At 32.4% G+C, this 72,089-nt stretch overlaps 2 protein-coding genes across 5 annotated transcripts; one reads left to right on the plus strand and one right to left on the minus strand.

Annotated features, from left to right (window-relative positions):
• Positions 1-24,153: 24,153 nt before the first annotated feature.
• On the minus strand, positions 24,154-37,959 carry LOC124532769 (fructose-bisphosphate aldolase). Of its 3 annotated transcripts, XM_047107834.1 has the most exons (10): positions 37,812-37,959; positions 35,031-35,147; positions 34,614-34,705; positions 33,092-33,266; positions 30,674-30,877; positions 30,018-30,133; positions 28,947-29,046; positions 28,303-28,502; positions 27,270-27,344; positions 24,154-24,971 (listed from the first exon to the last, which is right to left on the minus strand). In XM_047107834.1, the coding sequence occupies exons 2-10, from the start codon at positions 35,140-35,142 to the stop codon at positions 24,876-24,878; spliced, it is 1,170 nt and encodes a 389-aa protein (XP_046963790.1). In that variant the 5' UTR covers positions 35,143-35,147; positions 37,812-37,959; the 3' UTR covers positions 24,154-24,875. The 3 variants fall into 3 exon arrangements, with proteins under 3 accessions (XP_046963790.1, XP_046963789.1, XP_046963788.1); XM_047107833.1 differs by lacking the exon at positions 27,270-27,344; XM_047107832.1 differs by lacking the exon at positions 24,154-24,971 and having other exon boundaries at positions 26,796-27,344.
• Positions 37,960-38,304: 345 nt separating this feature from the next.
• On the plus strand, positions 38,305-56,319 carry LOC124533155 (fructose-bisphosphate aldolase-like). 2 transcript variants are annotated; one of them, XM_047108320.1, is made up of 9 exons: positions 38,305-38,412; positions 38,526-38,656; positions 38,735-38,826; positions 47,241-47,415; positions 48,174-48,377; positions 51,434-51,549; positions 52,386-52,485; positions 53,748-53,947; positions 56,187-56,319. In XM_047108320.1, exons 2-9 carry the CDS (start codon positions 38,545-38,547, stop codon positions 56,277-56,279), a joined length of 1,092 nt encoding a protein of 363 aa, XP_046964276.1. In that variant the 5' UTR covers positions 38,305-38,412; positions 38,526-38,544; the 3' UTR covers positions 56,280-56,319. The 2 variants fall into 2 exon arrangements, with proteins under 2 accessions (XP_046964276.1, XP_046964277.1); XM_047108321.1 differs by having other exon boundaries at positions 38,317-38,412; positions 38,532-38,656.
• The last annotated feature ends 15,770 nt before the right edge of the window (positions 56,320-72,089 follow it).

Here is a 72,089-nt window from a genome sequence, read left to right on the forward strand (position 1 = left end):
ACAAAGACAAAAACGGGATGGCTCTATTTCTGTGATTCGTAAAAATAAACCTTATAACCATTAGATTTAGAACTTAATTTCGATTAATTTATATAAACAGATGGAGGCTCTTGAATGCCAGCTGATTCAGACAACAGCAGCTGATAAATAAGTACTCGCTGATGTAGAAAAATAAGGAAATTTTAACTTTATTGTGTAGATTTAAGAGTTTAGTTTGTTTGGCAATTACATTTTGGGTTTTGTTGAAAACAAGGAATAGCGTGAGAAATTCGGGAAGAAACTTCTTCGACATTACTAGGAACGCATCATCGTAATGGAGTTCGTATTACAGCATCTCTTTAAGATGGTTTTCACGCCTCGATGTATTTCGTAAATTAATTTCTGACATCTAAAATTTATTAAAATGATTTCGATAGTATTTGTGAAAAGAAGGCCTTCGTATGAAATTGAATTATTCAATTACATAGACGGCATTGCATTAGAAGGTTAGTAAAATGTGTTATTGTTTGCTTAATCGCTTCCTGATTGATTTAATAATAATTGTTAAGACAAATAAATTAATTATTTACTTGTTTTAAATAAAATTATTATTTTAATTCATAATGCATAAATATTGCATATTTTTTTAATAATATTTTAAACACCATTTTTAATACATGTAAGGGGGAATAAATCTGTCTTAACTCGATTGAACAACCCCCTATTGAAGTTATCGGAAATCATCGATAATGGAAGAAGTATCGGAAAGTACTAGGAACACATAGGCAGGGAGGAGTTCTATCGAACGAATCAATAAACGATATCCCATGTCTATCTATCAATATATGCTCCAGACTCGTTCCGGACTTCTCGCACACAAAAACGGTATTTTATGCTTTATTGTTCAGTGAATAGAATCTATTCTGCTACTGAAGCGTGAAATGTGGGCATATGAAAGGGACGGCAGGTGTGCATTCCGATTTGCAGCAGGTGTCGGAATGTGTGTAAATAAAGATTTTTTGTAAATCAAGAATGTAGATAAAAAGTATTGCAATATTATTCATTATCGCTCTTACGATATAGTTACAAGTCAATTTATTTTTCGCTATGGCAAACTAATGAAATCGATAGATTCAATTAAATAACAACCCTAAAAATAAATTGAATATAAATATACTTATTACTATTTAACGATGACCTCCGTGGTCGAGTAGTGTGTACACCGGTTTTCATGGGTACACCACTCCGAGTACCGGGTTCGTATCCCGGCCGAGTCGATGTAGAAAAAGTTTTGTTAGTTTTCTATGTTGTCTTGGGTCTGGGTGTTTGTGGTACCGTCATTACTTCTGATAACATAAAACATGTGCTTTGGCTTCTTACATTGGGATCAGAGTAATGTATGTGATGTTGTCTAATATTTATTTATTACCATTAATGCAAGATTTTTTTCTTTAAGAAAATCGAAAAATCTGTTGTTGTAACACTTACGAAAGTGATTGATTGATTATGTATTCTGAATAGAGGTCACTAACAAAACCATTAATAATTAAATTAATATTGTGCCAATTACTTCTTTTTTCCTATACCCCGGTTAGGGATACCATAAAGTTTGTGTAAAGACTTTTATTCTAAATTTCCATTTCATTTTATTATCCATACTAAATGTTGTTTGCACTTAAAAAATATGTATCACCTCTTATTTTTAAGTCTTTAGTGATAGCTCGATGGTGTAACTTTTACAATAAATAAATAAATATATTTCAGGCAAAAAATAAGGTAAGGTAAATTGCCTTAACAGGTGTCGTAGCCACACCAGCGTTGGACTGTAAGTTATGTGAAAAAATATAAACGCTCGTGTTGATTCACGCTTCTATGCTGCCCAGTCATTTTTTTTCGCACATTGATGTCGCAACAGCTGATAATCGTTGAGCATTAAATCTTAATTTTTTTACAGATTTGCACATGTTCTAAATCTGCCGTGATACATCTGTAATGCCGTTGTCTACCCAAACTTAATTGTGTACTATGAGCAAAAAATACATTAAAATGCCTTTGTAGCTTATCGATGATAAGACCATAATTATTCCAAAACTAATCAAGTTACAAAAGAATAAGAATATGCCGATAGGGACTTTTCTTATTAACATGCCATCAAAAGTTGACAGTCGATCAGATGTCAGTTCACGGCAGAAATTATCTTTGCTTTGATAACTTTTCAATATTAGTTTCATTCATCAATTTCAATTTTTTTGTATGTAAGAACGTAACCTAATAGAACCAATAAAATGAAAAATTATAACTAAATGATAATAATTTACAAGTTTCAGATTTTTTCCTTCATATTCGCCTAATTATCTACCGGTATGCAAAATTTGAACTTTGTAGGTCACCTGGAACTGGTAAAAAGTTTTGATCTATGGACCAGTCAGTGATAAAAATGACTATTTTTCGACATTAATATCTAAATAATCGTTTGAGATGTGTTTATGAAATTTGGAGCACATATGTATCTCGCAAGTTTTAATATATTTGCCAAATTTGACAAGTTTATGTCAAACATTTTTTGAGTTATGAAGGGGTCAAAAGTGGCTTCAAATGGTTCGTGTAAAATTACACACGGTGCTACTCGCCAGTTCTGTTACCTGAACTTGGCTGACATGCTACCGCGTGTCTAGAACTTAATATTTTTATGAATTGTATGGTTATATTCTATTGTATATCCATCTTCGACTAGTCAATGCCTTATCAGACTATTGGCTAGCTATAAACACGCACGTCCTTGTCCAATAGAGTCAAGTGGGTTAAACACTAAAAAGTTATTGGAAATGTTTCTATCGACAAATTAATTATCATTCAGCTCAAATACGTGAAATTTGCAGTAACACTGCTATACCTCTGAAATGACTTAAAACCATTGATTATAGGCCTGAATTGTTTCTGAAAATAGAGAACATATATATACATATTACAAGCTGTGCCCGCGACCTTGTACGCGTATGAATTTAACAAAAAAAAAATATTGTAGCCTCAGTTACTCCTTACTAAATCAAAAATTACCATTGAAAGTGCCATCAAAATCGGTCGAACCGTTACAGAGATTAGCTGGAACAAACAGACAGACAGACAGAAATTGTAAAAAAATATATTTTGATATTCGTACCACATATGCATTGAGTGAAAAAGGTCTATTTGAATATTCCAAACAGACACTTCAATTTTATTATATGTGTAGATAATATATAAGACAACATCACATACCTCACTCTGATCCCAATATAAGTAGCTAAAGCACTTGTGTTATGGAAAATGGAAGTAACGAAGGTACCACAAATACCCAGACCCGAGATAGCATAGACAAAACTAATTATAACCTACATCGACTTGGCCGGGAATCGAACCCGGGACCTCAGTGTGGCGTATCCATGGAAACCGGTATACACACCACTTGGCTACGCAGGTCGTCGTAATGGTCATCGTACCCAAATCTGATAAGATATCATTATCCAATGCAAGAGTGCGGTTCACGTAAGGCTGCTCGGCAGTTATTCTGATATATGTGCCCTCATAGTATTGTGGTTCGCCGGTGTGGTTGCACTTCCTGGCACCTGTGACTTGACAGCTATTAAATGTTCAGAATTAATTCAAGAAATTTGATACTTACAGTCGAATTGGTACTGTGGAATGCAATTTCGAAACTTTGTTCATGGTGATCAACATAAGAACAGTATATTTTAGATACCAATGCATATTTATAATAACAATGAGAACGTCATTAAAAATCCTGAAAAGAAGTGTTATTAATAATAGTAATTTACGAATATCTCGTCATTATATATAAAATAAATAAATAAAAACGGGAGCTGAGATGGTCCTGTGTTTAGAGCGCGTGCATCTTAACCGATGATTGCGAGTTCAAACCCAGGCAAGCATAATTCATCTCGTACTCCGCGGTGAAGGAAAACCTCGTGAGGAAAGCTGGATGGAAGGAGAATGTGTCTAATTTCAATGAAATTCTGCCACATGTGCAGCGTTGTGGAATGTGTTCCAAAAAAATTACAGGCTGTTACTTTACTAAATAAGAACGGCTGATAAAAAAAGAAGAAAAACGTTCTACATAGATACAGATAGAAGTTTACCAATAAATGTTTTTATGGTCACCCTTCGGTCACGAGGTCAGCCAATCAGATCAGTATCCCTTGATTGACACACTTTGTTGCTTATTATGTCACGCGCCAATTTAGGAAACGAACTAGAAAATCGATTTATTGAGACCTACTAATATCCATTAACGTAAGATAGCCCAATAAACAGTAAATCTTAGCTAGAGATAGCATGTCCGAATCCAAGCAATACTTACTGTTTTGTACTTCAAAAATGTATCATGTGTTCGACGGTGAATTTTTCTTCTTTTAATGATCTCGACTTTTCTTTATAAAAATAAAAAAAAATCAACATATTTCCAGACTCAGACAGAAATAGGTGTGGTTTTCTTTTATTTTCCTGATTTTTTCTTGTATATAATTGCTATACCTTACGACTATTATCAAATTAAATCAAGTAGGCTTTTACAAGCAATTTTGGATCGTCATTTAACAACTATTATATTAAGTGAAGTTACCACCGTTTCGGAATGTAGATTCTACCGAGAAGATTATATACAATTATATTTATTATTATAAGATTAAATACAATTATATATGTCAAGAAGTATTAATAACAACCCTTTTTTATCGTCCGTATAATCTTGTATCGAATAATATGCCTTATTTTCCAATGTATTTTTACAAATAATTTCAATTTATGAAACGGCAAAGTTAAAAAAGTTAGACTTCAAACCTTTATTGCATTTACCTTTATATATTAATAGCTCATCTTTTAGCTATTACATAGTATTAATATTCATGAGAAAAGCAAACTTAATTATTATTAATTCTCATCTGAGAATATTGTAAATATAAAATCAAACAAAAACATGGCCTCATAATTATTTAAACATAAACGGCGATAATTAAATATCATCTATGCGTTCGTTTTTCAGAAGACAATAGATTTCGTTCAGAAATATTGTTCATTGTTTCATAATAACAATAATTTAGTTTTTAGGTCGCAATTTATTTGAGTTAAAGTATAATTAAATATAATTTTCCAATGACGAGATTTAAACGAGTTGTTTTTTATACAATTTCATTAAAAGAGTATTATTATATAACGAATATTTATACTATATATATTTTTTTGGACCACCTGATGGGAAGTGGTCACCATTACCCATAGAAAATGACGATGTAAGAAATATTAACTATTCCTTAAATCGTCAATGCGCTACTAACCTTGGGAACTAAGATATTATGTCCCTTGTGTCTGTAGTTACACTGGCTCACTCACCTTTCAGACCGGAACACAATAATACTGAGTAGGTACTGTTATTTGGCGGTAGAATAACTGATGAGTGGGTGGTACCTACCCAGATATATAACGAATATTATTATTACGTTTCATTTGTTTTGATTTTGCATTAAATTGTATGATCGATGGACTTCCTCAGTAATGGCATCGTTGTCAAAGATCTTGCGCGCTATATAGGTATTCTATAAAACATAATTAATATGTACAGCGACAATAAATGTAAAACATAGAATCTGTTTCACCCGGAAGAGGTTAAAGGTCTAATTAACATATTTTTATATTGAATTGACGTTATATCATTTGACTGAGAGCTCGTATATTTGATATTCATTATGAATTTTAAAAAATAGGGCTTTTTGTAGTAAAATTAATGTGGATATAAATAGTTATTATAGTGTTGTATTATAAATAAAGATATAATAAGAATTATAGTAGTGTACAATATAACTGAGCTATTAGCTAAATCGCGTGACTTGAAAAATCAAATAAAAGGTTCGTTTATCTTTATTCCTTCATCAATTGGAATAAAGTAGAAGTGAAATGAGTACGGGTTCAAATTTCGAGCTCACCTCCACACATCAAAATTATGTTTGTCTGTAATTTTGTTCAGCCAGAAGGAAAATTGTTAACGAAAAGTTTACTTTGTATGGTAAACAATTTGAATTTAATTTAATTTATTTTTAAAGGTTTATAATATTCACAACGATACCGCATGTTGACATACAAAAACTCTCAATATTCAGTGGCATTAATAAAATGATATCATTAATTCTTTACATACAATGCAATAATTACGCGAACATACGAGAAGGTGTTGTCTACGTTGACTTTTAATTTCAAACATAATTACCTGTTTCCTTCTCATTCTTAATTCTATTTAAAAACTTTTATGATAATTCAATACAGCATCACGATTATAAAACACAGATTCGACCACAAATTCTTGCCAAAACTAACACGTCTAAATTATTGTTTTTATGACAAGCATTAATGTATTAAAAAAACCATTTCTACGAAGCGTGTCGCTTTTGCTTTGAAATCATTGCTTCTTGTTTATTGTACTGTGTTTAACTTCAGATTATTAATAGTTGGGCTAACATCACGTGGATAATTAAAAGAGTAAATATCCTGGTGGTTTTATGGTCCACTAGCAACCAGCCCCGGCTTCGCACAGGTGCAATACGGATACTAAATATATTACAGAATTTGCTTATTAATGACATCACATTAGAAACTTTTAAAATTATCACTTATTACAGAGTTACCCTAGCCTTCAATAGAGTGTTATGACCTTTGATTTTATATCATAATTTATATCACATTACTATTGCATATAATGAATGTAGCATGGGCTACTGAATTTACTTTATTATTTAAATTATTATTGTAAATAATTGATCAATAATTTGTAAAACTGTAAATAATATTATTTTATATGGCATAGCATTTAATACTGGCATGTAACATTATTTCTTATTTTAAATATGATTGAGCTGTCATTAGAAAACAAATGGATAGAGAGATTGGAGCATCATTGTAAAACGATAATATTATTTTAGCCGTCCCGAACTACTGAAATTACCCACTGTTTCTTTACTATATTATCCAAGTATTATATATAAAAACCTTCCTCTCGAAATAATCTATCTATTAAAAAAAACCGCATCAAAATACGTTGCGTAATTTTAAAGATCTAAGCATACATAGAGGCAGGCAGCGGTAAGCGACTTTGTTTTATACTGTGTAATGATATAGGCTATTGGTGTGAGCTATTGATGTCAATACAACTTCATTAAATGATTTGATGCTGATCCATCAAGTATCGTCCATTATTACTACTAAAGTAACTGCCTGCCTGTAAATGTCTTACTGTTGGGTTAAGGCTCCCTCTCCATTAAGAAGTATTGGAGCTTATTCGACCACGCTATTAAGATACTACTTAGATAAAATATAAGAAAACGCCGTATCAGAATAGAGATTATATAGAGAAGAGCAGTCAGGTAAGAAACTTAGCGGTAAAATTACTCTTTGTCAGATTACACTTAATAATAATAAACTCCAATACTTATCTTAATCAGACTTAAGACAATATTAAAATACTATTTATATAACTTAAGAATTTACTAAACCTATATACATAAAACTATATCAGAAGATACAGCGCGTTTCAGAAAAATATTGAAAGTGATAGTCTTCTGACAGTTTTGCTTGTATCAAATAAAACAACTAAGGCCGAGCATAGAATATATTTTAACATTTCCAATCTTCTCTTACAACGAACATAAACTTACAAGTGAGCCAGCAAAAATATGAAGTCCGAAGATAAAGTCGTCAATCTTCTTTAACCTAAGGCAAATAAACATTTTATTAAAAGTCAAATTTTAATCAAATCTTATACTAATTATTATTGATCAATGTAATGTGTGTTTAAATGATTCCTTATCTCTTAAATATGAAAAAGAAACAATGAAAATCTCATCAAAATCAATACCAAAATACATTTATTCATGTATTAAGATTTGTATATACGACGTGTATTCACTAACAATTTTTTTTTATCGTCAATACGCTTAGTGCATCATTTTCAAGAGAAGTGGATTATTATTAAATGTCCCGGTCTTGGACTCTTTATTTTCTCCATAAAGAAATTAGCTTCATTCAACCACATTTTTCAATGCGGGATAACATATTATATCGCTTTAACCGAAAAATGCAGGACATATAAGGACGCTTTATACCACCAAATAAAAAAAAATATAATCTCACACAAAACCTTCTATTCAATCAAAAAGTAAAGAATTTAATTTTTGCCCAATTTTAATTTTAATCGTAAATTTTAGTGTATGTTTTTATTGTATATTATATAATTTTAGTTTATATAATGTTTAATTTATATTTTCAATAATATGCATGATACTTGAAATAGTAGAACTTTTGCTTTGATAACTATGAAATGCTATTTATTTTTCATGTGATATGGTATCTACTGTTGATTGTCCTAATAAAAATAAAATAAAATGAAATGAAATAAAATAAAACATATGAACTTCTATATCTGTCAAAATAGAACAAGCCACAATCTTGGGTAGCAGAGATAAAACAAAAATTTTAAAATATAAAGAAAAAAGTTGAAATATCAAGACTTCAAATAATACTCTGAGAAAATCATAAATAATGTATTCACTCTCATTTTTTCAACATTGAGTATTGTTTCTTCAAATGTTTATCGAAAAACCGTCCCTGACAAAAAGGGAATTTTCCAATTCGATTCACAGATTAGATCTGATATAACAGACGTAAAAAACGACGCAATTGAAAATCACCTTCTTCGTTTGAAGTCGGTCAAGAAGAGACAACAACAACAACAGCCTGTAAATTCCCACTGCTGGGCTAAAGGCCTTCTCTCCCTTTGAGGGAAGAAGGTTTGGAACATATTCCACCACGCTGTTCCAATGCGGGTTGGTGGAATACACATGTGGCACAATTTCTATGAAATTTGTCACATTCAGGTTTCCTCACGATGTTTTCCTTCATCGCTGAGCACGAGATGAATTATAAAGACTTATTAAGCACATGAATCAGCGGTGCTTGCCTGGGTTTGAACCCGCAATAATCGGTTAAAATGCACGCGTTCTAACCACTACACCGGGCCATCTCTGAGAAGAGATAACATCACAAAATAACGTGCTATTATCGAAACAATAGAATATCCTTATATAAGTTTCGATTGTCAAATAAATTCTATTGTTCTAGGGACGCGTTGAATAATTATTCATTGACTATAAAACTGAAAATTAAGTATACTGTCAACGTCATCCTCTGCGGTTTCATATCCGGCTCGTGACGTATTAACTTACGTGATGTTTACGATATATAGTCTATCATTTGGTTTTTGGGTTCCGTATATCATCAGATAATTTCGTCGCCCGAATGTATTCGTTTTGTCAAGACCATTTATGTACCAGGAAAACATTGAGGCGTAGAGTTGGAATTAAATATTGACATCCAATCACCAAACATCGAATACAGAGGTCTTTGAAGCTGTGAAAAAAGCGCACCTCAAACTCAATTAAAAGGCATTATTTATATCCCATACATTCACATAGGGAATCAACCTATAGGATACTCTCCCTTAGAATTTTAGTATTTTTATTTTTAAAACTATATTTTATTTCACTAACTATGTAACTTATTAATTTAAGTATATGCACTAATTGTAATATAACTACATTCTTATAATTGTTTTGGCGAAATAGATGTTACTATTTATTTATATTTTTCTTGCTTTTGTTCATTTTTTTTAAATTTTGTAATTTGTTAATTCATAATTTTATTGTGTTTTATTTTCATATGCATGTTTAACAAATATATGCAATTTAAGTTTGTGTAAATAATAGATAAATGTCGCTTTGCTGGCAGGCATATATAACTGCACCATAGTTTTATACTATCACAGGTATTATTGTTCACATCTTGTTTTTGTTCAATATGATGCTTAAATAAATAAATTATTATTATGATTATAAAAGAAAAGAAAATGTATGAATTTGTCAAGAAGCAATATCTTATAGCATAAGGAAACCAAACAAATCCTAAAACCGATAAATCTTTCACTATTTTATGTATTGATGGTATAAAACCCTCAGTGCTCGATCCCGACTCACACTTGCCCGGATTTTTACACGGGTGTGTCCGGCCATTTAGCCTAGACAATGATCAAACTAAACAGTAACTTATTATTATACATACGCTTGATAAGTTTATTAATATTTAACGCCATTGGAATTATCTTGATATTATATTGCGTTTTAAATATAATATCATTTAGTCCAGGATCCATGGTCCATTTTTCAACTTGACCTAAAGTTAACCAAATGGTTCGTGAGTAGCTACATTATGATGAGACGCCCAACAATTTCCTGTATGAAAACTCGATTTTAGTAGCTAACAGAAGTATCAAGGATAATAAATAAAATTTTAACAAAAAGAAAAACCGACTTCAAACAAAACGCTATTTTAAAACAAATGAATATGCACTAAAAAGTAATAAAAATAATTGTGTATTCAACATATTTTTAGAGTCCTCATAAGTAAAATGAAATGAAAAATATTAGACTACCTTAAAGTCGAATTACGATTATATACCGTAGTTATAGTTATTGTTATATATGGAGCCGGTGTCTCATCGAAAAAAAATAAAATTAAAATGGGACCCCACGGGAAGCACTACCTTTCAAACAAAAAAAAAAAATATCAAAATCAGTCCACCTAGTGAAAAGATATGAGCCGAGGTAACAAAAATAAAAAAAAATACAGACGAATTGATAACCTAGTCCTTTTTGAAGTCGGTTGAAAATGACAATTTGATGTTTCTCAAAAATGTATGTATAAAATGTATTCTGTTTTTTTTGTGAAATATCAAATAAATTATGTAAATTACAACGAAATCAAACCAAAACAAATCCTGTCATAGTTTTCGAAATTCCTAAAAAATATTTTGAATAAACGTGAAGATTCGTGGGCGACCTACAATCTATAATTATGCATATTTATATGTATTAATTAATTATTTAATAAATTGGACCGGTTAATATATATCTCAACCGTCAAGAAACAAAGTAACTACTCGTATCTAACTGGCGGTAGCTTTACACATAATTCTACAAAGTAGCGTGACGATTTAAAATTTGATTTTGTACTCCTCAGGTATTCCAAACAGACATGAAACTCAACACTTAAAGCAACAAAAGCGACTCTAAAGAAATTTGAACCACTGTACCGAGTTCTGCTAACACTTTGGACAGAAACTGAGTTGATAATTAATAGCAGACCCGTGACACACGGTCCATTAGATCGTCACGACAATCAATTGACACTAAATATTTTTCTTAATCACTTTATTGCTTACTAGCGACCCGCCTCTTTCTTAATTAAAAACCAGCGGTACCCTATCCGTCTTTTCGGCGGACGCCACGGGGTCGCTTTCGCATGCTACCGTAACGCCCTGACGGTCGGCCTGTCTATGCGGGCCTCCAACAACTAAGGGAGGATTCTCGGGGTACTGTGATCGGGGTACAAGGGACCCGCCCCGCTTCGCACGGGTGCAATGCTAATACTAAAAAAATTCTTGTTTTCTTACTACATTGTACATTTATTATATACAAAAAAAACCCTCTGGAATCACTCCATCTATTAAAAAAAGCGCATCAAAATCCGTTGCCTAATTTTAAATCTATAAGCATATATAGGGTCAGACAGCGGTAAGCGACTTTGTTTTATAATATGTTAAGATATACGGGACAATCGATGATAGACAAAACTGGACGAGCAGTGATTTGTTGATACATTATCATCATCGTCTTCATAATTATTTCGGTTAATATGATTTATTTGTAAATCGGAACTATGTGGTTTTATCTCTGCATGACATATTTGCGAACTGAACCAATTATAACAGAAAAAACCCATACATAGCAACATGTTTAAGTATATAATTTATTAATTTTTTTGTGTAAATAAGTTGAAAATGAACGATAACTGTTAAAAATGGCGGAAAAAATGAAGCCGCAAGGTAGTATTCCTCGGAAACGTTGTGTCATCCCTTTAAGATATAATAAAACCATGTATAGAGAAAATTATTCATTTTTTTTAAATATCTACGTATCTACGATAACTTATGATCCGGACCAAGCTGGGACGGGTTAGTTATAAATAAATAATTATAAATAAATAAATATGAGACAACATCACATACATTACTCTGATCCCAATGTAAGTAGCTAAAGCACATGTGTTATTGAAAATCAGAAGTAACGACGGTACCACAAACACCCAGACCCAAGACAACATAGAAAACTAATGATAATCTAATGACATCGACTCAGCCGGGAATCGAATCCAGGACCTCGGACTGGCGTACCCATGAAAACCGGTGTACACACCACTCGACCACAGAGGTCGTCGAGTTATAAATATATGTATATATAGTACTTTTCTCTATACACGTATGTATACGAGAAGTCAATCTCTCTAAAACAATATTGTAATCGTGAATACAACCAGAAACAAACACTTATTAGGGCAAGGTTATTTAGGACGTTGACACCATAAATTTAAAGTCACTAAGTTGAACAACACTTAAACTGTCACTTGAGAAAATCGTTCTGGATCGTTTGAAACGAATTTGTTTATCAAGTATTAACTTTAGGGCTGCGAGAAGACATTATAAATATTATTTCTTTACAAATTTACTTGGTGGTAGGGCTTTGTGCTAGCCCATCTGGGTAGGTACCACCCACTCATACAAGGAAGGAAAATAAATTACACGGGGATATATTTTCATAAACATGATTTTAAACTAAATAATAAATCTAATTTATTATAACAAATGGAAATGACCTCTAAGAAATGTACTACTTTCGCAGTACCCGTTCTCTATGACCTCAACGCTTTTTAAGCGCCTGGGTAGGTACCATCCACTCATCAGATATTCTACCGCTAAACAACAGTACGCAGTATTGTTGTGTTCCGGCTTGAAGGGTGAGTGAGCCAGTGTAACTACAGGCACAAGGGACATAACATCTTAGTTCCCAAGGTTGGTGGCACATTGACGATGTAAAGAATAGTTAATATTTCTTACAGCGTCATAGCCTATGGGGATGGTGACCACTTACCGTCGGCCCATATGCTCGTCCGCCAACCATACCATAAAAGAAAAAACAAAATTTCACCATCAAATGTGATTGTAAATGGTAAATCTAATACAATTTGTATTAGAATTTTGTGCAAGCGTGTCTGGTCTCCCACCCTAACACCAATCTACCACCAAATAGTAAGATTTAGTATATCTGTCTCTATTACTACAAGTATTTAAGAAATTCGTAGATAATATCGAAATATCATAAAAATAATTAAATACTTGTAGTAATAAAAATAATCATGTGAATTTAAAATATTATATATTTGTGTGCTTAACCTTCCTCGGTTCTTCGGGTCATTTTGACCCGAATCTGATGTTTAACTGGCAATAAAAGTTGTAATTTTTAATATAATTTATTAAGACTTCAGGACAATTATTAATTATGTATTCACTCTATATAAGCACTATAAAATTATAGAAAAGTCTCTTATCTTAGCTAGAATAAGTTTTTTCCATCTTAGGTTCCTCGGGTCAATAATACCCGAGTATGAAAAAAACCCTCGGGTCAGAAAAGCCCGTGTTCGTTAACAATAATGCTTTGTTGAATTCTAAGGATATAGTTACAATTTATAAATGTTAGTCAAACCTCAATCATCACTGATGTGTTATTGTTGAAAGTAAATTGAGAAAAATATTTGTTTACATTTGCATGCGGTTACATTACATTAGTTTCGTGAGACGATTATTTTTATTTGATTCATTTGTTGTTTGGATCGGATGTATTCCGCTAGTGTTTGAAATGGCTCACAATTTGACTTATTCTATGATTTCGCAAATTCTAAACTACGATATAAATTCTGAAGATAAAATAATTAGTGTAATGGAGAATTATCCTAAACCTGTGTTTTCATCTACTGTTGCATTCAATTCAAAAATGGTTCTCGTTTCTTACATTCCTAAAAAAAATAAGAATGTAATTCTGTTGAGCACAAATCACAAAAAAATAGAAATGCATCATTCAGAGCAGAAGAAACCAAAAATGATCATGGACAAGAAAAGGTGCTGTTGACTTTCTAGATAAAATGATATCGGCCTATAGTTGTAAACGAATGACAAGAAGGTATATATAGTTCATAACATGATTGATATTTCATGTTTCTATAATTTCTTATTATACTGTGACACCCATCCAGACTGGAGACAGTTTCTAGAGAAATTAGACATGGGATTGGTAAATGATCACATCGAGCGTAGGCAAACTCTTCTTCGGACAAATGCTTCACGGGAATTAGTACTATGAAGTACGAATACAGTCAGATGTTACCGAGACAACTAATACTTCAACTACTCAGAGTTCTAATAAAAGGAAAAGGTGCAGTGTATGTCCAACTTCGAAAGATGTAAAATCATCAAAAATCTGTAAAAAATGTAAGAAATACATAATATGTCCAAAACATTCTGAAGTTTTGTGCCTTTCGTTTTGCCAAGATAATGAGCAATATAAGTATAATATAGTCGTTTAATGTAATTTTATTCGTATTTAATAAATATGATTTAAAAATATTAAGATTTAAATATTAGATTTTGTATTTAATTCAAAACAATTACTCCATATTTTTGCCATCGGGTCAATATGACCCGAAGGCCTCAAGTGTACATTGTATTTGAAGAACCGAGGAAGGTTAATTTGAAGTGGACGAGAACCAGTGTAACCACAGACATAATAGACATAACATCTTAGCTCTCTCTAAAAAAAATGTTGAGCCGTTGGGTCTAAAAATAATAGCTGTCTTGCAAATCTGGTCATGCCAATAAAATTTCACCGTTTGTCAAACTTCTCAGTAATACTCCCAAATGAGAAAGTTGATCTTAAAGTCCCTTAGATAGCACCATAGATTGCCTTAGATTAGGGCACGTGGGATTGCATACTGCAAGTAGAAGAACCGACAATAATCTCAATTCATTGGTTACACTACCTACGTTATACCTCAAGTCTGCTACAGTAAAATTTTTAATGCGTCGTATGGAATTTCCTTATTAAGTAGGTAGCGCTGTTACAGTACGATTAATATAGGATCGTTAACGAAGCCAACGAGCCTTTGATGTGCCGAATAAAGTGTCAATCCAATTATCATCTTATCACTAATGTGTAATACCATTAGACAAACATCAAATTATCCTAATAAATATAGAATATTATAAGTTTTTCATGTCTTAGGTTGGTGGATATATTCCTATAGTATTGAATGGATGGGTAGATTTTTTTTTTGAAATATAGATAATATTAAAAAAAAGAAACCACGGCACATTTTGCTTTATATTAAAAAAACTACTGATTAACAATAATTTTATATTCAATCATATTAAATAAATCATATTTTATATTATAATCGTGAAAGTTACTCTGTCTATTACGTTAAATTACTGAATCGAATTTGATAAAATCTGTTATGAACTCAGATGGAAATCGTAAGCGAATCCGTGGGACAACTATGTATTACTATTATTTTTTGTATTTTTTATTTTACAAGGGAATTTTTAAGTGAATTTGTATACACAATTAAGATTATTACTAGTATTATTCAAACGCATTATTAATAATCAAATTATTAATTACACTTCGCGCAGTACGCGGGAATTGCTTCAAAGAGTCTGTTAATCCATAAAATACTTATTTTTAAATGATTTGTTTATTGTTTACGTTACTTTACGTTTAGTGTAACACGTGCACCCGCTGAGATTGTCGAAGTGTATTGTTATAAATATTAGTATACTTCATAGTAAAATGTAATGTGTAAAACTTGTGATGTATCAGGATAGAAAACAATAATGAACAATATTATTAATAAGAAAAATAGTTAATATTTGGAATCAATATAAACATATATATGCTAAAGTAAATCTGTGTGTCTATTCTTTTACGGCCAAAACACTGAACCGATTTTGATGATATTTATTTTGAAGCAAGTTTGAATTCCTGAACTTTTTATGCTTAACGACATTCCCAATAATACACGAGCGAATCCGCGGACTTCAACTAGTTTATTAAGCTCTTTGTTAAATATTCTACGCATAAATGTCGTTAAAATAATAGTTTGATAATCGATGTCAACTGTCTTATAGTTGTTTAATTATAATGATTATAACAACAAACAACAACAGCCTGTAAATTTCCCACTGCTGGGTTAAGACCCCTCCCTTGATGAGAAGGTTCGGAACATATTCCACCACGCTGTTCCAATGCGAGTGGCGGTGGAATGTAATGAATAATGATGATAATAAATCTTAATATTCAAATTTTTATTATGAAGCGCTTAGATGGACGGGTGGTAACTGTTCGTCACCTCTCATAGGTATTGACGATGTAAGAAATATTAACCATTCCTTAGAGCACCGATGCGCTATCAAACTCGGGAACTAAATTGTACCTTATATCTGTTCTTACACTGGCTCACCCACCCTTTACACCGGGACACAATCGTTCACTTACCGCATATCAGTGGAAGAATATTTAATCAGTGAAGTGGTACCTAGCTAGACAAGCTTAAAAATTCCTTGTCATTAGTATTAGTAAACACATTGTCCTTAATAAACAACTCTTGGAAAAGTTTTAAAAAATTGTTAGAAAAAAAATTGTACTTTTTCAAATCTTAAAAAAACCCTTGAAAAAAAATTAAATAACTAAAAATTTAATCAGCGCCAGACGAAACGGTCTATTAACAGCCAGTTAAAATATAAAACTTGACACACCATAACCGAGGTGAAAGGTGAACGCTCCGAGCCCCCCCCCCCCCTGCTCCATTCATCCCCTTCGATAAATCACTAACGAAATAGCCCGTTATAATTAAATAGTAAACTTTCTTACAGCCCTGCAGACATCATACAGCTTATCTTAGTCATTAGAGATTTTAAAATAAAACCAGGAAAGTGGATCCATTCTTAGAATCCACTTTTACTAATAGCTTTTTAAATACGTGTTCGAATTTGTTGATGTGTGTCGATTACTCAAGCACGGGCGCAATAAACAATCTGTAACGCATCTTTGTTATATATAACATTACTAGCCGTGCCCGCGACTTTACGCGCGTTCAAATTTAACAAAAAAAAGTTATTGTTGTAGCCTAAATTATTCCTTTTTACATAAGCTATATACCAGTGAAACCCCCATCAAAATATGTCCAGCCACTCCAGAGAATGTTCCTCCATTCACATATGTGCTTACATTTTAAAATTACTGTCAAGATTTAGTAACTCCTTGAGGAGTGTACCTTTAAAAACTATTGAATTAGTGTCAATATAAATGTTTTTCCCATTAATTAAATTTAGATTAAGTATGCAATCACTAGAAATGTCCCACTATAATGATCGAATCGATTTGATTGATCATCGAACCACGGAATATAACAGACAGTTTGTTAATGATAACAATAATCGTTAAAATAAATTAATAAAACAGCAAGGAAGTGCAATAAAATTCATTACAATCTAAAGTTTTGAGTTTCGTTTGATATTTACATAAATAATCTTATGTACTTGCAAAATGGGCAAACTCATTATGTTAAAACACGTAGTATGTTTACGAGGACACCACAGAGTAAAGTTCTCATTGGAAATGACATTTAAAGTCAAAAGTCATTTGAGTCTTAACAGTTGCAAATATATGAGTTTAGTACAGGTTATGTACATTATTATAATGGCTTGCAAAATACATATAATTCCTGAACCCCATACAAAATCTTCTCAATTAGTAAAATTTGTTAAGGTAATATGAGTACATACCTAAATTTATAATTAATATGCTTTTATTATTAATAAAAGCATATTAGTTATTTAATTACTGTTTTATTTTACAGAGTGAAATATTTATTTTAACGAAAAAACATTTTGAAATAAAGCAAAGAAATGACACACAATCTTCATTAACATTATTTAAGTGAGAACCAATGTATTTGGACTACCTATGCCTAAACTATTGGTTTACCAATACATATTATAAAAAAAAAACAGTAGTACCATCAACGCACAGTACATAACAAAGAAGTTAAATTAAATATTTTTTGTTTAAACTTCATATAAATAATGTTATGAATCATATGGGTATGCACAACGATTTAAGCTTAGCATCAGCTAACGACAAGTTCGGGAGATTAAAATAAAATCCACCTGTAGGATTCACCTATACACACAGGACAGTACCACTTCTCTGATACTTTTCGTCCCGTGTAAACCATTATATCTCGTAACGACATGTCTTTGCCCCTATGAAGGGAGACTTTACGATGAACATTAGTTGATCATTAGGACCTTTTAATGTTCCGTTATAATTCCTCGTCAAATATTTTACATTATGGTGATTTTGAATTTGATAAGCACCTTCAATTTTATCAAATCAAAATACTCTTTATTGTACACCAGTAATTGAAACACATAGACACGGTTAGGAAAGATGTACAAGAGGCGGCCTTATCGCTAACACAGCGATCTCTTCCAGGCAACCTTGAGGTAGAGGAAAACAGATATAGAAAGAGGTAGAGGTGTACAAAGCATATATAAACATAATAAATAAATACAGTGTAAATTTATCGTAACCCTAATATCAAATATACATTTTCTTTTGATTAATATTATGGATTTTATGATCTTATCATTTTAAAATAAAACTTATAAAAGGTTATGAAGGGTAATCTATCCCGATGCACTCTGAGCATTATTAGTAGGTACGCTACAGCGACTATCGAATATGTCATGACTGATGTCATCTTGAGGACAGAGGGTAGTCTCCCTACGAGGAGTACATTTAGAGATCATGGTCATACTCCAGCAATACTACTTGCTTCGTAGATGACCGTATATTCCCAGCACTTTGAATACCCTCGTACTGTGAAGGCTACTCATCTTTTGAACGCCCTAAAAGAGAAAGGCCTTCACGGCCACAGGAATCGACGTTCTGAAGTAGAGGAGACGTTATCACTCCTTCCCTCTCTTTAATCTCGCTAAAGTGAGGTCCACCAATGCGTGCGGAAAACTGGAAAAGCCGATACCGAAAAAAAATCAAACTTGAGACTACCGTTTGTGGGAAGAGCTTTACTAAATGCGCGTCAATAGATATAAGAATTTGAACTCGAATGCGCAATGTCAAACTACCCTTTAACTTTAAAACTTTAATGGATAAGAAGTTCGCTTCAGCTGGGGTTCTTCTACTTGCACCATTCAGATACTTTTTGAATGACTTTTAAGATACCTTTGTACATTTTTTACGCAAAGACACCCAGTGAAAATAATCATCAGTACAATGTACTATCACTTATTTATACAGGTCAATTGTTTTTATTACCAATATATACATATAATACACATATACCAATTAAAATATCAACTAATTAACATATCCTCAAGTTTTCCGTTTAATTCATACAAACGTAAAACATTTCCATTCCATTATTACAACATTATAAAACAATACGTATATCTTGATTCAATCTTTAATTAGTATTTATGACGTAAAAGTTTTCAAATACACACTTAGATCAAAGGGCGATGCCCTCTTTATTGACGAGGATGTGTTATAAACAAGAAAACTCCCTAATTTTCATCGCATCTAATTACCACTAAGGCGAAATTTTCAGACTGATTTGATCATTTGAAGAATTTCATTTCTGGAGTTTAATTTAACGTCACGAGTAGAACATTCGAGAACATAATTGAAATTAAATTTAACACGACAAGTAGCGAGTCATTTACCCGACAGACGAAACGATAAAACTCAAGAAGATCTTTAATAAAGTTAACCAATCGCTATACGCACTTATAAACGCTAATTCGCAGATTTATGGTGTACTCACGGGCGTGTTACTCCATAAAGGATTATTATAGATGATAGAAAAGTATTATGTTACTATTTATTGGTATCCATGAATAAATAATATTTTGATTGTTTTGTACTCGATTTTCAAATAGAATAACTGCTAAGTTATTTGCCAACCGGTAAGTACCTATTATTATTTTCACAGTATAGTTTACCTTCTAAACCTAAGGTGGCTGGCTTGAATAATGGTAAATAATAGATTTCGTTTTATTTATAAATTGGAGAGGAAGCCTTAGACTGAAAGAGTATTCCATTAGACTCTGTGAATTGTTTCCAAAAATTAATAGGCTATTGTATTATAAGGCTATTTGGTCTAATTAGACCAAATAGCCTGGAACTTTGGGAACTGAAGTTTCTTCCCTCATTCCTGAGTAAATACTGCTTGGTACCAAAATATTTACTGAGTAGGACCTACCGGATTAAACAAAGCCCTGCCCCTAAGTGAACCTAAACAAATAAAATCAGCTAGGAATGAATTTTGATGACACAAACATATCCATTACTAATAAATATTGGTAACGTAAATGGACCTAAACTAATCGTTTATTGTCCAAATAATTTAAGTGACCACTCTAAACACTCTCGGTAAAGGCACTCACTAAAAATAATCACAGTTAAGGATACACGAGCGTTGATATTTTAATCAATGATATATGTGTAAAAAAGGCGAAAGATTTATACGTTTTGAAGGGTAACCAGAATAGGAGATTAAGAACGCTTGCATCTTAACCGATGATTTCGGGTTCAAACTTAGGCAAGCATCACTGAATATTAATGTGCTTAATTTGTGTTAATAATTCATCTCGTACACGGCGGTGAAGGAAAACATCGTGAGGAAATCTGCATGTGTTTAATTTCATTGAAATTCTGCCACATGTGCATTCCACCAACCCGCATTGAAACAGCGTGGTTGAATATGATCCAAGCCCTCTCGTTAATGAGAGAGGAGGCCTTAACCCAGCAGTGGGAAATTTACAGGCTGCATCTATGTGATGCATTTTGATATTAACCAACAGACAAAGTCTAGTCATTGGTTGAAGACATAAAAGGGGGTTTGCAAAATAAACTAAGCTCACCACAGCGCTAGAGAGCTCACTCTGAATATTCATCAAGATACTAAGCTCTAAAATCTATCCAATCAAACTTTCCTTGATCTCCTGAAGTCCTAACACCAGAGGTGTTTTGTACATCCGGTTGGAACGCAGTTACTTCCGCTATATATTTTAACTAGTAATCGCGCGCGGCTTTGCTCGCATTTGAGGGTATTGCTTGTCATGTGTCAGGCAAAACGAGTAGCCTATGTTCTTTCTTGGAGTTTACCTCATAACAAATTTCAACAAATTCGTCTTAGCGGTTTGGTCGTGAAAGAGCGACCGACAGACAGACAGACAGACAGAGTTATTTTCGCATTTATTATATTATTTATTTATATGACAGCCACAATTAAACTTAATTTGAGAATAATAAAATAACAAGAATTATATAATACGTAAACGTATAGAATAAAGAGAGATAGGTTTTTTTTATGGAATAGGTTGGCGGACGAGCATATGGGCCACCTGATGGTAAGTAATCACCATCACCCATAGATAATGACGCTGCAAGAAATATTAACTATTCCTTACATCGCCAATGTGCCACCAACCTTGGGAACTAAGACGCTATGACATCTTATGCCTGTAGTTACACTGGCACCTTTAAATCGGAACACAATAATACTGCGTACTGTTGTTTAGCGGTAGAATATCTGATGAGTAAGTGGTACCTACCCAGGTGGGCATGCACAAAGCCCTACCACCAAGAAAAAAGGTAAAAGAAAGAGAGGAAAAGGTCCCCAGTTATCCTGATACTACTTAAAGATTTAAAGACACGAACGTGTCTGTCAAGGTATAATAAACATCGTATCGTTCCCGCATCGTTCCCGTATCGTCGATATAAACAACCTCAGCTAGTGAATGTGTAATGTAGCTCGCATTGATTAAGCCGGTTCATCAGGCACGATCGGTCAATATTGTTGACGCTGCATATATGTTGTCTGGTCGAGATATATATTGATGTCTAGAAAATTTTCCTAAGGTATGTGAAATTGATTTTAAATTACAAACTTATGCGGTCATCGAACTCCGAATTACTTATATGATTAAAATGATTGATGAAATATTTATTTTACAAAAAGAGGGAGTCTTTGTTCCGTCCAAACTGTTTTCTTGCGGACACAAAGTCTAATTAAAAAAAAAGTAAAGTTACAGCCTGTATATTTCCCACTGCTGCTATGCGGGTTGGTGGAATGCACATGTGGTAGAATTTCAATGAAATTAGACACATGCAGGTTTCCTCACGATGTTTTCCTTCACCGCCGAGCACGAGATGAATTATTAACACAAATTAAGCACTTATATATAGTGGTGCTTGCCTGGGTTTGAACCCGAAATCATCTGTTAAGATGTACGTGTTTTAACCACTGGGCCATCTCGGCTCAAAGAAAAATTAAAAAAAAAACCTAGATAAGAATTATACCTTGTCAAAAACTCATACGCTCTTATTTACTTTTATTATTTCGATATTACAAGTAGAATATTTAAATTTTATTAATTTCTGTAGAAACACTCGATAGGTAGACACACTTAATCAAAATAAAATGTCGTTCGCTGATACGGAACAAATCCTAGGTTTTTTTCGACTATCACGAAACTCGAAAAAAAAGATGTATGCATGAAGTATTTAGTATCGATATATCGCGTATTAACAAACAGATATTAGATACCTATGTTTAAAAAATGCGTATTAAGATATAGAATTGTATATGATATTTACTTATCAGCTAAATATATTCACTTATCTCAAGAGTTATCATTTCCAAGACCAAAACTATTACGAAAATAAAATCTCTAAAATTGTTTATACCTAATACTGATGAAGTATAAGACTTGATTACTAAAGTGGCTGGTAGAGCTTCGTGCGAGTCCGTTTAGGACAGTTCCCACACATCATAAATTCTACCGCCAAATAAAAATAGGTTTTTGGTATATTTCGAAGTGTGAATTGCAATATACACGTAGAATGATAGCAGAGAAAGTAATAAATTTTTAATATATTGAACTGAAGTAGCGCCTGATTAAAAATTACGGCAAGTATTACGTTATTATAAAATGCTCTTATCAAAATCAAGGCGTTCTGCTAGACAATTCGCGAATGCGTTAACGATGAAATATTGACTTTCGTCTTTTGTTTATTTATGCTTTTGTTATTTTCTTTTAAGTTATCTATATCTGATGATTTGGTATATACTTCGTAGTAAGAATTACGCAAATGCAACCACCAATTAGGGTACATTTTACCTTTATTAAAATATATTTTATTTATGGTTTCTAACCTTTAACAAGCTGTATTTGCTTGCTTGTCAAATATACTTTTTATATAAAATGATAACTAGAATTTATCATTATCAACTAAATACGTGTTAAAAATGTAACATAAGGCGCAAGTACATTGATACATATTGTATAATATATTGCTTTGACCATTCTTCAATGCCCTGTTGCACTAGAAAGTTTTAGCCCACGACTTGTATTTATACTAATAATAATTGTTATACAATAGCATAATATCAAAAAGAAGTAATATTACTACAAATTATTACATATTAAGAATACTACCAAAAAATTTTCCTTAATTTAACTTAGCTGAAAGCTGAAAGAAGCAGAAGTTTAATTTTATATATGAATTTATATATCTAGATTTCATTCCAACGATAGATACACTTTTAAGATTTTTTTGTAAAACTGTTCAGTTTCAAACAAAAATTAATATTACTATAAAGCTGAGATGGCTCAGTGGTTCGAAAACGTGCATCTTAACCGATGATAGCAGTTCAAACCCAGGCAGGCACCACTATATATGTGTTTATAATTCATCTAGAGCTCGGCGGTGAAGGAAACCTTCGTGAGCAAACCTGTATGTGAGTAATATCATAGAAACTGCCACATTCTACCACCCCGTCTAAAAGAGCGTGGTGGAATATCCTTCTTCTTGAAGGGAGAGGAGGCCTTAGCCCAGCACTGGGAAATTTACAAGCTGTTACTTATTATTATAAAGTGGTATCCACAGGTCAGTTCGGAATCTTTAGATATTTCCATAACAAGTTTAATGATGACAAATAAACTATATAACATATACAAACATATAAATACATAGACAATTTACGAGTCAATACTAAATACTAATTAATATTTATTAACAACAGGAATAAAATGAAACTACATTATAGAACAACTATTTTATTATATTTTACTCTTAATATCAAAATACATTAAAAACCTAAAGTAGATATATTATAAAATAATATTCATAAAAAATATTCATATAAACTGTCACTTTTATTATGATTGTTAAAAATAAATTAGGTACTTATTATATTTCTAAAAAAAAAGAATGTAATATATAAAGTGCAACAGATTATATAAAGCATCTAAATGATGATTAATTAAAATTTTTTCTAATGACTTTTACACAATACTACATTTAGGAACGATAAATATTTTTTCTTTTCATCTAGTAATCTCAAATTTTAAAGACAAGTAAATAACATCCATCCTAAAATTCTAAAAAATTATTGCCAAACGGCAATTATATTTCGATATCTAGTGTGAATGTATATATAGCCTAACAATTTATGGAACGCGGCGCCATCTTGTTTTTAATTCCCGCTCAACAAAGATATAATTTGATTTTGTAAATAACATCTTTATCTATGTAGGCGCTAAAATTGGTGCACAGATAATTAAATATGACATATGTTTCTTCAAAACAAATAATATTTTTTTAAAAGTTCCTTCCGGTTTTACGTATGAATCGATAATTTAAATTATATAGATTTTCATTGTGCTTAAGAAATAAGGAATAAACAATTATTCCAGTATTTTTGTTCAAGTCACAGTTATGTATAAGAGCGTATTTTATTTGTAGGTCTGTGTGTTGATGTTGTGTTTAGTATGCGTGGTTAGCAACGAAAAGACCGGCTTCAGCGCCCACACCTGTTACGGATCCAGCGACGTATTTGCCCTGGGATGCTTGACCGTTGGCCTGGGAAGGAAAAATACTTAATGAATAATTTGATTAAAAGTAAGGGTTTAATTGCTGTCTATACTAATGTATTGTCGTTTTTATTGTATGACCTAATTGACTCACAGTGAAAAAATAAAAACAACATACATAAAACTTATATCGGAAGATGTTGCCAGTTTTCAATAATAAACTGCGCAGTATATAATATTATTAAATAATAAACTTAAATTTAGATTATTGACGTCAAATGAATGTCATGCTCTTGTATATAAATAAACTTTTTTTATGATGTAATTTTAATTTTAAACTATAAAAATAGCAAAACTCTATAAACCAATGTTTTTCGTAATATGTATTAGTTTATGATTACTCAATTTACTGGATGATTTTTTTGACCACAGACTATAATAAAAAATCTTCCTAAGATTATTTATTCTAAGCGACTCTTAATTTCTTTAAGACATAATTGTAAAAAGAATTGATGTCTTTGAAAGCTATCCAACGGTGGTGGAGTTGGTCACTTAATCAACAGTACTCTACTATACTACCAACAATACAATCCTTTCCAAATGAAATAGTAACTAAGGCAGTATAACCGAACAACCAACATTTTAGGCAATACGTGGTGGTTAAATGTCAAAGTGACATAACATTTAAGAATAATTTCAAGTCGCCAACAGAAATGTAATTAGTGGTTTATACTTTTTTATAATGTCTGAGGCAAAGGCAACCACATATTCAGCTCACTTTTTGTATAACTTATCTGGACCAAATTAATAAAAAATATACACTAAATTCTTACTGTACGAGTATACATACATTTAACAGATTGGTTGTCTTACTTTGTTAAAGAAGTGCTTACGTTAGTAATTCTATCTACTCTAGAGTAATACTAAATAATGGAAGCAAATTATTAAGAAAAATAGTCAAGAAATTATAAAAATAAGTCATATCTACAATTAAAATTATTTAATAGTAATTTGTTGGTAAAAAAAATCTAAATAAACCTTCACATTTTTTTCTTATTTAGATTCTTAAGAAAGGGTCACTACTAATTTAAATCTTATTTTAAAATCGATTTTTCAAAATAAAAAAGTGGCTAATTATATTCGGGTAACATTTTGTATATTTATTTCTCAGCTTGTCAAAAATATATTAATTTAACTAACCCCTATTCCAATCGAACGGATAAAAGTAATGACCGCATAGGTTTTTCGTGCTGTTTGCTATTAGCTCTGCTATATATATACTACAATCAATTCTTTTACAGTTACTTATGAAGACTTCCCACACACTCTTTAGAAGCCCTAATAATTTTTTTTTTTTTTTAAAACGTAACGAAAATCTTGGTAATGGTATAGACAAATCAGGATTTCGACATCACATTACCTCAAAGGAGATTATTTATCTTTACGTAACTAATCTATACAAATGTACTACAACCTATACTAGTTTTAAACAAAAAGTCCCCTTTATGAAATAGAAACAAAAAGTAAAGATAATACATTGAAATCACTACAAAAACTACAATGGTCTCGAGCTAAAAGTGGTTAAAAGAAAATTAATGATTAATTTAATTAAATGAGAGATGGATATTATTCTTTATAGATCTATTCACTCATGAAGGTGTATCTCGTTATACTACACGTAAGCCTTAAAACAAAAAAATCATGTAAACAATTTTTTTTTGCTGTCTCTACTGGGCAACTAAGACATCTAATAATTTCGAGCGTCACTCATACTCAGAGGTTCCGATATATTATCGTGGAAAGATACACGCACTCATGAATGAACAGATCTATTATATACACAAGGAAATAAAAAGTCAAAACATTTTTTTATTTTATTTTTTATTAACGAAAACGAAATGTTAGTAAATAAACGTTTACACAAAATTATTACACACAAGCTATTAACGTGCACAATAACTAGCTACTCTATGTATGTGTTACTTACGTATAAGTACAGAATTATAGTTTAATTCAATAGAATTTGGACAAAAGACAAAAATAAAACGCCATTTTTGATTCAGAAATCAATAAACAGTTCTTCAGTAACTTTTTATTCTGTGTACAAATTCTATTGAAATCGACTAGATGACAGTTAAATCGGTGTTGCAATAAAATTGAAAATAAATAAAAACATTTCGAAAATAGAAATTCTCCGTTTTATATATTTTATATTAAATGCTGCCATAATTCGAGTAATAAAATAGCATTAAAATAAACTTTGTGATTATTAAGTCTTGTATAAAGGAATGTGGATACTGTTACATAAATTTATATAAAAAAAAAATTAGTAAGCGTGAGCTTTAACAAAGTTTGACTTGGAAGCGGCCAGAGAGGGAATCGAACCAGCTACATATTTACCTTGGCAGGCAAGACCGTTAGCCTATATAAAAAACATTATGGCAGCAAAATTAATGTATATTTCGTTCGAGATTATGAAAGAAGTTTTTTTTTAAATGTTGGTAGAATCGATCGTTGCCATGGCGCGATGCGTCGATGTGGTGCAAGGAACGTGCATAGATAAAAAAAATGAAAATAAAACAAATTAGATACATTCTACTCAATGAACAAAAAGTTAGGTACATTCTAATAGGTTAAGCTATGATCACTTTTTTTAATAAAATAGTATATAACATTTTAATAACAGTCTAATAATTTACACCATTATTAATGTTATGTAGAGGTTAAATCAAGATGGCAACATTAATTATTTAAGTGATCTTAACTTGACCTTTATACTAAAACAGGTTAATATACTGATAACAACACAAAAAGCCACATTCGCTACTATTAACTACTTGCATGCTAAGATTAGGTAATGGTTACTACTGAAAGTATGTAAAGAATTAGTATTTTTATCTATTTTATTTCTACTTAATTATTAACTTACCTCGTAATAAATAAATATATTTATTACATTTACTAGAAATCCTAAGTGGTATTTAATTGTTATACCTCATTGAATTAATAGCAAAAAAGCATCTTTTCTGGATTTGAAGCATTTTAGTGTAGAGTACTAGGATATCATAAATTCAAAGCAGTTCGGTCTTCCTATTATGAATTAAACATGAATTAAACCTGATAGTTCTAAATGAGAGCACTCATTGTATTTATTATTATACTTCATAACTTTACACCCCCAGACATATATTACATTTTCTTGTATCATATATGTATTTAATCACAATCATGAAAATGCATGATAGTCAACCATTTATTAACCATAGGCATCAAGGTTAAATTAATTTACTTACCAAATATACATATCTGCTTTTTTTTCAACCTAGACAAACTGAAGCGTAAGATACGTACCAGGGTTTCATAAATACAAAGGATATTACCTTAGCACGCTTAATAAGTTCCTGCTGTCCAGCAAGCACATTCTCCTGCTTGCCTCCCCAAGCGCGGAGTACGGATGCCTGTAAGGCGCGTCCGTAGCTGAAGGTGAGAGCCCACGGCCTCTTCAGCTCGACGGTGTTGATGGCGTTCAGGTTAACTGAAGCCTCTTCCTCGGATTGACCGCCAGAAAGGAATGTGATTCCTGAAATATAATGATTATATAATAGTATGATTTTAAACGTGAAATTTACCTTAATGAATGAATGGCTGCTGGAGATAAATATGAATAACATAAAGTAAAAGTAAAGTAAAAAACTTTACAGTAAAAGCAGTCGAATGGATGCTTGTGATAAATATGAATGACATAAAGTAAAAGTAAAGTAAAAAACTTTACAGTATTATATGAATGACATAAAGTAAAAGTAAAGTAAAAAACTTTACAGTAAAAGCAGTCGAATGGATGCTTGTGATAAATATGAATGACATAATAAAATACTTAAATATTGAAATTAATACATGCTTTTTTAAATGAGTAAAACATTCCTGTCAAAAAAAAAACGGATTTTCCTCGAGTCACATTTAACATTAATTTTATACTTTTTATGTCAACCGTACCGATGTTTCTATACTAGACGATATTTCTTACCGGGAACTGCAGCAGGCACGGTTCTGAGGAGAGCGGTGACGGTGGCGCGGCCGATGTCAGTTGCTGTGTATGTCTTCTTGCAGGACTGTCCGGCGGTCACCTTCGAGTATCAAAATCAAAAATATATTTATTGGTGTCATATCAAATACATATCTCACAGAGGCCCTGTACTCCTAGACTAGGAAAACCCGTATCTTAGGGGCCAGTGACTTCCCAATTAATGTTTCAGTTCAACTTTAAATTTAATGCTTAAATCAATAAAAAAATTAAATTTAATGCTAAAATAAATAGTGTACAAATAAAAAAATAAAAAAAGGATATAAAAAAGTATATAAACTTTTTGGATGAGAAAATTTTAAGTTTTATAATATAATTATCAAATACCTAGTGGAAAGATTTATAATAACCCGTTGTGAATTAAAATTCAGAATAACTATTACATTTGCTGGTATCTCACCAATCCATATCGATGCTATTTAAACCAAATAAAATTATGGACCAAAGTTATATTGAACCGTTCAATGCAGTGAAATAACTTTTCATGTTTTATTAAAAAATTTAAAAAAAAACGGCTTAAATATATTGGACCTTTATTTCTTTCTATCGCAGATATATGTTTATATTTATATGGGCATATAAAGATAACATCGATAGCAGCTTGAGTTCTTGCTATAAATAACAGCACATAACGTAATACATGTCTATATTGCCTTCAGAGCGTACCTGTGCTTAGTAAAGTAAAGTAACGGCCTGTAAATTACCAATTGCTGGGCTAAGGCCTCCTCGTCCATTAAGGAGAGGGTTTGGAACATATTCCAACACGCTGTTCCAATGCGGGTAGGTGGAATATACATTTGGAAGAATTTCCATGAAATTAGACACATGCAAGTTTCCTCACGATGTTTTCCTTCACCGCCGAGAATTATAAACACAAATTAAGCACATATATATAGTGGTGCTTGCCTGGGTTTGAACCCGAAATCATCGATTAAGATGCACGCGTTCTAACCACTGGGCCATCTCAGCTCAACTGTCCTTACATTACTGGTTAACAAAAAAAAAAGAAATTACCATGTTAGGCTTGAGGAGAGTACCCTCGAGGAAAACATGGTGGTCGTTGAGAGCCTTGTACACGGCGGCCAATACAGTTTCAGTCACCTTCTGTGCACGGTCCAAGTCGTGCTCGCCTAGAACAATCGAACAATCACTATAACTATATGAGACTGTACTATGAAGTTCTCTTGTGTAGCCTACTCATTTATGATCGCCTAGTACCATAATGTCAACTTTGCTCTAGTTCAATGACATTTTTGTACTCTATTCTCACGCAAGACAAACACATACATAAGCACACATAAAAAATACTAACACATAAATAACAAACATTAATTTCACTATCAATAAAGATTTTAAAGCAATTATTTGTATAAAGTTGGCAATTAATTTTTTTACACATTGAAAATGATTACAATACTAATACTAAGCATCAGTTTTTTTACTTATATGTTTTGAAGTAAAAAATAAAACCTTCCTATTATTTATGATCGCCTAGTAGATTTAACGGCGGAGTTTTAACTTTGTAGCGTCTTTACATTTTGGTAAAGACTCTAAAACTAATGGAAAAAAATGAGTTAGGTTTGTTATTTGTCTTTATTCTACTACTAAAAATTGATTTAGGTAAGTTATTTGCTTTTAATAGTAGTAGGTAGTAGTAGTGGGTAGTTTACCATCGGGAAGTACTTCAGGCTCAACAATAGGTACGATGCGTTGGCTCTGGCAGATGGAAGCGTAGCGAGCAAGCACATTCGCGTTCTCCAGGATAGCCTGGTACGAGGGCGTGTTGCGGCCGATCTTGAGCACACAACGCCACTTGGCGAAGTGGCAGCCATCTTTCTTGTATTGAGCACAACGTTGGGCTAAGTCATCCAAACCTATAAGAAACAAATTTTATTAAATTATACAGTCTATTTACATACATCTTTACATAGTGTAAAACAAAGTCGCTTACCGACGTCTCTATGTTTAAAATTACGCAACGGATTTTGATGCGGTTTTATATGTTATACTTAAATATATAAATTGATTCGAGAGGAACGTTTTTGTATACAATAAATACATGAACAATATGGTAAAAAAACGTTGATTTACGTTTCTAATGTGATTTCGTTAATAAATAAATTCTATAGTATATTAAGGATCAACATTACGGCCGTGTAAAGCCGGGTCGCTTATATTATTTTAATAAACTATAGTAAATTTCAACCTATTAACATTAATAAATATTAGAAAAAAAGACAGAAAATAAATGCTAGTAACGAATCGTGCCCAAAAACGGCTTTTAGAAGGCATTCCAATAATTCTAAATAGATATTATTTTCCGATGTTTTACGTTACGAGTTATGTTCGGACGATCAGAAAAGTATTTTTAAAGTATTATTTATTTAATTAATAATTATTTGATTTACAAAATATTATATTGATTCGTGTGTTATTAGTGGATCTGAGACAAAAGCAATTTATTAGTTAATAAAGTTATACAGAATAAAATCACTGCGTTAGCATTTCGATTGTATGATAAATCTAGAACTAAGCTATTTCACGGCGCTGGTGTCCTGGTAACGTACGTCTTGGCGATAATATTAAGATATTTTCTTTACAATATATTCCATGTAACGTATTTGAATTTGACATTGGTCATGAAATAAACAACAATAACTTTTAAACATTTATCGTAAATGTTGCATAATGAATGAGACATATAAAGACGTCTCGTGACCTTTGAAGTTGACACGTTACATGTAGCGTGACCGGTGTCACGTATCCGTCGATAATCTTTGATTCATTTCTTTAGAAAGTTATAAAAATAAATTTGCACTTTAAATACTTGCAAGAGCATTATTTTTTATTTATTGCTGTTATACTTATACTTTTATATAATTATATTGATTTATATGACCAATATTAATCAATATATTCATCAGATGGATTAATTCTCTATCGCTATGACCTTTTCTTAGGATATCTATCTCATTTGAAGGACAAGTTTTAGGACTTTTTCCACCATGCTGTTCTAATGCAGATTTGTGGAATTATGTTGCAGATTTCACCCTAGACATGCACGTCTGGAAATATTTCTTTGCTACACAGCAATATCACTAGAAATATTGATAGAGCTAATAAAAACTCACTGACGTCGCCTGGAATTGAACTCACACTCACAGTTGAAAATTTAAGACAAAACTATAATGCCTTATAAATTATCCTATCACGACTGTTCATGAATTTAATTAGGTATATTTTCTTTCTACATTAAGATATTTATTACAGCTATATAACCCGACTTCGTGAGAATATGATTCATAACATAAAACCCTCACATTACTCCAAAAATGTTAGCCTTCTGAATAGATAGAGCTGACATTTTAAAGTAAATAATTTATAAATAAATAATTCAAAATTTCAGCTGAATAGACTTATTACTAGTTTTGGGTGTAAATTGCTAGTCAGTGCAGATAAATAATTTTATAAGATACTAATTTACAAACACACAGTTCTATACGATAAAAACGACAAATCTTTCTATATTGCGTATTATCTTAAATGGAAATTTTAAATCGTATTGTTTAAAATTAATTATAGATATTTCGGACTTTGACATTATTATCTCAATTGATAAAGAGACGAGCCCCTTATTATAACAAGTTCAAGGCTTATCGCCAATATGAATATAATACATGTATATCTACGAGTATATGGAAAATAAAAATGAGTTCAAAATACACATTGTCATTATTAACAATCGAAATATTAATTATTAAAGTAGACTGAGGAAAAAGGCAAGAAACTCAATAGTTCATTAACTTTTTTCCGAAAATTTGCATTTGTATTTCGAATGAATTCAAAACGATTGGAAAGAGTTCAGCAAATGCACAGAAGTGACACTGTTTTCTACGCTTCTCGCTAGGTTCTAATCATTTCTAGATCTTCAATAAAATGTTATTGACACCGATCAACGATTTGAACCAAGAAATACTGATACTTTCTCTCTCGTTCTCTTTTCTTGGAAGAAATACTGATACTTCCTCTCTCTCCTCCTCTTGGAAAAATATCAAACTATAGATCTCAAGTCCTGAAATTAAACTCACCCTGGGTAGTGCATTCGTCTTCAGAGCCGAAGAGTGGTACGACACCTTTGTCGACCTTGATGCCGGGAATGATTCCGCGCTTCTCCAACAAGGCAACCAGGGGAGTACCATCGTCGGCTTTCTGGTAGAGGGTCTCGTGGAAGAGGATCACGCCGGAGATGTTTTCAGAGACAGCCTGAATGGTAAAAGTAAAAAAAGTAAAGTAACAGCCTGTAAATTTCCCACTGCTGAGATAAGGCCGCCTCTTCCATTAAGGAGAGGGTTTGGAACATATTTCACTACGTTGTTCTAATGCGGGTTAGTGGAATGCACATGTGGCAGAATTTCGATGAAATTAGACACATGGAGGTTTCCTCACGATGTTTTCCTTCACCGCCGAGCACGAGATGAATTATAAACACAAATTAAGCACATATATATGGTGGTGCTTGCCTGGATTTGAACCCGCAATCATCGGTTAAGATGCACGCGTTCAAACCACTGGGCAAATAAATAAAAAAAAATAATCAAATTCTACCATACAGAGCTGAGATCAGCTCTGTATGGTAGAATTTGATTATTTTTAGGACGTTAAAACTTCTAGTTTTGTAGATCGAATACAGAATCAAAAACAAAATATTTAATTGAATTAGTTTATTGAAACTCAAAGAGCATCAATGATTCGTAATTGTGAAGGTCATGTCAATCAAACGTATACGGCCCCCACTCAAATCCTCAGTACAGTATATTTGAGGACTATGATCAAACAAAATAGAACTTTTTATTTAAGGAGGATTATATAATTACTTCTGACAATTTCCAAGACATTTAAAATCGTTTAGTAAATTCCAACTAGATTAACCGAAACTCCGCCATAACTGTTACGAGTAACAATCCTTTAACATACATAAATATAGTTCTAATCTTTGCCTTTTTGTTTTTGAGGCGTTTCTCCAATGATTGAATACATGACCATCGTCAGTGAGGCGCTTTGTCCCGTTACATTGTGTGAGTCCTTAATCCAGGTTGGATTACTCACACAATCTATCCACTTTATAAAGTTCTAGAAAGCCGACATTCGTGAAGTACTCGTAATTGATATTATATTGAGTTTAAGATTACAGTTTCAGAAAACATTCTTTATTATCGACAATTTGATAGTGACTTTGTATGACCTTCAATTATCTTCAATAAAACTGACTGTATATGAAACGTAATACATAAAATCTTTGTACACTTCGTTTAAATTAATAACTAGTAAACTTTTGTAAGCAGACCAAGTGCAGTCGGGGTAAAAAATCTCTAAGACCTCTTTTGGTGTCCTCAGTGTGAGCGATAATCTGCTTTACCGATCGAGAATGACATATTGCGTCGCAATGATTTGATTTTTAGATTCAAAAGGTACTAAGAGTTTAAGACTTGATTAAGGAATGTATTTAAATACTGACGAAGGTTTGCTTACTCTGACTGTACATTACTCATCATAACTAAAATATTGATGACCATAAATAATATTTATAGCTTATTAATAATATTTAATTACCGGATCCGAGCTGAAGAGAAGTTGACGGTACTTGCGACGGTTTTCTTCGGTGTTCTCAACGCCGATGTCTTGAAGACGCTTGCCCATGGTACCTTAATAAAAAACATCCATAATAAACCTACTTATACAACAGTAGTAGGGCTGTATCGAGCTTTGCCTGAGTACCAGGCAATCATAAAGTATGCGGTGATATCATATTATGGCAGTGTTTTTAATTGTGTGAGTACTATTGTAAGATATTCTATATAATATCCGGAAGTATATAGGTACACCGCACAGGAATTATAGAGGTTATTGACCATTAATCTTAGTTAAATCAAATAAAATGAATGTTTTTGTATGGGCAAGGTTTGAGGATTGACATTTCTTGGATCGACGAACTAATATTCGACGCGCCGTATATAAAATTAAACTTACCAGTGGACTCATCAGCTGCCAGGATACCCTTTCCAGGAGCAACAATCGCCTGAGCGATCTTCTTGAGCTCCTCCTGGAGTTCGGGGGTGGGGTACTGGAAGTATGTAGACATAGTGGCTGCAAGAGAAAAAAAAATATTCAGTACGGCAATTATAATGCTCTACATGATTTATGATTTCCTGGTATTTGTTTTTCAACATAAACTATAAGTATGTATGTATACAGCATTCTTAATATTTTTTTTATATATTTCTTACGTTATTCGGTAGAATTTGATATTTTTTTTAGAAACTTAGTAGTAAAGATTTTTTTTAGTAAAAACTCATTACTTAAATATAATTTATAAAAACATAATAATATTCACTGCTTATCACTGACCAGGATACAATTAGATAAAACATTACAAAAAAACATTTTAAAATTCTTATCAGTTTATCGGAACGATTTTTGGTCAACATGTTTTCGTCACAGTAGGTGTGTTTAATTAACATGTCATGATTAAAACATGAGTAGACACACCTCCATACTAAATCCGGTTTAATCGAGTTATTCCAGTTTAAAATTCAATAACAACTCATAGACAACAAATGACATTTTCAATTTTAAATGACTATATAAAAATAAACTAGTAGTTGTCTATGATTTTATTCCATTTATAGGTACAACTGCTGTTCTACTGGCCGGCTATATTACTGATTAATCAACTGGTATTCAATGCGAACAACTTTCAACTTTTTAATATGCATAAGGGAATTGATGTACTTGAGATATCTCCTTACTTTATGACAAATAGTTTCAATTATCTTATAATCTATTCTTAGATTAAAAATATGAAAGTAATGCTGACTGTTATCTGTACATGCCTAAACTGCTGAACTGATTTAGATCGAATTTGGTGTTGAGATAGATAGTTTGGGTAAAGCTATTGGTTTAGTTATATATTACAACTTGATCCTCTGTTTAGTCTCTAATTAAAAAAAAAAAACATTCAAAAGTTATAGGTAATTCAAGTTTACATAATTATAGTCATTTGTTTAACAATATTTGCAGCATATGATTGTAAATATGATTTCCAAATGTTCTAAAATATATACATATATTTTTGTTTATGTGGCGTACGCAGATTTTAGGATATTTTATTGTACCTACCATTTATAATACAAATATGGCACAGTTAGACAGCATCTTAACTAGTTTAATAATTTTCTATTACTATACGAGCTGCCCATCCTAAATTTCTTCATGGGAAATAAGAATTTAATATATTCCATTTGAAGCATCGCCCAGTCCAACCTAATACATACAAACTCATTGAATTGGTCCTAACATTAAAAAGTTAAGGTAAATACATACATAAAGAAGAGTATATATATTAAGATAGCACAGAGACAGCTCTAATTTAACAGAAGTATCTGATCTTGGTAACCCTTTATATCTTTATAAGTCTTATCATATTACATTTAATTAAAAAAAAAAAACAATATGTTTTAATAATTCTAGTATACCAGCCAAATATGTATGTATAACATTCATTTTGATCCAAAATAGTTACCCAATAATTTGTCAATACAAAACTTTACTGACAAGTAACTTTTAATTATCAAAACTATGAGTAAATGGTAAATAGGACAATAAGATCACATACTGGATCTGTAAAAAAAAATAATTTAAAATAGTATTCCCTTAATAGACCTAGCCAGGTATTCCAATAATAATTAATAAAGCCCAAATATATACCTTTTGTTCCAAATCCAGGCATCCATCCTGATTCAGGAGGGCCTTTCTTGCCCTTTTTGCCTTTCGGTGGCATTTTTAAATTTTATATGAAAATAAATGTACTTAAAATTTCATCTTATACTCAACATTTTTTTATAAAATGTGTAAAAAAAACTTACCATAACAAACTGTGTCAATCAAAGTCAAATATTTACAATTACATCAATGTCATTTCACATTTAAAAATGGAATTCATTAATTATGTATTGTCATCTATCTGGCCGTTTTCAGGAGTATTTTTTAATTGCTGTTCTCTATTAACTAATTATAATTTTAAATCAATTAGTAAATAACATTATCATTAAATTAAGAGTATATCAGTATTTATATTTCAATAATTTTGGAATAAAAATATTGTTTTCTTAAGTCACTTTATTTCGACTGTTACAAAATGAACTTTAATTAAATTTTTGGAAATTGTGCTTTATTTCAAAAGGTGACCGCGACCTTCAGAGGTCACATTACACAGCGTGACGAACATGATAGTTTTATTTACGTAGGCTAAAGAAATGAACTTACTTTCTATATAGAGTTTGGAGCGGTACCAAATACGATTTAACATTCATTCATTAAATTACGCATTTTGTATTTTTTTCAAATTTACCAAATAATTAATACATATTTTTTAAATGCAATAGATACGTTTAATTATTTAGAAAGCAATAGTAATATTCAATTATTTCTAGTTTAAAGTTATGCGTATTATTAAATTATTAGTTAGGAATTTATGACAGGACGCAAAAAGGAGAAAGTGCAAAAAAATACTCGTAAGAACATAAAAATCAATTTGATATTGTAGTACAACTATTTGTTTAAAATAAGTGTATCTATTCAGTTTTTTAAATAATTAAATATTTAAATATTTTATACAAAGTATTACATCATGTAGTCGTAAAACTTACAAAATATATTAATAATCGTTCGTTGATTTAATTTCCTTTGGAAAATAAACATAGAAAATTTTATAACTAAGCTTTTAAATTAAAATAAACTCAAAACACTTACATTTTTATTTGAAGATTCTAATTGGAACTAATGCACTCCCCAACTGATACTGGACAGAACTGTCAAAAATTATTAAGCGAGGAGAGGACACGAATAAAAGGTCATTTGAAGGTCTGATAACCATTCTAAGAGGCGAATACTGTTTTACCGATGTAAAGAGCTGCCATCTGTGTACAAAAAGGGACACTGTTTTAATACATCGATGTTGCCGTAGCTTTATATTCCTAACGTTTCAATAATATTAGTATAGATGGCGCTATTTTCAATGTTTGTAACTAAATGTATTTTTATTATTACTGATTTTAAAATTTAACAGGTACCTATAATTAGTAAAGTAGATTTTGTTTAAAATTTATCTTTTATGATATTTTGTATAGTACTATATGATTAATATAACTATTACGTAGGTAAATTTAAAATATTTTTCATCTCTTAGTTTTATCGTAAGGAGGGAATGATAACCTTACAATCAACAAAACAAGTTAATCTTTAACATACTATAATTTATTGACCCTTATCTTCTTACTTCAAACATTTAATGTAGGTATAATATTATTTAACTGTTGATTAGGTACTTGTGTCTCGTCTACCATCAAAGCAGGTGATTTATTGTTTAAAATGCTAAAATTATTTGCATTTTGATTAAATTTAGTGCAATAACAAAATGTGGATATAAAAACTACTTGTATGTTTTTAATTAGATATTTAATTCAGTTACAGATCTGTTATCAATATGTCAACTTTTTTTTCGTATCCGGATTTCGAACTCCAGCAGAGATTAAGTAAGACTGCCAACGCTATTGTGGCACCTGGAAAGGGAATTTTGGCGGTAGATGAATCCAATGGTAATATAAATACTCTTTTAATTATTAATTTTAATTTAAATGAAGATTTTTTAATCTGTTGATAATTACGTCGTATAGAGGGCATTGGCAAATTACTGTCATCCGTTGGATTGGATAACACAGAGAATAACAGAAGAAAATATCGACAACTTCTCTTTACTACAGATAATGTAAGTATAAAGCCAGCTCTATTCTATTAAACTCAATTAGTGGCATAATAACTTGTGACCAAGTGACATTGGCGAAATAATCTGTGCCCTATTGGCACAAAGAAAGGCCAAAAAAAAAGTTGTGACCAATGAATATTGTATTAGTGTTTTTACATTTATTAACATTTATTTATTAAATAACAAAAATATAAGAGATTTATAATAATTTAAAATCAGACAATTGTTTTAAGTCAAAATTAATATGCTATTGTTAATTCAACGATGATCTCCACTTATCTTGATTAAATTGAAAATAAATGTGCGAAAGATTAAATTAAATAAACCCCGTAATCCCTAACGTGGAAATGGGAGATAAATCGTAACATCGAAGATATATTAAGGGTTTAAGGAAGGTCGGCCTTTCCGTGTAAGAGACGCATTAATATGGGTATTCTATTACATTTACCTTTTATAAAACATATAAAGTAAGGATGTTGTTGTATAGAACGTATTATAGTGCACATTTAAAAATAGAACACGAAAACATTTCGGTATATTTATATATGTACTAATGTTGTGCTCTTTTGTTGTGTATGTAGTAGTTTTCTTTTGTTGTGTTTACTTGTGTTTTGTTTTAATATGGTAAATATATTGAAACAATTACTTTATCAAAAATTATTTTACTTAACTGAAAAACAAACAGTGGGTTAGAAAAAAAGTTAGAAAAAGATCACCTTTGATTCATAATATGTTTTTTTTTTAAACAGACTAATTTGCATTCTTGGCACTTTAATTGAGATGCAAGCTTACAAAAGTTTTGAGAGTTGTTGTGGTCATTTAAATACCGAGAAGGCTTAGAACATGTGAATCCTGAACAAAACATTGTTTATAATTCATCTAATCATTAGCTGTGATGGAAAACATCGTGAGAAAACCTGCACATGTCCGATAAAATCTTGTGGCATGTGTATGCACAAACTCGCATATACAGAATACAAATAACAAAAGTAAACACGTCAATTTTACGTTCAAAACTTTTAAATTAAGTTCAACGTTAGTTGACAGAAGTTATTTATAAAATGAAATATTACCAGACGTGAAAATTCAATACGTTGTTTTGTAGTCGCCGTTATGAATTTTAATATTTTCATGTAAATATTTATGCAATGTAGGTGTTTTTTGAAAGAGTTGTCAACGGCTTTTTGTTTTATTAATATACAATAAAATCAAACGTCAAAAATCTTTATTCAATATGTGTTACACTTGTTGGTGGTTAAAAAAAATACTACCGATTCGGAAATACTAAGCGATTTTTTTTTTAATTATAGTTAAAGCGCCTGGTAAAGGAATAAAATGTTTGAACTTTAGTCTACCTTAAGAAACTATATAGAAAATAATTACTACATAAAATTACGGAGAGGGATTTTGCAAAAATAAATCGAAGATACATATTGTTTTTATCGCAACTCTAACCCCAAGATTTACAGCTGTGTTACCATATAATAAAATTACGCACTAAATATATTATAATATTTTATTGACATATTATGTTTCATTAATGGTGACAAGGTAGGTAAATAATACTGTTCCGCGGTAGAATATCTGATGAGTACTAACCCAAATCGCCTAGCACAAAGCCTTAATATGCGTAAAGTAAAGTAACAACCTGTAAATTACCCACTGCTGGGCTAAGGCCTCCTCTCCTATTAAGGAGAGGGTTTTGAAACGTATTCCACCACGCTGTTCCAATGCGGGTTAGTGGAATGCACATGTGGCAGAATTTCGATGAATTTAGACACGTGCAGGTTTCCTCACGATGTTTTCCTTCACTGCCGAGTACGAGATGAATTATAAACATAAATTAAGCAAATATATATAGTGGTGCTTGCCTGGGTTTGAACCCGAAATCATCGGTTAAATTAATAATAATATGCGTTAATTAAATTAATGTTCTTAACAATACAATTTATCCTTTACCCTACGACATATGACGTGCGATAGTTATTGCTGACGTACGAACATTCGTACACTTATGGTGGCTTAATTTGATAACTTACATCCTCGACGATTGTCCATTGTTTAATTTGTGTACAAAATAACACACGCAATACACTGTATTATGTTTGCCACGCATTATTTCGAATCGTGCGGTTTTCCGATATGACCATATAGGGTCATAATTTGTGTTTATTAATTAATACAAAATTATATATCTTAATTAGGTTTGTGTACTTTATAGAGAGGATGTGTCGTTGTGGAATGTATTTTGTCAGATAATGAGTTTAGGAATTATATATTAATGTAAAGTAACAGCCTGTAAATTTCCCACTGCTGAGATAAGGCCTCCTCTTCCAGTAAGGAGAGGGCTCGGAACATATTCCACCAAGCTGTTCCAATGCGGATTGGTGGAATGCACATGTGGCAGAATTTCGATTCGAAAATCGAAATTAGACACATGCAGGTTTCCTCACGATGTTTTCCTTCACCTTCGAGCACGAGATGAATTTTAAACACAATTAAGCACATTTATATAATGGTGCTTGCCTGGGTTTAAACTCGCAATTATCGGTTAAGATGCACGCGTTCTAAGCACTGGACCATCTCAGCTCTTTATTAATGTAATTGTATTTTATTTAAATATATGTTTAAAAAGTTAATACTATAATTTCGAATTAAACGTATTTAACATGGACTAGGCAAATCAATAAAAAACTAAAATTATACAATGGAACGTATTATCAAAGAAGCAGGCCAGATATCTGTGTACCTTTGTTTGTATTAAAGATAGGCTAATATAGGTAGGCGGACTGGCAAATGGGCTATTTGATGATAAGATGGACATTGGTAATGTATATGAGATGTCGACTTACCATGTTAGAAATATTAAACAACCCTTATATCTTTAGTGAGCCTTACTATATGTACATATACTCCTTGTGCTCAGTGGCGTAAATAGGGCGTTGCCACCGGTACCCAGGCACAGGGCGTAGACTCTCGGGGGCGCAAGAATAGACAGACTGGGCAGGACTATTGTTTTTTCGTTTTGCTCTTGTTAAGATTCCGCTGATACCCTAGTACTCGATTCCAATACAAACGTAATTACATGCATTTTACATTAGTATCATTAAAAACATACATCGCGCTCATTTTTTTGGCAGCGCACGAGTGTATTTGTGTTTATCGTTAATGGGCAACGCATTTGCAGTAGTGAACCTGCGTTTAATTTTTAGTGAGTGTGACAGTAAAATAGGCAAAGGGTGTGCTTAAATAGGGCGCGGTTATAGAAGCTCGCCCAGGGCGCAGAAAAAGCTATTTACGGCACTGCTTGTGCTTGAAGTGACACAGTCAACGTTTAATTTGGAACGCAACAATGCTAAGTAAAGCTCTACCTACCTACTCTTATGTTGTAATTATATGAATACGCACACACTTGAGAACTGTAACTAACTAAACTATAACAATATTACCCCAACAGTTGGTTAGTATTTTGAGTCTTAAATAAATAAAATTTTAACAAAAAGAAAAACCGACTTCAAACAAAACACTATTTTAAAACAAATGAATATGCACGAAAAAGTAATAAAAATAATTGCGTATTCAACATATTTTTTAGAGTCTTCCTAAGTTAAATGAAATGAAAAATATTAGACTACTTAAAAGTCGATTAACGATTATATCATGTAGTTATAGTTATTGGTATATTTGGAGCCGGTGTCAGCCATGGTGCCCTTGCCCCAACAATCAAAAGAAAGAAGCGATACGAGCCCCTTGATTGATCCAGTATATTATTGTGTAAAAGGTAATTTGTAAAAAACATATTTGTTAAAGTATTCTCGTATTGTTTTTTGATAGATATACTGTAGGGTTTTATTGGCTGACACCGACTCCAAATATAACAATAATTATAACTACATGATATAATCGTTAATCGACTTTTAAGTAGTCTAATATTTTTCATTTCATTTAACTTAGGAAGACTCTAAAAAATATGTTGAATACGCAATTATTTTTATTACTTTTTCGTGCATATTCATTTGTTTTAAAATAGTGTTTTGTTTGAAGTCGGTTTTTCTTTTTGTTAAAATTTTATTTATTTTTTGATTTTAAGTGAAGCTGATGTTGACTAACTAATTTTTTTTAATATGGATAGATTAAGCGTTCCGTTTATATGAGTCAGAAACTACTTCGAGGATAATTTCAAGGGAAACTTGCGAATAAAGCAAAAATAGACTTTCGAAAATGCGGATTTAATACGTCACGCGGCGTAAACTACAAGGATCCCTCGAAAGAGCTGTAATCGAACTCAGCAAAAAAACTTTGAAAAAGACCAACTATATTTCGTACATCATATGACATCACATCACATACACAAAATTTGATTAAAGATAGTAAGAAATTCTGCCCCATATCGCACCCTAACTGCGAGCCGTATAGGAGTTCCATCACTACATAGTATAAAACAAAGTCGCTTTCTCTGTCCCTATATCTTTAAATCTACGCAAAGGATTTTGATGCGGTTTTTTTTAAAAGATAGTGTGATTCAAGGGGAAGGTTTGTGTATATAATACATGAACAATATAGTAAAGAAACACTGATAATTTTAGAAGTTTGCGATGTGATGTCGTATATAAACAAATTCTGTAGTATATTTAGTATCAGTATTGCACCCGTGCGAAGCCGGGGTGGGTAGCTAGTTGATTATAATATTCGACTATGATAATTACATAAACATAACCACCTTACGGAAGGTGACTCAAATATCCAAATAACCTATAAATAAAAGATTCGACCGAGTATCGCTAAAGTGCTCCTCAGAATTGTTCCGTTCCCTTCCGTTCCGTTACTTTGTCATGGATCCTGTGCTCAGAACCTTACCAAACTTTCACCAAATTACCCTTGTAGTATATATTTTATAGTAAAAAAAGAATTATCTAAATTGGTTAACGTGATTTTCAGTTATTCACCTATTTGTCGCGCATATACATAATGCAAATTTAAGACTTATGTCGTTTTCACATGGATACCATCATCGGAAAAAAAAATAAAAAAAATGGGACCCCACGGGAAGCACTACCTTTCAAACAAAAAAAAAAATTATCAAAATCGGTCCACCCAGTGAAAAGTTATGAGGTAACAAACATAAAAAAAAAAAAAAAAAAAAAAAATTCAGACGAATTGATAACCTCCTCCTTTTGGAAGTCGGTTGAAAAGGTAGTCTCTTGGTGGTAGGGCTTTGTGCAAGCCCGTCTGGGTAGGTACCACCCATTCATTAGTTATTCTACTGCCAAATTACAGTACTCAGAATTGTTGTGTTCCGGTTTGAAGGGTGAGTGAGCCAGTGTAACTACAGGCACAAGGGACATAACAACTTAGTTCCCAAGGTTGATGGCACATTGACGATGTAAGGAATAGTTAATATTTCTTACAGCGTCATTGTCTATGGGTGATGGTGACCACTTACCATCAGGTGGCCCATCTGCTCGTCCACCAACCTATACCATAAAAAAAAAAGTTAGTCCGACAAGATCATCATCGACCATAAAAAATGTTAAGAGAGAGTGATAGGCTTCTTTTGAAGTGATAACTTCTTATTACCATAAGAAGTTATCACTCACATACACGTCTAAAGGGTAAACCGCATCGTTACGTAACGCGTTACGGCGCCAGTCTGTCTGGCTTCAAATTTCAATATGAAATAGTTCTACTAGTGGCTCTACCGATCTACTACAGCAACAACTCTTCAAATTGAGACGTTAACTGTTTTTCTATCTGCAACTATCGTCCAATAACACTAAGACAAAATTTATGCTTACACCGTTAATGAATAAATATAAGATTAGTTTAAGTTATCACTTTTTATTATTTACTTGTATAAGCCCGGGGCTTTGGTCGCGTTTCAGTGTGTTGGTTGTCACGTGTTAGGGAAAAAAGTAGCCTATGTCCTTAATTGGAGTTCAAGTTTACTTCATACCAAATTTCAAATCAAATTCGATCGGTTTGATCGTGAAAGAGCGGCTGACAGAGTTACTTTCACATTTATAATATTAATATAGATGTACCTCGAGTCGACATGGCCCAGTGGTTAGAACGCGTGCATCTTAACCGATGATTGCGAGTTCAAACCTAAGCAAGCACCGCTGTTGCATGTGCTTAATTTGTCTTTATAATTTATCTCGTGCTCAGCGGTGAAGGAAAACATCGTGAGGAAACCTGCATGTGACAAATTTCATAGAAATTCTGCCACACGTGTATTCCACCAACCTGCATTGGAACAGCGTGGTGGAATATGTTCCAAACCTTCTCCTAAAAGGGAGAGGAAGCCTTTAGCCCAGCAGTGGAAATTTACAGGCTGTTGTTGTTGTTGTTGTTGTTGTTTTTGTATAGATGTACCAATCATGTTCTTAAGGATATTCAACGTGAAATAATCGTGTTATTTAGGAAAGCGGATCTCCTTAAATAGTTTCTCCCGTGAGTAAGAGAATACGGCGCGAGTAACACGAGTTTGTAATTATATTGATGTAGGAACAACTAAAGTTGTTCGACAGAGCGGATTAATTATAAGGAGGGAACGATTATTTTAGTAAATCATATGTTGTTACTATAAATACAAAATGATTCCAGTTACATTAACATACATTAACAACCTTTAAATTTCCCACTGCTGGGCCTCCTCTCCCGTTCAGGAAAAGGTTTGGAGCATATTTCACCAAGCTGCTTCAATACGGGTTCTACTAATGAGGCAGAATTTAGTTGAAATGAGTCATATGCAATGTTTTTCTTCATCACGATGTTTTTCCTCAGTGAGCACGAGATGAATTACAGGCACAATTTTAGGATATGATAACACAGAGGTGCTCGCCTCGGAAATATCTGTAGTTTTAATTTACCCTGAGAAGAAACGCCAAAAGATACTCCGCGTTTTCTTTATTTTACAACGAGATCTTTAAAAAAAATATTTATATTATATTCTACGATGCTAGATCTCAATATGAGAAGCGATAGTTTTAATTTATTTTTTTATGCTACTAGCGACCCGTCCCGGCTTCACTCGGGTGCAAAGCTGATACTAAATGTAATACAAAACTTGTTTATTTACGACATGACATTAGAAACTTCTAAAATTATCAGTGTTCCTGTGCTGTATTGTCCATATATTATATACAAATATATTCTTCTTGGATCCGTTGCGTATTTTTAAAGATTTAAGCATACATAGGGATATAGGGACAGAGAAAGCGACTTTATTTTATACTATGTAGTGATAAGTGAATATTTTGAGCCCAGGTTGTAATTTCACGAATAGCCAACAAAACAAAAATTGTATTAATATACAGCACCGCTTTCGAATTATTTAATAGTTTTCGATGTTTCATCAAATTTGTTTGTCATTAGTTAATTAATGTGAATAATAAGTGGTAATTATTCATTTGTTATTATAAGTATGTTATGTTTCTGAGTACCACTATATTTTGAATTAAAATGTTTATAAACAATGATATTTGCATTACAAATAAATTATTTACTTTTCTTCAATAATATGATTCATTTTATTTGGATTGAGTTATTAAGTCAGTAGGAATTTTTGAAACTAATACAAATTTGGCTGTGAAAATAAATAGGATGTATAAATAAAATTTACATAGGCATCCTTTGATAAGATTCTGTGTCCTTAAGGATTCACTCAATGTATCCGTGTAAAAGTTATAGAGAAGTTTTCTCAATTATCTTAAATAAGTGTGTCCGTCGAAATGCATATGCATATGCATTTATACATATAAACACACATTATGTGGTTATATAAGTATTTATTACTGTGCAAAAAAATATGTAATTAAATTGTAGAGGTGTTATATAAGATACCTCCTGTCAAAAGTCTTACATGTTGTGTTCTGAATCAGGTGTGACGTTAGCATAATATTATTATAAAATAAAAGCTGATACATAAAAAAACCATGTGGTAAAATTTATTAATTAATTTATATTCTCATACCAGTCTCAAAATATTTCATTAAAGCTTTTCTGGTAAAATATCTAAGTACGTATAATATTCTTTATTTTTTAAACGTTACTTTCATAGTCCGATGGTATTGCAAATCTGACACGATAGAGTTTAGGGCACAAGGCTGCCATTGAGAATATATTACAGATAAACCCAAAAAAAAGTTGATCGAACCTGGAGTGTGAACTCTGGATCTCGGAACTGCGAACTTACACCTAGCTACTAAATTAATGAGGTAGTAACCTATATATTACTAGCGATCTTACAACGTTCTCAATTTTTCAGTCATTCTGTACTATATTGTGAACATCTGTACTGTTTAAAAAATCGCATCAAAATCCGTTGCGTAATTTTAAAGTTCTAAGGACATATAGGGATAGTCAGCGTGAAACGTCTTTGTTTTATACTATGTAATGATAATGTTAACTAATTTCAGATCCTCTCCGAGAATATATCAGCCGTGATCTTGTTTGATGAGACGGTATACCAGAAGACCGATGATGGCACGCCTTTTATGGATGTGCTAAAAAGGAAAAATATAATACCGGGTATTAAAGTCGATAAGGATGTTGTACCGCTGTTTATGTCTGGAGATGAATTTACGACCCAAGGTAATCTTATATCTGAACTAGATGTTACCTTTGCCTTTGATCGCGTAGAATATATTTGAAATATTACGTTGATGGTTGGTATGCTAAGAGGTCTTACGTCTTTATTTCCAAAAAAGTAGCCTAGGCCCTTTCTCGGGCACTAGACTATTTGTACATCAAATTTCGTTTGAATCGTTCCAATAGTTTTGGAGTGAAAGCAAAACAGACAGACAGAGTCTTACCCATTTATAATATTAGTATGGATATAATTATTTTCTCATATGAGTTTCCAGACATTTCATTAAAACCTCTATGATATAAAATATACGTTTATTATTTATAATTTTATAGCGTTTTAAAACTCTTTATTATATATGATAATGAAAGTGCGTGTACCAGGGGATCATGAAATGAAAAAGTTCTGAAGTCCTCCTTATCCTTAGGTTAAATACTTTATGGAATATTTACGTATTTGAATTATTTATATTAAAATTCGCTGGAAGATAGGTAATTAATCCCTACTGTAATAAAATTATATTTGATTGAGTGACATTGAACGAAATTAAAAATCTATACTTAATGTTACAATTGTGAAAGTAACCCTGTTTGCCTGTCGCTACCAAACCAATGAACTGATTTTGATGTTTTTTTTTTTATGAAACAAGGACAAGGATATAGGCTACTTTTTGTGCCTAGCACGTGACAACCAATCCCTAAAATCGAGCGAAACCTCGGCCAACTAATTGTAATATATAAAATATGATATAATTGTATTCCAGGCTTAGATGATCTGGCCAAACGCTGTTCTGAATACGAGAAACGCGGTTGTAAGTTTGCAAAATGGCGGTGCCCATTAAAGATTGGGGAGGGGACACCTTCAGTGCTGGCCATTCAGGACACAGCGAATGTCTTAGCGAGATATGCCTCGGTGTGCCAGAGCCAAGGCCTCGTGCCAATCGTGGAACCAGACGTGCTTCTTGATGGTAAGAATTTTAAAATCTTAAATTGTAAGTCCTTCTATATTTAAACTTGAGGCAAAAGAATATTTGAAGTTTTATTTAAGTTTATTTTTATAGGGGTAGAACTGGCAAATAGCCTGGCTGATGGTAAGTGGTCACCACTGCCCATAGAAATTGGTACTGTACGAATTATTAATCATATCTCATATCAATCGTGAAACTAAAGTATCAGACCAAATATACATATATGCTACATTTTACTTTAGCATAGGGGTGTTAAGCAACAACAGCCTGTAAGTTTCCCACTGTTGGGCTAAGGCCTCCTCTCTCTTTTGAAGAGAAGCTTTGGAACATATTCCAACACGTTGTTCCAATGTGGGTTGGTGGAATACACATGTGGCTGAATTTCTATGATTTTGACACATGAAGGTTTGCTCACGATGTTTTCCTTCACCGCCGAGCACGAGATGAATTATAAATACAAATTAAGAACATGAATATTCAGTGGTGCTGGGTTTGAGCCCGCAATCATCGGTTAAGATGCAGGCGTTTTAACCACTAGGTCATCTCAAGGTTATAATCAAGTTGTTAATGTATTTTAGTCATAATCTGAAATCCACGGGCAAAACCGCGAGTTCAGCTTGTAAATGATAATAGCTTATTAAGAAAGTTTGCGAATTAAATCGAACGGAATTCTGAGATTGAAAAGGATAAGGGAATATTTTTAGCCGTAAAAAATTACGGACGTTTTTAATTACTTAATAATACTTTGATACGCTCAGCTTTAATAAAAGCTGCCGAAATTGCTATAATATTGCCTACTGAATGTCAAGTATTAACGTACACTAAGTGGCACGAATAACCACCCACCTTATATTGATTTTTTTAATACAACTGAAATTGATTTAGTGTATAAGAATTTTCAATTAACATGGTTATTACTACAACAATTTTTTTTTATTTGTTCTCGTATATTATATATCTCGTATATTTGTAGATTTCGGAATGTCATGCTCCACTAAAATACTATATTAAAAATATATCCATCAAAATTTCAATATAAAAAAACCAAACCGTAATTGCTAATAATTTATAAATTCGATACAGTTTTGACTTTTCCTGTCAAATAACAAGAGTGTACTTCAAATGGTTTTCAACTCTTTAATCACAATTTTTTCAGAATTATAGCGTCGTAGTTCCCTAAACACGACCTTGAACACACACCTACATATGCATATACAAATTTACGTATATATACCTGTATATAATATACCTATTAGTTCCGTGTTATTTAAATATGGTATGTATTACGGCTATCATATATTGTTGTGCCGACATATACTACTAGCAACGATGGGGAAAGGTGGAACTGTATAAAGCTTTTGACTAATAATAAGAGCAAGACCAACCAATCACCATCATCAATATAGGTTTAGCCTATTTCACATATATTTAGACATATGATGAAAGTTAAGTCAAATGTTTATACAGTAACGAGGACTCCATTTACCCCCATGAACAGGGGGGGGGGGGGGTCGTTTGCGTCTAAGAACTCTCAAAGTTAGTCTCTCCGTATCTTCCTGGGCGTCAGGGGATCGCTTTCGCAGGCTACGGTGACTCGATAGTGACATAGTAAAGCAGCTTACTATGAGCTACCTTGTTACATAAACAATGTCAAATGGGCAGTTAATTTTTGTAAAATTTAAATATTGCGATACATTAATATTTTTTCGGCGTGCGGGTTATTATGGCCGTGAGTGTATATTTAAATTAAATATTGAAAAATGACTTTCATTTACATTAAAAATATTTGAATTGCCTTAACTTTTCTCTTTTATGTTTTAAGAACCGCGATATTTTAGATAAATTAAACGTGTCAGCTTCGTTTGATCCTAATTACGAAATATATTTCGAAATGGTAAAAAATTAAAACGAAAACAAAAGCCATTTAAACAAATTTTAACATTAAATTGACGAGATATCATGGTGGCCTTGAAAATTTTATAATAATTATTTCTGAAGATGCTGCTGTTGGTACTGTGTAGTCAAATAAACGCAAATAAAGGCAGTTAAGTGAAATAGTAAGAGGTAATTTTAAAAACCAGATATTTCTCAATGTCTATTATACAATATTTATCGGTATTACGCTATAGGATTATTTTACAAATTATTTTCGTAGTCAAATTATTCTATATCATATATGATGCGTTTTTTATCCTTATTTTGCGATCTTCTGCGGATGATACTGGCGTGATGCCGTAAACTAGGGATTTCATTAGTTCTAAGACATATAAATCTACCGGTGTATAGTACGGACTCCTATCAGGCCACGGAATGGGTCCTATTCAAATACAATTAGGAAAATGACTATCGCAATGAAATACGATTAAGTCTTAGCGTTGTATCGTAGCGTTTATATAAGATGAATTAATAACATATATTTTTTCAATTAAAATTTATATTTACTTAATTAAAAACATGTACTCATTAAATTGAGCCTCAACATACCAGGAGATCATGACATTGATAATGCTTAAAAAATAATAAAGGTCGGACGGTTTCATGGGCTGCTTTTTTATCCAAAAATGTAGTTAATTAAAAAATAACTTAATTTTTTAATTATAAAATATCACAGAAAATACTGATGCTGAGCTGAGATGGCCCAGCGGTTAGAACACGTGCATCTTAACCGATGATTGTGGGTTCAAGCCCAGGCAAGCACCACTATATATATAATATGTGCTTAATTGCGTTTATAATTCATCTCATGCTCGGCGGTGAAGGAAAACACCGCGAGGAAAATTGCATGTGTCTAATTTAATCGCAATTCTGTCACATGTGCATTCCACCAATCCGCATTGGAAAAGCGTGGTGGAATATGTTCCAAACCTTCTCCTCAGTGAGAGAGGAGGCCTTAGCCCAGCAGTGGGAAATTTACAGGCTGTTACTGTTGCTGTACAGTAAATACACAATTACAACAATATTTTCTATAGCGATTGTAAAATTAATTAAAGAATTAAAATGCATTTAAAATGAAAAAAAAAAATTAAAAATAAATTGATGTCTTGACATTTTACCAGGGGACCATGACATTGAAAGAGCCCAAAAGGTGACGGAGGTCGTTTTAGCTGCTGTATATAAGGCGTTAAATGATCATCACGTGTTCTTGGAAGGAACTCTGCTGAAACCTAATATGGTAAATATTGTTTATATTATATGTTAACAATACCTTAAGTCGACAAACACACGAATAAATTACTTAACAATATATACTTTAAAGTTATAAGTTACTAGTTAAACTGTTTAAAGGTAATTCAAAATAAACTCTATTCAAGTAGACTTTTACGAGCACTTTTGAATCGTCATTTTACAATTAAGTGAAGCTACCACCGGTTCGGAAAGTACATTCTACCGAGAAGAACCGGCAAAAAACTCAGTAGTTACTCTTTTTCAACATTTAAGAAATACCAAGTTATGTTAGTTAAATACAACTATTTAAAATAATATATCCTGCTGGGAAGTTAACAGGTATTAACTCCACGCTTTTTTATTATCTATTAAATCTGGTATCGAACAATATTTATAAATATAAATTCTAGATAAGAAATCGAAACGTCGTAGGCTGTACTAAAACACAATCGTTAATAGCTTTATACCCAATAGCTCAATAAAACAGCTATATAAAAGTCGTAAATTCAATCTCTGGCTCTTGGGTTACAATCGTTCTTTCTCCTGCAAAAGTTTTACAATTGACTAGATTCGATATCGTATAATCATTGTGAAGCCATTATATTATATCAGTCATTGTTTGTATTATTTAAATAAAATATATTATGATTTTTATATCATATAGGGAAGCAAGTTGACGGTAAATGAGCCACTTGATGGAAACCACTAACTATAGACATTAATAGTTTTTCATAATATTATTGTTGTGTCACGAATCTTGAAAAAAAATATATTATGTCCTATCTGCCAGTAGTTACACTGGCTCATAAAGCTACCCAATAAATCAAATTAATATTTTTTCAGGTAACTCCTGGTCAACAATGCTCAAAACGAAGCAGCTTAGGAGAAATTGCATCAGCTACAGTCACTGCATTGTTGAGGACAGTTCCGGCTGCTGTACCAGGTACACATAAATCCATTGAAAATGCCATCAAAGTACAATAAACGTAATGTTATAAAAGTATATAGTCCCTAACAGCTGTACAACGCAGCTAAAGGTTGTCAGTAATTACACTGACTCATAATCATTGCATACGATTGGAATAATTTAGTTATTAGATTATTCTGCATGCAGCCGCGAAGGTTCCGGTCCAAACCATTCTAGATTTAAAATTTTGTATCATCATCATCATCATCAACAGCCTATTTTTGTCCACTGTTGGACATAGGCCTCTCCCAGTGCACGCCACTGTGGTCTTTCTCCGGCTACTCGCATCCAGCTCCTGCCTGCCGCCTTGCGTATATCGTCACTCCACCGTGCCTGAGGACGTCCTACACTACGTTTGCCGAGACGCGGTCTCCACTCTAGAACACGTTTTCCCCAACGGTTGTCGGTTCTACGACAAATATGACCAGCCCACTGCCACTTCAGCTTACTAATCCGGTGGGCTATGTCGATGACTTTGGTTCTTTGACGGATAACCTCATTTCTGATGCGATCCCTCAAAGAGACGCCGAGCATAGCCCTTTCCATAGCACGCTGAGCGACTTTAAGTTGGTGGACCAGCCTTTTCGTGAGTGTCCACGTTTCGGCTCCGTATGTCATGACGGGTAGGACGCACTGATTGAAGACTTTCGTCTTAAGGCACTGTGGGATCGACGATGTTAGGATTCGACGTAACTTCCCAAACGCTGCCCAACCCAGCTGAATTCTTCTATTCACCTCGTCCTCAAGGTTGTTTCTACCTAATCGCAGAGTCTGCCCGAGGTAGACATATTTTTGAACAACTTCGAGAACGGTACCGTGTATCGTAGTCGGTTTCGGTAGAACATGTTCATTGAACATGACCTTGGTTTTATCCAAGTTCATCCGTAGGCCGATACGCATAGAAGAATCAGCCAGCTCTGGGCTCTGCCACGCTGGGCAGGCGGGTTGGCGATCGCAGGGCGTAGCTTCTCGCACCGGTGACGCTGCTGCCCGTCACCGGCCTGTGGTATTTAGCTACGCCTATTATGTTGATGGTTATACCGCCATCAGTCGGTCGCCAGAGCCTCGTTTGCTGGTCGGCAGGATGCACCACGGGCAGGTGAGGTTGGCTTGGGGCACTAAGGTGTAGTTTGCGCCCCCTTACATCCCTTTTGTATGGTAATTATTTTTCTAACCGTGCGACGCCGAGACGGTCAGCAAGTAAATTAATAAAATACCCTTACCCTTTAATTATTTAGGTATAGCATTCCTATCTGGTGGTCAATCCGAAGAAGAGGCTACGTTAAATCTGAATGCAATTAATCAAGTGGATATGAAGAAACCCTGGACCCTCACCTTTAGTTACGGGAGGGCTCTCCAAGCATCTGTGTGGAAGACTTGGGCTGGAAAGGACGCGAATGTTAAAAAGGCACAACAAGAGCTATTAAAGAGAGCTAAGGTAACTTAAATACACGTATACTCCCAAAGACTTTATGTTCTCCTGGTAGATTTATCCACAATGTTCGGCGGTAAAGGAAAAGCATCGTGATGAAACCTGCATGTGTATTCTGCCACATGTGTATTCCACCAATCCACATTGGAACAGCGTGGTGGAATATGTTTCGAACCATCTCCTCAAAGGGAGAGGAGGCCATAGCCCAGCTGTGGGAAATTTACAGGTGTACATTAAAGTGAAAATTATGCGATTATTTCAAAATCTATCGGACAAACGAAATTCTCGATCAGAATCAACTGTTGCATTGATAACGTATTCCATTATCGATATTACGTGAAATTAGTCAAACAAATAAAATTAACAGCGCCATGTGCTATTGACAATAGTATGATGAGCTCAACAGACAAACAAACAAACAGTAATTATTTATAAACAATGGAAATTACGAATTTGGTAGATTATGTGAATTATTTTTGTATTCTATTGAAAATATAGGAACTGTTATTTATTTGATTTTGGTTACCTATGATACCATTTGAGTCCAAACTTTTGATGACCTCCGTGATCGAGTAGCATTTATATCGGTTGTCATGGGTACGTCACTCCAAGTTCGATTCCCGACTGAGCCGACGTAGAAAAAGTTTATTAGTTTTCTATGTGGTCTTGGGTTGGGTGTTTGTGGTACCGTCGTTACTTCTGATTTTCCATAACACAAGTGCTTTAGCTGCTTACATTGGGATCAGAGTAATGTATGTGATATTGTCCAATATTTATATTTATTTATACGAATTTTCGTCGATCAATTTAAAAATCGAAATGTGAATATTCATGAATGTTTGTTTCAATGAAAGGGAAGCGAAAAAATCAATTTAAAACGTTGCTGCATTTTTGGAAGGAATATTAAATCGCCTATTAGCATATTAGAATGCCTTTGAAATTGGAGCTGGGAGTCACGAAACTAGCAGACCAAAATAGGTCAAAGTAAAAGAAAGTGAAATTGTCTATATATATATCACAGGATTAACACAGGATGGATGAAATGGCGGCAGGTTACGGGAACAATTTGTGACCCCCGTATTCCCCTTAAACTTAAGGGGAAGATCTATAAAACCATGATCAGACCTGCTGTCCTATATGGATCTGAGGGTTGGGCTACAAAAGGGACGACTGAAAGACAATTGCATGTTGTGGAGATGAGAATGCTGAGAGGAATGTGTGGTGTTACGCGAATGGATAGAGTAAGGAATGAGTACATAAGAGGAAGTTTGAAAGTGACACCGATAGCCGAGAGGTTATATGGAAGGCGGCTATCATGGTATGTAATGCGGAGGAATGAGGTACATATTGTGAGGAAGGCCTTGAGTATGAATGTGGATGGATATAGAGGTAGAGGACGACCAAGAAAACGATGGATGGACTGTGTGAAAGACGATATGGTTAGAAAGAATGTTACTTGTGAGATGACGTCTGACAGAGAAGTATGGAAGGACAAGACATGCTGCGCCGACCCCAAATAAAATTGGGAAAAGGGCAGGAGGATGGACATTTTTTTTGATAAGAAGTTGTCACCCGGGCCTACGTTCTCCTTTTGGGCTCGGTAGGAGTTGTACAAATAAAAGAAGCCTATTTCTCTTAAGAAGAGTATATAGTTATATTTGACTAACCAGAATTATAAGGAAACGGTTTATGCCGGGGGACTCTGTAGTAATAATCAGTATACTAGTGGGTCTCCTCTTTTAAATTTAATTTTTAATAACAAATAGTAAACATTGGTTCAGTTAGAGTTGAAAGTTTATGGAAAATAATTTACTTTAAATTTGTTTGCGTTTTTTTCTTATACAGTCGTGGCACCGCTCTTTACTAACCAATAACTTTTCTATGTATATTTTTTTTGATAAATCTAAACAGTTTAGTAAATTGCAACCAAGAATTTTCTATATTTCCCTGCATTTCTGCGTCTGGGGCACTTTAAAATGATAACGTAAACGATTTTTTATGTGGAGCTATTATCCTATAATCACTGGAAAAAATCGGATTACACTATTCATATGTTATATAATATAAACAGTAAATAAACAAGAATAATGAATCAATTGTAACAATTATACCAAAATTTAAATGTTTAATACTTCTTCTTTTTGTTTTGTGGCTCTCCGTTTCATTGTTTTGCGAAGAATAAAGACTAAACAAAAACATTCACATGAATTCAAAGAAATGTTATCGATATAATTGTTTATTTCAGGCAAATGGACTCGCTTCTCTGGGAAAATACACGATTCCTGTCACAACATCTGCCGGTGATGCATCGAATTATAGTAAAAACCACAAATATTAGGTACATCGGTTGTATATACAAATAAACAATAACAAACGAACTCTTTTGTATTATTTATCAATCATTAAAAAATATAAAAACGCTTAAAAATTCGAATAGTACAGGATCACATTTGATTTTTGTAAAGTGTGTCATCAAATACAGAAAAGGTTTTAATTGACTTATTACTGGGCAATGTAATGTTGATGGTAAACATGAGCACTTGATGGTAAGTGGACACCTATATATTGTAGACCCAGCTTCAGATAAACAGGAACATCAAATAATTAACCATATTTAATATGGTTTACAATATTTATTTTTATAGTTCTCTTTGCAATCATCCATTATCTTCCGTATTTAAAGGCAGATTAACAATTCCCATGTACATGTTCCCATAATAATATTCTATTTTTACTTTTATTTATAAAAATGTGAAACCAAAAAGTATTCATTACATTCTTATAATTCTGTGACTGAATATAGCTCAACAGCTAGAAGTTATATAACCTTTAATGATTATTTATAAATATTATATTTAAAATACTTTATAGGCTTACAATATATTAGTGAATTAAGAAATATTAATCATACCATACATAACTAACCATCAACTTCAGACATTAAGTTTCTATGACTACCGTTTTTAACACTGGCCTTTTAAACTGTAATACAAACATTTAATGTACCTAAAGCTGCTCGGTGGTAAAATATACGATGAACGTTATCTATTCATCGTGGCAAATATTAATAGATTATACGAATCAAAGCTAAGCCATTAAAAAGAGCTAGCTAAATATAAAATAAAAAAAGAATATTCTAAGAAATAATTTAATTTATGAGTGTCAAAACTACTTACTAATTACTTTTCAAAAACTATGTGTAATTAAAAAATATCGATTTGTTCAATTTAATTCTTGGTTTAATGGCTCTTAGTTGTGCCGACAGGGCACAGATTATTTCGCCAATGTCACGTAGGATGGAGAAGACACGAAAGAGATTGATCGGAACAGTTGAGGAAACAAACTCAATTAAATTTTGAAGACTAGCATAGTAGTAGTAATTTAATTGTTAATCCTTAACCTAGAGCAACAAATATCGATTTGTTGAAATTGGAAAGATTGAATTGTCATCATATGTCATGTCATTGGTATGTCTCGACGATGATTCGCTTCGGTGAATCAAATACGTTCAAAGGGAAATGCCCACAGTAAGTTAAGGGCTTACCAAATAAAGACAGCAATACCTTTAAATATTCAGAACTGCACGTTTTAAAATATAATCTTATCAGATACCTATGTAGTAGGTACAATATCAATAGTATTTCATTTTGTTATATTTCATTTTGTTATATAATCGTGATTACAGTAACAAACTGTAAATTTCCCATGTCTGGGCTTAGGCCTCCTCTCATTTGAGAAGGTTAGAGTATATTCCACGCTTCTCCAATGCGATTAATGGAGTCTCATGTGGCAAAATTTTGTTGAAATTAGGAACATGCAGGTTACCTAACAATGTTTTTCTTTACGGCCGAGCTCGAGTAAATAACATTAACTGTCTGCATATCTAGCTGGGACGGACCTCTTTAAAATAAGACCGTAACTGATCTTCTACATACAGCTCTCGTCCATAATCACTGGTACAAAAATCCGCTTACGCTATTAATATATAATATATTTTCAGAGTTCTTATATACTGACTAGACTAACTAGCTGTGCCCGCGACTTGGTACGCGTTTTAGTCATGAAAAGTCAGGAATGTGCTATTTGAGCCTAAGTTACTCCTTATTACACTGACACTGAAACTCAAAATCGGTCCAGCCCTCTCAGATATTAGCCAGAACAAATAGACAACAAGACTAAAAATGAAAGAAATGCTATTTGGGTATATGTACCATGCAAACATACATATGCATTTAGTAACAATCGGTTATTTTAATGTTACAAACAGACACTCCAATTTTATTTATATTTATTATATGTATTAATTCAACAAAAACAACAACAGCCTGTAAATTCCCACTACTGGGCTAAAGGCCTCCTCTCCCTTTGAGGAGAAGGTTTGGAACATATTTCACCACGCTCTTTCAATGCGGGTTGGTGGAATATACATGTGGCAGAATTTCTATGAAATTTGTCACATGCAGGTTTCCTCGCGATGTTTTCCTTCACCGCTGAGCATGAGATGAATTATAAAGACAAATTAAGCACATGAATCAGCGGTGCTTGCCTGGGTTTGAGCCCGCAATCATCGGTTAAGATGCACGCGTTCTAACCACTGGGCCATCTCAGCTCCTTATTAATGTAATTGTATTTTATTTAAATATATGTTTAGAAAGTGACATGGACTAGGCAAATCAATAATAAACTAAAATAATATAATGGAATGTATTTGTGCTTGTATTAATTAAATTATATGATTATTTATATTAATTAAATTAAGACGATGAACTGCAGTTCGTTTACATATCAACTTTCTGTTGTCATTGTTTGTATGTTAAAATAACGTCTTTAATATTTTTGTTTATGTACTCGGGGAAAACCAACTTCCACATGTGCTTGAAATTGATTTAACACATGTGATAGTGCATACACGTGTTTTGAATCTTTTATAAATACATGCATCCCCATATATGAGATGCAAATTACCCATATGGCGTCTAGACTGAACGTCTCAAGTAATTTTAAATTTCGAATGAATCGGATAACATCTTTTATCGCGCTTACATATAAAGATTTACACGGAAATAATTAATCTGTGTACATAAATTGAACGTATCCTTTCCAAGGCAGTGTAGTCTTTTTCATTTTAAATTTTACTTTTTTTTAAATTTGAATAAAATAAATAATGTGTATAAATATGAATTAACAATACACAGAGAATATAACAATAAATAATCTATATTAATAATATAATTTTGAAAGTAACTCTGTCTGTCTGTTTGTCTTTCAAGACAAAGCCAATGAAATGAATTTGATGAAATTTGGTGTTAGGGAAACTTGATCTTCAGGGAAGGACATAGGCTACGTTTTTTGCCTAACACTTAACAACCCCCTTAAAACGCGTGCGAAACCGCGGGCGACAACTAGTATTAATATATTATAACAGTATTTGTGTAAAAAGATCCAAGTGTTTGCAAGTTGACATTTTTGGAACTTTAAGTAATAGGGAAAAAAAACCCTTATTAAAAGTCATTGACATCTCTGATGATAGCAGAGCTGGAGCGTTTTTTCTCCTCTGGGATCAGAATAGCGATACAACGTAGAAATACTGTCAGTATTCTTGCCACCGTTCCACGAGGTAATGATTTGTGCGGTATCTATAAGCTTCAATAGAGCAATGGTTTACGGGCCACCTAAAGACGTAAAAAGTCGCAGGATCGATTCTTACTAATTGAGCTATTGCCGTCCCCTCTCCTGACAAAATAATAAGCCTTAAATATAGTTTAAATAGAAATATACATATATCAAATAGTTTAATTAGGATTTATTAACTGGCAACGACAGTTTGAGAAGAACACAGTGCAGCCGAAAAGTGTGATTATCGAATAAATATATTACGAATGTCAATGATTACACTTCCATTTCCAATATCGTCTGATTTTGATATTTGTATATAGCTGTTATTATTATTAGTTCTTTTTTATGGTATAGGTTGGCGGACGAGCATATGGGCCACCTGTTTGTAAGTGATCCCCGAGACAATGAAGCCGTAAGAAATATTAATTATTCCTTACGTCGTCAATGTGCCACCAACCTTGGGAACTGAGATGTTATGTCCCTTGTGCCTGTAGTTACACTGGTTCCCTCACCCTTCAAACCGGAACACAACAATACTGAGTACTATTATTTGGCGGAAAAATAACTGATGAGTGGGTGGTACCTACCCAGATGGGCTAGCACAAAGCCCTAGCACCAAGTAAATAAAAAAGGTAGTCGTGCTGTGCACTTACAATCACTTCAAATTAACACTAAAAACTAGCCAAGCATCAATTATGTATTCTTGTGTCATAATACATGGTCACCTATTTAATTGGTCAATGTATTCATAGCGGGGAATTTTTCATAGAAGTTTTAGTCTTAGTCTATAAATAGGTAACACTTTTAATTAGTCATTATTATGTTAAATCACATTGTTCGGGGATTTATTTTGGTTTCTTATAACGGTACTCCCCTATTTTGGGTTTATGGAAGGGTACGTTGGTAAGAAATGTTAACATATTAATAAAGTCAATATATTAATAACATGAATACTTAAAAGTAAACTACAATTGTACAGTCAGAGTAAAAAAACCTTCGTCAGTTTTCAAATTCATTCCTTTATCAGGTCTTAAACTCTTAGTACCATTTGAATCTAAACATCAAATCATTGCGACGCAATATGTCATTCTCGATCGGTAAAGCACATTATCACTCATACCGAGCACACGAAAATAAATCCTAAGGTGACGAACCTTTTCTTACCCCGACTGTACACGTGTGACATAGTATGTATACACTGACGGGCTCATGAGCTACATCAATATTCCAGATAAAAAGAGAAACATATATCAAATTTATTACCAAATATAAATTAAAATCTATAGGTGGGTTCGTTAAATTCATGACAGCGTAGTATCATTTCGTTAAGTATATGTTTGTATACTGAAAAGGATTATTCACATTTTTTTAAACAAAAACAAATAACGTAACAAAAAGTTTTTACTTGGCTTATAGAAATATTGGTTTTTACGGGTTATTGTTGTCAAATGGTCATACAAATTTCGGTCGATATTTATGAAACTATCGTGAGCACAGGATTTCTCATTCATAGCTTTTTAAGCTGTCCCAAATATGATCAATGGGATTAACTATCTCAACTTCTTGGAAATACTGTTGAACTTGTGCAACAGCCTAGGGTCAGGCATTATACTGGATTACATTTATTTCGCCTATGTCATGTAACCCCATATAAGGTACCAGATGAGCTTACAGAAATTTTGCTATATCACGTTGTGCCAAATCCACAAGTTCAATTCGCCAGATCACCGAAATGTCACTCCACACCATACACGAATCTTTAAAACGAACATGTTCCCCAATACATTTTTGGGGCATATCTCTCCCTACGTCATCCAATCTTCAAGGACCATCTGCGTCATCCAAACATATCCTCCATTCAACAATTTGGAGGTCCATTACTCTTCAGTCCAATTAAAATATTCACGCGCAAATCTTAAACGAGTATCTCTGTGATCTTTAGTGCCGCTTCCTTACGACTCCTTATTATCCGTGCACTTACGTTTAATCAAAGAATTCAACTCTGATGTGATTAATCGTTAATATTAGGTATCTAACTTTAAATACACTTATGGAAAAAGGAGATAAATTTACATTTATATGCGTATAGTAAATAAACATCCTGCTAATGTCCCAATGATGATCAAACATCCCATTTCCTCTCGAGGAAAAGATATGTTATTGAATTCACGTGACGCAGAATTTAATTCGACACAAAATACAGATTTTCTACCGATGTTTTCCTTTTCCTTATAAGTTATAAACAGGATAAATAGAATAAATCTCAGTGGTACTAGTTCGGTTTTGAACCAACAATATTCGGTCAAGAAACGGGTGTATCTTCTGTTAACTGAACCATTTGCGTTCTTACTCAACCTATATGATAATGATTTTTTAAAACAATGATGAAAATACTTGCAAATCAAATCATATCAAAATATACTTTATTCAAGTAATCTTTTACAAGCACTTTTGAATCGACATTTAACAACTTTATTAGGTGAAGCTACCACCGGTTCGGAAAGTAGATCCTACCGAGCGAAACCGCCAATAAACTCAGTATAATTATAAATTTCATCTTTTTCAACATTTAAAAATACAGTTATGTCAATTAAATTTTGTATGTAATGTATCCTGCTTGGGAGTCAACTAGTATTAATTCCACGCTTCTTATCGTCTGTATAACGCATCAAGCATTATATCTCCTTTGCATGGCTATAAAATTAAATAATCATTGAGTTTCTTTCGCCGGTTATTCTCAGATCCGAGTGTCATCGTTCCGGATTTGTTTTTCCTATAAGCCTTACAAAGAAGAAAATCTGTAATAAACTAAATAATGTAGAGTTATATAGAATATTACAGTTCTTATTTACTCAGATAAGTTCATTGTAATATTATTAAATTACGTCATTATGTATTTATAGTTCATTCATACAATGTATATATTTAACGTTACCATATTTATTTATATGACAGATGCTACGTAAATAACCCAACACTAGGAAATTCAATAGATTTCTGAGAAACAAGCGTCAACAATTTTATCAAATAAATATTAATATTATTGTTTGTACTTAGTATATTATATTACTAATCCTGACCAATTTCATTCTGTTTTCATACTCAATTTTACAGGCATAGATATACAAATATACTTAGCTTTAATAAATACACCAGTATACAGAATATTTTTTTTTATATTTATTATATGTCTACGAACCTTACAATACTGAGGTTGAAATAAAATCCAATTGACAAAAAATCTATTCACATTACATGAGTGTCCGTATTTTTTCTATTATTTCTAAATTTGCGCGGGAATCTTGTACTTGTTTAAAAAGAATAAAGTCATACGAATGCAGTTCTGAAATTGATAACTCTTATTTAAAAAAAAACGGGTAAAAAACAAATATGAATTTATTAAATATACACATAATTATAGTATAAATTTAACTACATAAATATTTCTTGCACTTGTGTGCGCTACACCGGGACACAATTTTTTTTATTGACAATTTCTGATACCGTGAATGACATATACGATCCCCGTGCCTTTCTCTGCATATAATCTTTGATTTTTTATTTTTTTAGTATTCTACGCCTCCTATCCATTTTATGCCTAACCTACCCAGTCGGGTTTCTTGCGAGTCCGTGGATAAGTTATTTATTACATTCTATAGACAATATAGTAATTGTATATAATTATCATTACTTATATATAATAGTTTTTTAATCACTATAACTGGCATATATATAGGTATATATTTGTCTCATTTTATAGTCATATAATACGACTACTTAATTAAATATGCAAATGTATTTCCTAGTCTACAAGTTGTTACAAAAATGGTACACGTTTTATTGGAATTACCACTAAGTAATTTTATACATGGGTAAATTCTGTAAGTTAGATTTTGATGTCATATTTTTTAATAATCCACTGACTTATAATTTAATAAATGTTATTTGTATAAAAATGGATGTTAAGGGACAATAAATAATACAACAATTATTTAAATTTTTTTTTGTAGAATTGTATCAATTCTCGTAATTAATTAAAGAACAAGAATATTCATATTTATTTATTCTTTTCTTATTATCACTTGTGTTAGGAGAAGGGACGACAATAGCCTAAGGATCAGGATGCTGCTTCTTTATACATGGATTGGAGACCCGTACACCACGGCGCTCTGACGCTTTAATTAAAGAGTAACAAAAAATATTATACTAAACAAAAATATACTCTAATGTTGATAATGATAATAATTTATAGGAAAAGGAGATAAGAGTGGCAGCAGAGAGCGGGTATGACAGCATAAGAGATCGTTACGATGCTTTCCTGAAGTCTGGTTACCAGATGACAAGAGATGTTTACAAATGAACCTCACCAAGTTTTATTTGCAATATCTCTATTGTAATTTATTAGATTTTTGTAATATACATATAATAAAATTGGAGTGTCTGTTTGTAATATTGAAATAGCCCTTTATATTCAATGCATATGTTAGTATACACGGTACATATACCAAAATAACATTGTTTTACAATTTTTGTCTGTCTGTCTGTTTGTCCCGGCTAATCTCTGGAACGGTTGGACCGATTTTTGCACTTTCACTGGTAGATAACTGATATAATAAGGAGTAACTTAGGCTATAATAACATTATTTTTGTTAAATTCAAACGCGTACAAGGTCGCGGGCACAGCTTGTTATATATATTTTCGCAATGTTCATAAAGTTTGTGTGAAAACTCGCATTATCAAATCATCCAATGCCGTATTTAGAAGGTGGACTAGAACAGAAAATAGGAGGACATCCATTTTTCAACCGAAATATTTTATTAGATCGCTGAGTAAATTCCCAAGTATTTATATTTAAGGGCGAACGTTAGTCTGTCGTGTCGTGTCGTGCGTAAATATCTTACGAAGTTAATATGTTAAGTGCGTCCCTTTTATATTTTTGTAGGAAATGTGAAAATCTTTGAATCTGTGACATATTTATTATTTTTGATAGAGCATGTATTTTCAATGAAGCCTTAAGTTATGAGCAAATGTTTTATGATGCTGTCTTGCAGTGGCATCCCATTTATCTGTTGCTCTGAGCTATGCCGGTCTTCTAACTCTGGGATATGATGACGTTTTAGTAATCTCACATATCGGTCCATGAGGAATTGGCGAGCGAGGTCGTTGGGATGATAGATTAACCGTTGTTTATGCTTGCTTACAATGGTCGCAGGATCTTGTACTAAATTTTATCTCAATTCTTCAGTGGCAAGACAATCTTCACAACTTTTTCTTCCTATCGCTTCCGACTCGACAGCGATCGTGGTTTTCACTACAGGCTTGATTATTTGTCGAATAACCTCACTTTTGGAGCTATTTTTTCCATGCCATAGTGACATACATATAATTGTATGATTAAGGTAAGCTATCAAATGTAAGCATATCAATGTTTGTATTTTATGAGAAACGAATAGGGAAAACCCTGTCATTGTTCTATTTTTAAAACACCAACATATTTTGAATTCCTATGTCTTATAATCATTAACTTCATTCGTTCATAAACTCGATTAGATATTACATAAATCAATAATAATAGAGCAGATCACAACTGTAAAATAATCAGTGTCTATTATATTTTGCATGTATGATGCGTATAATCCTTCTTCTTGAATCAAACTGATAAAATCGCAAGAAAATCCGTTGTGTAATTTTAAAGATCTAAGCTACATGCTCACAGACAGCAGTAAGAGATTTATTGTATACTGTGTAAATAATAATAATAAAGAAGATATAAATCACTTGAACACACCATTATAATGTTATTTAGTTTAAGTAGGTATCTTTTTCTTTTTATAGTCTGAATAAACAACAGCTGTTAGCGATTATTATTTTACGTGACAACATTAAATAAAATATATCCCATTTTGTTGAGTATCTTCAACAGTATTGTTGTAAATTAATAAAACGAAGTTGATTTTTTTCAAAGTCGTTACGAGGTTGACCTTAATGATGGACAGGCAAGCAATGCTACTTAAGCACACTTAAAGGCTCAGGAACGTTGTAAGGGTCCTAAGAAAGCCCTCAGTGAGATCAGCCCTCGGCTTAGGACAGTACTGAAGTCAAAAGGAAAAAATGGGGGACTGAATCTTGCATTGTCATTTATGGAAATAGATCTACAGAATGATATAATATTTAATAATATCTATCTATATCGTTCGTTTATTTTTTAAATATATAATTGAATTTTCAATTTATATAATCTAACTTTTATAACTTTTAAAAAGATTGGACCGCCTTCTTTGCATATGTACTGTAAAAAAACATTCTTCTTTACTCGGAAATTATACTAGATTTTTTTAAAGAAAATTTGTATTTACATAAGAGCTATTAATTTATATAAACTTATAAAATAATTATAAATTGTTACTGTACAACAAACACAACCGCAGTGATATGTCAGCCAGAATACTAGATCCCATCAAAAACAATACTTGTCAAAAAAACCAAGTCTCGCAACTCAGTTGTTCTGCGATAAAAAGTTGTGAGATCCATGTAATACCAAGTCTTATCCTAATACTTGTAATACTTAAGCGACTTCCTGTCTTAATACGTCCACTCCCTAAGACCACGATCGTGGTCCATATATTGACTTGGCCATCGCATGAAAACACGTGTTAATTAAAGTATTTAGTTTTTTTGACAAGTATTGTTTTTGATGGGATCTCATTTTTTTTGTATTTTGTAGACAGTTCTACTTTTTTCTTTTCGGTACCTTCTACTTATATCTACCACCAACGAATTTTCTTAAAGCCCTCTCTCTGACTTATTAACTTTTCTTATTTTTGTAGGTAGCCTTCCGTTTTCTCTTTTCCGGTACTACTTCTTGAGCTTCAGCTACAGTTTTTCTAAGAGCTCCACTCCCTGTCTCTGTGTGTTTTTCTGTGAGGCCTTGATGTTAAAATTTTTGACAAATCTGGACGGTAAATACTTCTTAGTCTGTTGTATTCACAAATTGAGGATTCCTGCGCTTTAACACTTCCAAAGTTGATGTTAATTAGATGTAAACCGCCCAGACTTGTAACTCTCGAAAGTGCCACGTAAGCTTGACCGGTTGTGAATACTGCAGAACCGATATCCATATTTTATTTAATTAATACACTAAAATATTAATATGTATATTATTATTAATAATATTAATTTTATTATTAAAAATAATGATATCCAAATATTTAATAATATTATAAAATAAATTAAAAAATAATAAATAAATACAGGAAAAGCGGTCTTTGGAAATGTAAAGAAACGTGGTCATAGATTAGTCTGGTCTTGTAATGATCTGTGTGCACTAGTTGAGAACGTAATTACACAATTAACAATAATTTCGAAAGCTTATTGATACAATAAATTTATTATATTGTTATTATAATAATATAATAAATAATCTTCCTTTGAATTTGTAATTTATTTTTTTATTTTATCATTTTGTTAATTATTTTAGTTTTATTGGTTCAGACACCAAACACTACTTATATTCCAAATTTGAAGCTTCTAGGTCTGCTAGAAGTGCCTTAGAATTTTGATGATCGGTGAGTCAGTCAGTGAGTGAGTGACAAAATTAAGAAATTTGGCCCGTTATAATTCTTAAACTACTGGTTCAAATTGAATGAAATTTGAAATATACCGTGTCTTTACAATGCTTGCATGGTTACTAAAAATTCAGTCTTCTAGTTTTATCCACAACGAAGTTACAGGGGGTCGAAAATGGCCTGAATTGCTTCGAGAAAAGGATGGTACGGCCGTGCTGCTTTTTTGCTCGACTTGGTGGGGGCACTGCCGTGCCCCCAGATGAATTACACCACCAAGCATTTTTTAAAGTAAACAAGGCATACTATTCAATACAAGATTATAGAAACGATAAAAAAGCGTGGAGCTAATACTTGTTTATTTCCAGACAAGATGTACATATATACGGATACGTATTTAACTAAAATAACTTAATTTTTTAATGCTCATAAATAGTAACTTCTGAATTTCTTGCCGGTTCTCAGTAGAATCTATATTCCGAACCGCTACACTTTATATAGTTTGTTAAATGACGATTCAAAAGTCTTTGTAAAAGCCTACTTGAATAAAGTATATTTTGATTTTGAACGTTGAATCACAAAACATAAAGTAAAGTAACAACATGTAAATTTCCCACTGCTGGGTTAAGGCCTCCTTTTCCATTAAGGAGAGGTTTTGGAACATATTCCATCACGCTGTTCCAATGCGGGTTGGTGGAATGCACATGTGGCAGGATTTCGATGAAATTAAACACATGCAGGTTTTCTCACGATGTTTTCCTTCACCGCCGAGCACTGGGCCATCTCAGCTCAATCACAAAACATATTGCACTAAAATTCAACCTTAAATTTTCAAAATCGTATTCAAGGTGGTTAAATTCAAAATTATAAAATAGTTTCTTAACGTTCGGTTACTAAATTCAAGAAATGATACGTTGCTATTAAACAAATAGCTCTGATCTCGCCATCCCGTCTGCGCCGATATTCCACTGGTCGAAGAAAATTCCACGTTCATTAATAAAATTATATCGAAAACGTTACATTCAAGGAAAATGTTTATTGTAACGTCATTTTACGCTAATGTAAATTATTTACATAATCACAATTAATAATAGTTTTGCAATATTGAGTTGGATGAACAAAAAGTCGTTTTAAAATATTTTTTTATTATAATAGTATTTAAGTCAAAGTCAAAAATCTTCATTTATTATAGAAGTGTTATATGCTTAAATCGATAGTCAAAAATCTACCACGCACCGGCACGGAAATGAACACCACTGACCTGAGAAGAACCGGTGAATATATTAGATATATTGTACATATATATAGCCTGGAGGCGATCATCACATTAAATATGTTATGATTATATAAAAAATAAAAATAATAGTAATACCAATAAACTTATGTAATCCCGAGGAAACAAATGAAACAACAAGCAGCCTCAAGCAACGAGTCTTAACATCAGCAAATTACTAACCATTTTTTTAATATACATAAGGGGGGGAAAAATGGCCTCCTGACGCACCACAATGCACCAGCCTTGGTACCAAGGTATTTGAGTGTGTTACACTAGTTCACTCTTAATACTGGAACACAGCAATACTAAGCTTAACGGTAGAATATCTGATGAGTGGATAACCCAGATCTTATCTGGGCAGAAATCTCTACCAACAAGAAAATAGGCTCCTCCCAAGTTCCCAGTTTCTCACCACCACTCATTCTTCAGGTCATAACTACAGAGTACCATACCTATTATTGTATAGGCCAAAAGCCTTAACAAACAATTCTAATAAATCATTTTGACTGAACAGAGCTGATCAATATGTATCGGTACTACTGCTAAGTCATTACTTGAAGCTTTTAAAGTAATGACTTAGAATTAAAACATTTCGACTAGGCTAGAAAAATGAGTCTTCAGTTTTTAGATCTCAGATTTTAGTCTCAAGAGTTGAGTTTTAATAAAAACTAGTGAAAAGTCGAGTCGTTTTTTCAAAAAATTCAAAGACCTACTTTTTCATTAGTACGTAGTACCGGGGTATCATAATTATAATTATTAATGAGCTTCCGTTGCCTGCGATAAATTTTCATCATTACTATTTGTATTTACAGATATACTTCGGAAAGTGATTAATTGAAGGCTTTATTTATTTAATTATTATTGTAAATAATTTCAGAATTAGTTTCTGTAAAATCATTCATTATTCTCTTTTGATAATTTATAAATGTATGGAAAATAAATATAAAATATTAAAATTAAAGATTTTTAACTACATAATGAAAATAAATTACAAAGTATTTATTGTACAAAATATGATGACCGCGTAAAATGTTGTCTAGATTTTTAGCAGGATTTCTCCCTCGATCAATACGAACTTATATTTTAAATACTTTTTAATATCGATGAAAATAACACTGCAGGAGTATTAGGTGTCCTACCCGTGAATGCATAATTTTTTTTTATTACATTATTACCTATGCAGTTGGTTAGACACTGATTTTTAGTGAAACTTTTTTTTTTATTATAGACCAACTGACTTTCATGTCTTATTATGGATACTTTAGAATTGAAAATTCTTAATAATTTACCTTATTAGTGTTGTTCTAGGTTAAGGATTGACGAAGAAAATTACTACTAGTTTGTTTATTTTCAAAATTTAATTGATTTAGTTCACTCGAATTTACTAATCAATCTTTCATATGACTGACGAAATAATCTGTGCCCTGTTGGTACAACTAAAAGCTAAAGAGCAAAGAATGTGATTAAATTCTTTCATTGAACTTTATTCTAAGTATTTTTATTCGCAACAGTGACGTGTCACATGAGCGTACGAGGAAATTATGATGAAAAAAATATTTTTTTAATTTAATTGCGACACGTCACGGCAGTTACTCAAATTGTAATGATACATGAATGTATAACCGTTCGTCACTGTTATTTTTTTGTATACATTTCAAACTTCGTAAGAACCCGTTCAGCTATATACATGTGGCAGAAATGAAATGTTTGAAATATTCAAAATTGAAACGTGTTCTAGAAGGCGGTGTGCATTTGAATTTAAACTTGAAATATTGCTTCATCGCACAAAACACCAAAGTGTAACTGTCAAAATAATACTAATTTTTCGAACTTTAAAATATAGTTTCTTGGTGGCAGGGCCTTGTGCAAGCCCGTCTGGGTAGGTACCACCCACTCATCAGTTATTCTACCGCCATTTAAATAAAACTAATTATAACGGATGAATCGCGTATATTAATTATTTTTAAACATCCCGACGTTTCGAGCACTTTGCAGTGTTCGTGGTCACGGGTAGACTAAGATGACATTTCATCCGTTATAATTAGTTTTATTTAAATGTGTAATAATCGCGAAAATTTAAGACAACATTATATTCTACCGCCAAATAACAGTACTCAGTATTGTTGTATTCCGGTTTGTAGGGTGAGTGAGCCAGTGTAACAACAGGCACAAGGGACATAACATCTTAGTTCCCAAGGTTGGTGGCACATTGACGATGTAAGGAATGGTTTATATTTCTTACAGCGTCGTTGTCTATGGGTGATGGTGACCACCTACCATCAGGTGGCCCATATATTCATCCGACAATCTATACCATAAAAAAAAGAAAAGAGTAGTAATATTAGGTAATTAATAATTCAGGTCAATTATAATTTTTAGGACATAGTTATTTTGTTTTCTGAACAGTTTGGATTTTACTAAGAAGTTATGATTAAGTCGATGACTAACTGAAATAATTGCACAATTACAATTTTATATGTGAATAATTAATTCTTATCATATTTTTAAAGTTGAATTAATGTTCTATTTCTAAATACAGGGGAATAACATTATTTTATTCGAAAAATGAGTCATTGCATTTATTTTTGGTAAATATTTAAACACAAAAAACGAAAGAAAAAACTCTCAAAAATTTCCTAATACTACATATTTGAAGTATTTATTCTTGTTACTCTGACGATATAGTAAGAAGTTAACTACAGCCTAACTGTTCTAGTGCTGCACATTCAAACTCAGTTTGTCAGTTTGAAGTGAGCAGTTATAGAGACATTCATGTATAACGACCTTATGGGATGGCCCCATGAGTCGTCAAAAATAGCCCATAGACTTCTCGTTATATACTATCACATACGAAATGTTTTTTTCAAATTAATCTGGCAGTTACAGAAATAAGCTTGTACAAACAAAAAACAAACTCTACACAAAACTTTATTATATTAGTAAAAATATATTTATAAATATCCAGTTAACCAAATATGAATAACATAAAAATAATATAAATTAGCAATTATATTTTTGCAAGCGCGGGTCGCTAGCAAAAATTCGCACGGGTTCAATACTTGTACTAAATATACTATAAAATTTGATTTTGTACAACATCACATTAGAAACTTCTAAAATTATCAGTGTTTCTTTACTATATTGTTTAGGTATTATATACAACTTTCCTAAAAAACCGCATCAAGTTCCGATGCGTAATTTAAAAGATCTAAGCATAGATAGGGACAGACGGCGGCAAGCGAGTGTTTTAAACTATATAATGTTTTAAAAACTATGTAATTGATTTACTTATTTTTTTATTTTTAATTAAAAAAAACCTGGAAATTTCAAAACTACATAGCGATCGAATGCGTTATGTAAATATGATTATTTATTATTTCATATCTCGAATACATAAGACCGGTTTGTGAAATAAGGCATCGAGTCGTCTGGTATTCACGCGGGGTTTTTACCTCATATTATAAATAAACTCAAATGCAAACTGTACATGGGAAATATGTTACATATTAATTATGTAAGTTGTGTTGTGTTGTGAATACATTTAAAAACAAGTGTTTGTAATTGTATTCTCATTTGTTTTGAACGTAAAAGATTTGTAGATATCGTGCCAAGGTGGCCCAGTGTTTAGAATGTTATATTAACCGATGATTGCGGATTCAAACCCAGGCAATCACCATTAAGTCCATGTGCTTA

The sequence above is a fragment of the Vanessa cardui genome, chromosome 10, assembly GCF_905220365.1.
Source record: "Vanessa cardui chromosome 10, ilVanCard2.1, whole genome shotgun sequence".
NCBI lineage: Eukaryota > Metazoa > Arthropoda > Insecta > Lepidoptera > Nymphalidae > Vanessa > Vanessa cardui.

What these genes read in the sequence shown, in the direction of transcription:
- LOC124532769 (XM_047107834.1), bottom strand. Translation starts at nt 35,142, where the DNA reads ATGTCTACATACTTCCAGTACCCCACCCCCGAACTCCAGGAGGAGCTC. An exon ending in AGACGAATGCACTACCCAGG is followed by an intron (nt 30,878 to 33,091) that starts GTGAGTTTAATT and finishes TGTTTCTTATAG; the next exon opens with GTTTGGATGACTTAGCCCAA. An exon ending in CGTGCCTGCTGCAGTTCCCG is followed by an intron (nt 28,503 to 28,946) that starts GTAAGAAATATC and finishes ATTATATTTCAG; the next exon opens with GAATCACATTCCTTTCTGGC.
- LOC124533155 (XM_047108320.1), top strand. Translation starts at nt 38,545, where the DNA reads ATGTCAACTTTTTTTTCGTATCCGGATTTCGAACTCCAGCAGAGATTA. An exon ending in GGCGGTAGATGAATCCAATG is followed by an intron (nt 38,657 to 38,734) that starts GTAATATAAATA and finishes TACGTCGTATAG; the next exon opens with AGGGCATTGGCAAATTACTG. An exon ending in AGATGAATTTACGACCCAAG is followed by an intron (nt 47,416 to 48,173) that starts GTAATCTTATAT and finishes ATTGTATTCCAG; the next exon opens with GCTTAGATGATCTGGCCAAA.